General features: G+C 32.5%; 2 protein-coding genes, 1 long non-coding RNA gene and 1 pseudogene across 5 annotated transcripts; 2 read left to right on the top strand and 2 right to left on the bottom strand.

Moving 5' to 3' along the window:
• The first annotated feature begins 19,419 nt into the window (after positions 1 to 19,419).
• LOC133804440 (probable LRR receptor-like serine/threonine-protein kinase At1g06840) lies at positions 19,420 to 36,753 on the top strand (annotated as a pseudogene).
• Positions 36,754 to 56,699: 19,946 nt separating this feature from the next.
• On the bottom strand, positions 56,700 to 57,385 carry LOC133805030 (uncharacterized). Its single transcript, XM_062243139.1, has one exon. It carries the CDS (start codon positions 57,290 to 57,292, stop codon positions 56,939 to 56,941), a length of 354 nt encoding a protein of 117 aa, XP_062099123.1. The 5' UTR covers positions 57,293 to 57,385; the 3' UTR covers positions 56,700 to 56,938.
• A 1,973-nt stretch (positions 57,386 to 59,358) lies between these two features.
• On the top strand, positions 59,359 to 62,101 carry LOC133805032 (uncharacterized). Its single transcript, XR_009878766.1, has 3 exons — positions 59,359 to 59,497; positions 60,198 to 60,234; positions 60,694 to 62,101. It is a non-coding gene; the product is annotated as an uncharacterized LOC133805032 (long non-coding RNA).
• Positions 62,102 to 67,417: 5,316 nt separating this feature from the next.
• Positions 67,418 to 70,841, bottom strand: LOC133805029 (eukaryotic initiation factor 4A-11). 3 transcript variants are annotated; one of them, XM_062243136.1, is made up of 5 exons: positions 70,643 to 70,841; positions 69,717 to 69,786; positions 69,510 to 69,616; positions 68,457 to 68,887; positions 67,418 to 68,345 (listed from the first exon to the last, which is right to left on the bottom strand). In XM_062243136.1, the coding sequence occupies exons 2-5, from the start codon at positions 69,782 to 69,784 to the stop codon at positions 67,710 to 67,712; spliced, it is 1,242 nt and encodes a 413-aa protein (XP_062099120.1). In that variant the 5' UTR covers positions 69,785 to 69,786; positions 70,643 to 70,841; the 3' UTR covers positions 67,418 to 67,709. The 3 variants fall into 3 exon arrangements, with proteins under 3 accessions (XP_062099120.1, XP_062099121.1, XP_062099122.1); XM_062243137.1 differs by lacking the exon at positions 70,643 to 70,841 and adding an exon at positions 70,266 to 70,290; XM_062243138.1 differs by lacking the exons at positions 69,510 to 69,616; positions 69,717 to 69,786; positions 70,643 to 70,841 and adding an exon at positions 69,329 to 69,407.
• Positions 70,842 to 72,089: the final 1,248 nt, after the last annotated feature.

Genomic DNA, 72,089 nt, shown 5'->3' on the forward strand with positions numbered 1-72,089 from the left:
TTTTGTTAATAATTTTCTTTTTAAATAGTGCATATTATAGAGCTTCTTCCAATGCATTACTCGGCAATCCCACAAAGATATTCAATGTTACATGTCCAAGACAACCACAAAGTCATGAATGTGGTTTTTATGTCTTGAAGTACATTAGAGATCTTGTACGGGCATCAAATGCAATGACTACCCTAAAAGAAAAAGTAAGTTCATTTTTTATAATTTATTTGCTATCGATAATCTATGAAATTAATTTATATTTATTAATTTTACAGTTTGGTGGGAAGACGCAATATTGTGAGATTGCAGACCTCTTGCCAATCCAACACGAATGGTTAGCCAAATTGATACCATACATTTATCAGTAAGCCTATTTTTGTTTAGTTGTAAGTTTAGTATTTTGTAAATGTATTAATGTTAAGGCTAGTTATCTTACTTAAGTACTTGTATTTTATATGTTTATGTACAACATTTTTAATTAATAAAAGTTATCATATATTTATTCAAAAAAAATTCTTAACCAATTTCAATTGAAAAAATATATATAATTGTAATATTATATAATTAAATTGTTGAAAAATAATTAGGCCAAAAAAAAAAAAAATTAATTAGATTAATTAAATAAAATCAGGCCAAAATATATATATATATTTATATAAAAATAGAAACCATCCATTTAAAAATAATTAGAAACATATATTAAATAAAAAATGCGGGCACTTTCTACTTCGGTTTTACCTAAAAACCGAAGTAGAAAGTGCCCAGGATGCCAGCGTATATACACTTTCTACTTCGGTTATTAAGTAAAAACCGAAGTAGAAAGTGGGGATTCTACTTCGGTTTTTAGCTAGTTTTTACTTCGCTCCGAACTACTTCGGTTGCGAATTTTAGCGAAAACCGAAGTAAATCAAGCTTAAAAACCGAAGTAAAAGCCCATTTTCCTTGTTGTGCAATAACTAATGTAACTCATAGATATTGATTTTTTTTAGTAATCATGGATATTGAATTCGAAAGCAATAAATAAAAAATAAATTTATTTAGTTTGATCAATTTTTTTAATTATTTATCCTTTGTTATTTTTATAACATCTCTCAACATATATACTACTAATTTATTGATTGACTTAATTAAAATAAGTTTATTTTTAATAGTAATATTATATGTTTTTTAAAGTAATATCATAATTATTTTATCTATATAATGCATTGTTAACCTATTTAAATATCAAGTAAAAAGTAAAATATTAAAAAAAAAAAACAAAAAAAGAGAGAGGAAAAAAAATGTAGACTACAAAGACAAAAAAAAAATGGAGAATATTAGCAAAAAGACAAAATAAATTTAGTTGATATATATTTATATATAAAAGTAGCAGATTATAAAAAAAAACATTTATACTACCGTTGAAATTATTGGATGGGTGATTCAGCAAAAACAAAGAATTAATTTGTGGGTGGAGACTAAAGCAGAAATCATATTTATGTGGCAAATGAGAGAGAGAACAATTATATCATAAATTTGTAATGAATTTATATAAGCGTATATTTAGATTTTTTTTCTCAAATACGGTACAATTTGTAATTTTCCCAAAAAAAATTGTCTAAGAAAAATATGATATTTACTCTACATTTATTAAATTATTAGTGTCCTATTAGTCCCACATTATGTAAAGAGAAAAATCAGCCAGTTGAGATTTTTTAAAAGAAACTATATTTTAACACTTTTTTTTGTCATCTTTTTTATAATTATTAGATTAATATTTTGTAAGAGTTTTAGTAATAAAAGATTAATTCTAAATATATTTATAATTATCTTTTTTTCACACTACAAAACTATATCACCTTCTTCGAGAAAATTTTGTCTGATGAAATAATTTATTTAAACTTTAATCATTTGTAAATAATGATACATAATAACATAGGTAAACAAAAACATAACAACTTATTTATAACATACAGTGCTCTTGTTTTATTAGATTAAAAAGACAATCAAGAGCTTCAAGCTTTCTCTTATGTAAATCATCAAATCGATTTTTCTTTAAGCAACATATTTCATTCTCTGTAATCTTCAATTTCCATTTAAGGCCACCAATTTTTTCGTCTATTCTCATTCGTTTTTTCCTTAATTCTTCCAATTCTTCACTTAAAACCTGTCAAATAAATTCATTTTAAACAAAAATTATCAATCTTAATTAAAAGTTTAAAAATAATTAAAGACTCACTTTTTAAAGTAAAGTACATATAGGTTTTAGATGTCTAGGTAATAATTTTGTATGTTTGGATATAATTTTGTATCTTCACATTTAATTTTATACAAAATAATATAACTATACACAATACAATTTTACAACATTTATGAATAAATTACATAAAATATTACTAGGTACGATGATGGTATTTATGTAGGATATTGACGGCATAAATAGCTAAATTTATGTTTCTGTTACACTTAAATACTTAACTTATTTTTTTGACAGCATAAATACCTAAAATTTATTTTTTGTTACAACCGTTACTTTTTTCTGTTCAGTGACAAATACCAAAAAAATAAATGTTAGGTATTTATACTGTCAAAAAAATAAGTTAGGTATTAAGTACAACAGAAACATAAACTTAGATATTTATGCTGCTAATACACAAAAATTAAATTAAATTATTTGGTTTATTTGTTCCTAACCATTTTTTTTTCTTACTTCCATTAATTTTTTTTTGTTGTTTTCATCTTCTTCTTTTTTCAATTCTTTGTATTCTTCTTCTTTATATTTTACCTTTAATTTTTCTTGTATTTTTTTCCTTTTATTTTTTCACCTAAAAATATATTGTACATATATGTTTTAACAAAAATATGAAATAGAAGAAAACAAATCTAGAGGAGGGCCTGTTTAATTTTTAATAAAAGATAGAGTGTCTTTCAATAAATTTATTAATTAGAAGGATATAAAAAATTATTAAATATATAGCAATATTTTTTTTTTGGATAATTAAAACAATAAATATGGAATTACTAACTTGGATTTCATTGTGAATGGCTTTTTTGCTTGAAGTAAAGGATTTTCGATTAATCTTTCCTTGAAGAACAATAGATTCAGCTGTAGTTTCGATTAATCTTTGCCCACGCCAAGAACAATAATAATAATTATTATAATTATTATTAATACGTTCTGCTGAAATTTCTCTCATACGATCTTTACTTTCTTTTCTATCAATTTTCTTCCATAAAATCTGTTTTAATTCAACCAAAGATAACAACAATTCAATTAATAATAATAAACAACAAAAATTGTATTAGCAAAATACTTCTATTATCTTTCCATTTGGATTTTAAAAAAATGCAAAATGATTTCATTTCCAATCATTAGAAAAAAAAAATATTGTGTGATTTGACTTATTAATTCTACAAAATATGATTTATTGTTTTGAATTGCTTCAAAATTCACATATTAACATATTTGACATTAATCTTTGGTTCCAAAATTAGCATGATTAATAATGGGTTTATACTTTTTTGGATCCTGTATTTTTTCCCATTATCTGTTTGACCCTTGTGTTTTGACAAATTACTTTTTAGATCCTATGTTTTGTAAAATGGTTAAAATAGAACCCTAAACCCGATTTTGGTCAATGTTTTCTCAACTAAAATAAAAAATTATTTACCAAACTAACAATTCAGAACAAAAATAAAATATTTCTGCTTAAAATCTGTATTTTGTTATATTCAATTTTTTTTTCATGAAAATTGAGTTTATGGTTCTATTTTAACTATTTTACAAAACATAGGGTCCAAAAAGTAATTTGTCAAAACACAGGATCCAAACAAGTAATGAGACAAAACACATGGTCCAAAAAAGTATAAACCCATTAATAATTAAGTTTTATTCATATTAAACAAGTAAATTAGCAAATCGACTTATAATTAATAAAGTATTTAATCGTGTTTACCTTATTTTAATTATTGTTTTCTTCTTTCATTTCATTTAAAAAAAATATTATTATCAAATTAATCGACATGACATGTTTTTTTTTTTAACATGATCAATTCTATCTTAAATAAATGTGATTAGTTAGGAAAATAAAACGGGATACTTACCGAGGAGAAATAGTCAACAAGATCCGCTTGTTGACCTACTTTGATCTCTTTACATAGTTGTTTTTCCTTAGCCAAATTATTCCTAGTTATTCCATGTCGAATTTGAAAATGCAATTTCTGATCAAATATATTCAAATAATCAGATCATGATATACATAAAAAGTAATATATATTGTAAAATGATACTTACATGTTTATAAATTTCTTCTTGAGACAAGCATGGTTTTGTTTGCTCCTCTTTGTTATTGTCTTTCACACTAAGCTTATCAAGGAATAGTTTGAAAACATCCAACTTTTTCCACTTTTGGGCAATTTTATATTTTATTACCTTTTCACAACTGTATAACTTTTCCAATTCATAAATGATCCAGAATCGATGATCCTATTGATGAAATAATAAATTGAGTTAAAATAAGATAATTTTCGACAAAAATATCAAAGGTGTAAAATAGGTCATTTTGCAAAAATAATATTATTATGCAAAATAACTATAAAAAATAATACTATTTTGCCAAACACCCATTTCTCATACAAAATTATTGATAAAATTAATAATTTAGAATAAAAATTTATATTTATATATATAATGGAAAAGTTAAGAAGACTCACAACAGCTTCATCTTGTTTAAGTGTTACATCACCCAACTTATTGATAAAATTCCTCAATTCCTTAATTCTGGCTTTTAAATTTGAGTTTTCATGTCTCTGACCTTTGGTCTCATCAAATTTTGGTCCTTGATTCTCTTCTTCCATTGATCCTGACATCAAATACAAATTAGGCTATTAAAAAAAATTAAATATTTTGGGTAGCTTATAAATTTGGTCATCATAACATAATTTGGTGGTAAATGTTAGAATTTTGAATGAAAAAACAATTGAGATTTTTGTCCCACATTGATTGCAAAAGGTTTTCTCTTTTTCCTAGGACTATATAATGGAGTATTGCCTTGTAGTTTAAAAGACATCAAAAAATTCATTTTCTTTAAGGTATATAATTGATATTAATTATATTTAATTAATGTTTTGAAGTTATATGTTTTATATTTTTAGTGTGATAGAGTTCGGACATATTTAGTTCGGTAAATTATTTATAATTATAATATTATTGTTTATATTATAGTTATTTATATATTGTTATTTATAATTATAATATTGTTATTTATAATTATAATATTATTATATATATTATAGTTATTTATATTGTATTATTTATAATTATAATATTTATGTATCTTTAATTTAGTAGATATAGATATAATTATTGTGTTTATCATATTACGTATATTACGTTAATTAATATACGTTAATTAAAGTATTATATACGTTATGGTTTTTCCTACAGTAAATAGCTAAAAATTTAAGAAATAAAACTAGCCAAATTAAATGGTAATTTAAACATGTCTTGGCCAAGCTCAAAACACTAAAAAAAAAACAAGAAGAAATCCATAGTATATTTAGTCTTAATTTAATAATTAATGGGACAGTTATTAATTATTTTAAAAAATATTTCAAATTTAAAACTAAGTATATAAAAATGAGTGAATGATAGAATTTGTCCCAAAATGACAAATTTCAAGAATATTTATGTATAGAATCTAACATGTATAAGAACTAGAAATTAAAATGTTAATGATCACTAGTTCACCACAAAGATTTTTTTTTTAAAAAAACGTGAATATGTTTAATCTTAATTATATTTTTTTAAAAAATGAAAGCTAGAAGAATTTTTACAAATAATAGAAATTGGTAAGTAAATAAAATAAAATGGTAAAACAAGAAATGAAAAATGTTACCTGAATTAGTGACCTAAAGGATTTTTTGTGAATGGAAAAGATCTGAATTAAAATTGCTCCTAAGTCCTAATCGATTTCTCTTATATAATGAGCTTTCAAGTAATGTGCTTGTGGATTAAGGCATATTATTATTATTATTATTATTCAAATAATTAATAATAATAATTAAAAACACTTGCTCCTCAAGGAAATAAAGTCAATTTTATTTTGAAATTGTTTTTTTTTTAATTTTTATTATTTTATTTATAAATAAATGGGTAAATTATTTTATTTATTATTATTATTCAAATAATTAATAATAATAATTAAAAACACTTGCTCCTCAAGGAAATAAAGTCAACTTTATTTTGAAATTGTTTTTTTTTAATTTTTATTATTTTATTTATAAATAAATGGGTTAGTGAGTTGAGTCAACAACAATTTCATCTCCAGTTCTCCACCGTTGATCTTCTTAATCTGAGAGTCCATATACATACCATCATCATCAACAGCACTTTGTACTTTCTTCAACAAATAACTAACCATAAAAAAAATAAAAAATTTCCCTCTTAATTATTTATGAAAAAATATGTTATTTACTATGCATTTATTAATAAATGTTATATTAGTTCCACATCATATGGTAGAAGAAACTATTTGTTAACCAAAAAAAAAAAGAAGAAACTAACCTATAATTCACAACCTCATACCCAATTACACCCCAAACATAAACAAAAGAAGAAGAAGAAGAAAAAACATCGCCAAACTTAAATAACAACTTAAATAAAAACTCTGAAGCGACAAATCGTGGCGGACAGGTGACCACTCACAGCGGAGACACGGTAAGACAACAAGAAAAGGAAAGAGAAGGGAGAGATACTACGAGTAGAACAGGGCTTAGAAGAAATATTACTCCTATTTCCAAAAAGATTATAAATATATATATACTAGATACAAGCAACGTGCATATTGTACGTTTGCTTAGTTTTATTTATAAAATTTATTAATTATTTTGATTAAATTTATATTAATGTCATATAAATTTTGAAATAAAAATCATATTTTAATTAAATAATTTATTTATTTTTGTGTATGTTTATGTTTGTTTTAGTTTTTGAATTTGGGAGTGACAACAAGAGATTATATATTATATGTTTAAAATAATATTAAATATTATATATGGATTTTAAATTTAAGTTTATTGCTAGTTTGTTAAAAAAAACAATTTGTTGCTAATTCACATTATATTATGTTTAATATGATATTATTAAATTAAGTTTAAGTTTAATTACATTTTATTTAAGTTATAAAAAAATATGATTTTATTATTTTTAAATAATTATTATTGTAAAATATCTCAAAAATATCATATTTTAATTTGTTTAATTATTTATTATTTTAAAATAATTATCATAATAAAATATCTAAAAAATATCATATTTTAATTTGTTTAATTATTTATTATTTTTAAATAATTATTATTGTAAAATATCTCAAAAACATCATATTTTAATTTTTTTAATTATTTATTTTATTTTATTTAAGTTTAAGTGTATACAAACTACCATTAAATATAAAAATATTCTGTTAAATATAAAAATATTCCGTTAAAGTTAACCTTAAAAAAATAAAAAACCGTTAAAACCAATAATTTCCGTTATCTACACACTTATTATATAGAAGAGATATATACTAGATACAAGAAACGTACAATGCATATTTATTTAGTTTTATTTATAGAATCTATTAATTATATTTATTAAATTTGTATTATTGTCATATAAATTTCAAATAAATAAACAATATTACGTATAAAATAATGACATAAACATATTAGATGAAAAATTAAGCCAAAACATTGTTGTTTATGATTTATATATATAATATGATAACTTTTTTAAACATAAATGATAATTTTTTTTAATAAAAATTAAGATTATGCATTATATATTATTATAAGGATATTTTATAATATTTAAATTTATATTAATATAAGTATTAAATATTATTATAATAATAATTTTTTTATAATAATTGAATTCATATTAATATATTTAGTAAAAAATTAGGATTATATATTATTATCATAATAATATTTTATAATATTTAAATTTATATTAATATAATTATTAAATATCTAGTCTTGTATTATATATTATTATAATAATGATATTTTATAACATTTGAATTTGAATTTATAATAATATTAATATAATTATTATAAATATAGTCTTATATAAAACATTAATATAATAATGGTATTTTATAATATTTAAATTTATATTAATATAATTAATAAATATCTATTTTTAGTTAGTTTTTAAAGTATATTACGTTAAATATTTAGAATATTCCATTAAAGTTAATAAAACAAACCGTTAAAACCAATAATTTCCGTTATCTACACACTTTTTATATAGAAGAGATATAAATATTAGGGATAATTCAAATTTGAAATTATTGATAATATAGGGATAATACAAAGGATTATCCCCGTCATCACGCTCATCAAGTTCCTTCACAATCAATCCTCAAATTCGAGAGGCAACTACATTGAAGCAATGATAATACTCGCATATTAAAATACATATATTGCCCTAACTACATTACATTAAATTATATTTTTTATATATAATCTTCCTATATTTATTAACTTGTATCACTATTCATCTTTTATTCTAAAGGACATATAATAATATATTGAAAATTAAAATTATCATTGCAACATTGTTGACACATCCATTTACTACTCTATCATTTGTTGGAATTCAGAAATCCATAAAGATTTGTGATATTCCCTGTGCAATGAAGGATTTGCAACCTATGAAGGTAAATATTACTTTTTTTATTTAAATCTAATAACAAAATACAATTTTAAACTTTCTAAAGAACCATTATTATTTGATGTAGAAAGCATACTTTTGGATAGAAGCAAATATACATATAATTGATTATGCCCAAATGTACTATTACATGTCGTGTGCGACATGCCATAAAAAATACGACATAAGTATGACAAAATAATTGTTTACGAAAATCCAAAGTGCAAACAGCGAGGGCCCCCACACCGCAATGAGTACTTATTATATATAAATTTGTAAATAAATTATAAATTAAATAAAAAAAGTTACTAATATTCACATTAAAACTAATATATTTAAATACATTTTAAGTGCTAAGACATATATGCAATTAGAAGATAATATTGGAAAGCTCGATGTTATTATGTTAAGAGAAATAATAGAAGAGACATTTGATTGTTGTGCAGTCAAGTAGATAGAAAATTCTACAAAGGTAAGAATAAATTAATATTATTACATTTCAAAAATATATATATAAAAAAAAAGCTATAATTCATATAAAATAACTCTAAATTGCTCTTGCATGAAAATCTTCAATACATTGAAAGTGTTGCGAAGAAATTAGCAACAAAAACATGGACAATCAAAGTGTCTGCAGATGAAGAAAAAATGAAGCGTGTCAAATACAAGCATTTTACTATTCTGTCCATTGAAGCTACACAAGATGACAACAACGATGAATCATTATCCTAAATTACAAACACAAATTAACCACCTTATTTATTTATTTATTTTTCAGACAAAACCCCCTTCTTTATTAAACTATAGATAATTTTATTTTTATTTTTTTATTTACGAAGGTCTAGCTTTTAAAACCATTCAATAGCAAAATCCCCTGTTCGGGAAAAAACTACCAAATACTTATCGACAATATTATTGTTTGAATTTCATCAATTTTTTTAATAATATCTTTATGCCATACATTATATTAAACATTATCTTTTGAAATATATGATATTGATTATATAATAAAAATTAATATGAAAGCTAAAAAATAAAACTAAGTTCACACATTTTCTCAATACAACTAACCAAACGTGCATTTCACGTTGTTTTCTACTAGTATATCTTTTATATAAAAAGTGTGTAGATAACGAAAATTTTTGGTTTTAACAGTTTTTTATTTTTTTTTTCTATTAACTTTAACAGAATATTCTTATATTTAATGGTAGATTGTAAACATTACTTAAATTCAAATAAAATTAATTAATTAAATTAAAATGAGATATTTTATAATAATAATTATTTAAAAATTGCTCCTAATCCGGTTCTCTTATATAATATGTTTTGAATTAATTAATGTGATTGTGGATTGAGGCAAATTAATTATTATTCAAATAATTATAATAATAATAAATTAAAAACGGCTCACGGAAATAAAGTCAACTTTATTTTTTAAATTGTTTTTTTCTTTATTTTTATAAATAAATGAGTTAGTGAGTTGAGTCAACAATTTAATCTCTACCCTTGATCTTCTTAATCTTAAAGAATCCATACATACAAGTAACCATAAAAAAAAAAAAAAAAGTTCCCATGTAAATGGGACCCCATGTCTCCCTCTATTTATTTTAGCTCGTGATGAGGAAGTTAACCAAATTCACGGATTCAAAATCGCGCAAAATGGATCAGCTTCCTCAGCACGATCCAAGAGTCACCTTATTCATGAATTTTGAGGGTCTATCTCGCACATCATGTTTGCCGATGATGTAATATTGTTTGGGAGGGCCTCAGTTCATGAAGCGAAGGCGTTGAAGGCTTGTCTGAAAACCTACGAGTCTTGGTCGAGTCAGAAAATGAGTGTTGCGTAGTCATGTCTATTAATTTTAGTTTTCAATTTCAAGCCATCTAATAGAATTTGTCACCTTATTCATACTTTTTGATAAGTGGAAAGGAAAAGATATGTTAAAAAAAACTCCCTACATATAATTACTCATAATACTAAAAACTCCTTATTTGTTTACTCTCATTTAAATTTTACATTTGTAATCTTTTGTTTATTAGAGTAAACTTGGTATTATAACTCATATATATAAAATACGAGAGTAATTAAATAAGGGTTTTTAATTTTTTTAGACCATGTGTTTTGTCTCATTACTTATTTAGACCTCGTGGTTCGATAAATTATTTTTTGGACTCTGTGTTTTGCAAAATAATTCAAATAAACTCTTAAACTCGATTTTGATGAAACATATTGAATATAACAACACAATTGTTAGGTATAATTATTATGTTTTTATTCTGAATTATTAGTTTAGTAAATTATTTGTGATTTTAACTCAATTTTTTTTTACCAAACTCAGATTTAGTAAACCTAAGCAAAAAAAATTGTCTAAGAAAAATATGATATTTACTCTACATTTATTAAATTATTAGTGTCCTATTAGTCCCACATTATTTAAAAGAGAAAAATCAGCCAGTTGAGATTTTTTAAAAGAAACTATATCTTAACACTTTTTTTTGTCATCTTTTTTATAATTATTAGATTAATATTTTGAAAGAGTTTTAATAATAAAACATTAATTTTAAATATATTTATAATTATCTTTTTTTCCTACTACAAACCTATATCACCTTCTTCGAGAAAACTTTGTCTAATGAAATAATTTATTTAAACTTTAATCATTTGTAAATAATGATACATAATGACATAGGTAAACAAAAACATAACAACTTATGTATAACATACAATTATTCATGTTATTCTTGTTGTTGTTGTTGTTTTAATAGCTTAAAAAGACAATCATGAGCTTTAAACTTTCTCTTATGTAGATCATCAAATCGGTTTTTCTTTAAGCAACTTATTTCTTTCTCTGTAATCTTCAATTTCCATTTAAGGCCACCGATTTTTTCGTCGATTCTCGTTCGTTTTTCTCTTAATTCTTCCAATTCATCACTTAAAACCTGTCAAATAAATCCATTTTAAACAAAAATTATCAATCTTAATTAAAAGTTTAAAAATAATTAAAGAGTCTCTCTCACATTTTAAAGTAAAATACATATAGGTTTTAGATGCTAGGTCATAATTTTGTATATAAATAACTGATATAATTGCTTCTATAATACAATTTTACATCATTAAGTTGTGAATAAATTACATAAAATATTACTAAGTAGGGTGATGATATTTATATAACAAAAATTAAATGAAATTGGTGAAAATAGCATTTTTTTTTAGTGATTTTGCACTTTAGTCTACTTTTGATAATTTTTTGCAAAATAGCATATGTCTAAAATTCGACCAGTTGTCTAAATTTTTCGACTAGCTGTCTAAAATTTTCGACCGACTGTTTGAATTTTTCGACCATCTGTCTAAATTTTCGATTAGCGGCCTAAATTATGAAAGGTCATTTTTCAAATAATTATTAAAACTATGTTAGAGTGCAAAATAACTTTAAAAAATAAATCATTTTGCCAAGAGACCCTTAAATTATTTGATTTATTTGTTCCTAGCCCTTTCTTTTTCTTTCTTACTTCTATTAATATATTTTTTTTTGTTAATTTCATTTTCTTCTCTTTATTTTTTTTATGTCTTTATATTCTTCTAAAGATAATATATATGTGTATATATATTATTTTACTTTTAATTTTTCTTACATGTTTTCACTTTAAAAAATACAGGTTTTAACAAAAATATGCAATAGAAGAAAACAAATAGAGAAGGGCATGTTTAATTTTTAATAAAAGCACTTTTGAGAGTTGGATAAAAAATAAAAAGTAATTTTTTTATTATTTAAAATGTCTTTATTCCAAATAAATAAAATAAGTCAAATCTTTCACTTATTTTATGCTTATAGCTACAAACAAAAACAAAATTTTTGTCAAACAAATAAAAATGATATAAAAAAAATCATTAAATATAAAATCAATACTTTTTTTTGGTAATTAAAGCAATAAATATAGAAATACTAACATTGATTTCATGGTGAATGGCCTTCTTGGTTGAAGTAAAAGAATTTCTATTAATCTTTCCTTGAAGAACAATAGATTCAGCTGTAGTTTCTTTGGGTCTTGGTGGGCCCCACCAAGAACAACAATAATAATAATGATTGATTCGTTCTGCTGAAATTTCTCTCATACGATCTTTACTTTCCTTTCTATCAATTTTCTTCCATAAAATCTGTATCATTTCAATTCAATTAATATTTAATAATAAACAACAAAAATTGTATTAGTAAATACTTCTATTATCTTCCCAATTGGATATAAAAATAATAATAATGCAAAATGATTTCATTTCAAATCATTAAAAAAAGTATTGTTTGTGAATTTGACATATTAATTCAAGGATTTATACTTTTTTAGACTTTGTGTTTTGTCTCGTTACCTGTTTGGATCCTGTGTTTTGACAAATTATTTTTTAGACTCTGTATTTTGTAAATTGGTTCAAATATGCCATTAACCTTGATTTTGATGAACAAAAAATTGAATATAACAACACAGTTCTTAGGCAGAATGACTGTATTTTTGTTCTGAGTTGTTAGTTTGATGAATTATTTGTGATTTTAGTTCAAATTTTTTTTATCAAAATCGGGTTTAGGGGTCTAATTGAACTATTTTAAAAAATACAGGGTCCAAAAAGTAATTGTCAAAACACATGGTCCAAACAAACAATAAGGTAAAACCAGGGTCTAAAAAAATATAAACTCTTAATTCAACAAAATATAATTTACTATTAAAATTATCTAACCTAATATTACATATTTATATAACCTATTATAACATATGTTTTAATCTTTGGTTCCAAAATTAGCATGAATAGTAATTGAGGTATATTCATGTTAAGCAAGTTAATTTTGAGTTAATTAGCTGACCGACTTATAATTAATAAAGTATTTAATTGTGTTTATCCTAATTTAATTATTATTTTTTCCTATCAAATTTTTTTTAAAAAATATATAATTAAACAATGACATGAAAAGTTTGTTTTTTTTAACATAATAATTCTACTTTCAATAAATGTGATTAGTCGAGAAAATAAAAATAGGATACTTACCGAGGGTAAATAGTCAACAACATCCATTTGTTGACCTAATTTGATCTCTTTACATAGTTGTTTTTCCTTAGCCAAATTACTCCTAGTTATTCCATGTCGAATTTGAAAATGCAATTTCTGATCAAAATATTTAAACAATGAGATTATGATATACATATTGGATAATTTTTCTATCGGAGCTTCACTTTAAGCCTTATCGTGGTAGGGTTCTCAGTGTTTCTCAATTCATGAACAGTTTTCGGCGTGATTTTTTTTTATGACCGTGTATATTGTAGCTATTTAGAGCATTTTGCAAATTTTCAGAAAAATTTGAATAGTTTACAGTACCGAAAACTAGGTTCAAACATGTTGTTTTCCACGCGCATAAAAAAAATTAGTCACGCGTGCAACAACATGTTTGAACCTAGTTTTCGGTACTGTAAACTATTCAGAATTTTCTGAAAATTTGCAGGATTCTCTAAATGGCTACAATATACACCGTCATAAAAAAAAATCGCGTCGAAAACTGTTCATGAGTTGTAAACACTGAGAGCCCTACTGGTAGGGTTTAAAGTGAAGCCCTTATAAGAGAATTTCCCAATATATATATATTAAAAAATAATTAATATTGATAATAATTCTTACATGTTTATCAAGCTCTTCTCTACACAATAAGCATGATTTTGTTTGTTCCTCTTTCTCATTGTTTTTCATGCTAAGCTTGTCAAGGAATAGTTTGAAGACATCCAACTTTTTCCAAATTTGGGCAATATCATATTTTATTATCTTTTCACAATCATATAACTTTTCCAATTCATAAATAATTCCGCATCGATGAGACTGTTAATGAGAAATAATAAATTGAGTTAAAGTTATATCTTATAAACTAATGAATGAAAATAAATTTTCTTTTAATTATTTTGCAAAATAGCTTCTGCGAGAATTTTTGACAAAAATATCAAGTATATATCATATAGACAATTTTATAAAAAATTAGCAAAACAATAACATCTTAGAGTGACTATAAAAATAATAATAATATTTGACATAACACCCATTTTTCGTACAAATATATATATACTAGATACAAGCAACGTGCAATATGCACATTTTTTTAATTTTATTTATAGAATTTATTAATTATTTTTATTAAATTTATATTAATGTCATATAAATTTTGAAATAAATATTCTAATTTATTTATTTTTGTTTAAGTTTATGTTTGTTCTAGTTTTTGAATTTGGGAGTAACAACGAAAGATAATTTATTATATATTTAATAAAATATTATACGTAAATTTTATATTTTAGTTTTTTGTCAGTTTTAAAAAAAAAGTAATTTGTTACTAATTCACAGTAGATTATATTATATGTTTAATACGATATTATTCTAATAAGTGAGTTTAAGTTTAATTAAATTTTATTTAAGTTATAAAACACATAATTTTATTATTTTTAAATAATTATCATTGTAAAATATCTAAAAAATATCATATTTTAATTTGTTTAATTATTTATTATTTTAAAATAATTATTATTGTAAAATATCTAAAAAATATTCTATTTTAATTTGTTTAATTATTTATTATTTTTAAATAATTATCATTGTAAAATATTTCAAAAAATCATATTTTAATTATTTAAGTTTAAGTGTTTATAAACTACCGTTAAATATAGGAATATTATATTAAAGTAAAAAAACCGTTAAAACAAAAAATTTCCGTTATCTACACACTTATTATATAGAAGATATATATATATATATATATTCATTTTGATAAAATCAATAATTTAGAATAAATTAATATCATTGGGGAAAATTTTATCATCTTTATATACATAAAATAGAAAAATAAAAAAAGAGGGTCAAGATTTTACTCACCCTAGCTTCATCTAGTTTAAGTATTACTTCATTTAACTTATTGATTAAATTCTCCAATTCCATAATTCTGGCTTTTAAATTTGTGTTTACATGTCTCTGACCTTTGGTCTCATCAAATTTTGGTCCTTCATTCTCTTCTTCCATTGATCCTGACATCAAATACAAATTAGGTTATTAAAAAAATATTACTATTGTGATAATAAATAAATAGAAATTTGAGAAATAAAACTAGCCAAATTAAATGGTAATTAATTTAAACATGTCTTGGCCAAGCTCAAGACACTACCCTAAGACAAAAAATTCATTGTAAATATAGTTTGGATTTTGTCCATAAAATAAAAGAATAAATTATTTTTAATCTATAACCATCCATTCAATTTAATAATTAATTATTTAAAAGTAAGTACAGGAAAATGAATGGATGACAAAATTTGTGCAAAAGTGACAAATTTCAAGATTATTTATATATGAATCTAACATGTATAAGAACTAGAAATTAAAATGTTAATGATCACTAGTTCACCACAATTTCCTTTTTTTTTTTAATAGTGAATATGTATTAATCTTAATTATATTAAAAAAAAAACAAAAGCTTGAGGAATTTGTTCAATAGTAGAAATGGGTAAATAAATAAAATAAAATGGTAAAATTAAACAAGAAATGAAAAATGTTACCTGAATTAGTGACCTAATTAAAGGACTTATTAGGAATGGAAAAGATCTGAATATAAATTGCTCCTAATCGAGTTCTCTTATATAATGAGTTTCGAAGTAATGTGCTTGTGGGTTAAGGCATATTATTATTATTAATTAAAAACACTTGCTCCTCAAGGAAATAAAGTCAACTTTATTTTGAAATTGTTTTTTATTTTTATTTATATATACATGGGTTAGTGAGTTGAGTCAACAATTTCATCTCCACCGTTGATCTTCTTAATCTGAGAATCCATATAACATAAGATCATCATCAACAGCATTTATACTTTCTTCAACAAATAACTAACCATAAAAAAAAAAAAGAAGGTTCCCATGTGAAAAATAAAAATTACTTATAAAAAACTTAAAAAAAAAAAAAAGGATATTGACACCTTTATATTTTACATTTGTAATCTTTATATAATGCTCTTAGCATAAAAAAATGACCTCTTAACTATTATAATTATTTATTTATTTTCTTTTCTTGACTTGAAAACAGGCAAAAAGTAGCACTAATTTTTTCTATAAAAAAAGATGTTATCACTGCAAATAAATCTATATTTATAGACAACTTTTTAGTCACAACATATATTTGTGTGATTAAATGTCATTTTTAGTCATAACAAAAAATTATCTATGACTAAAAAGTTATACTTAATCACAAGTTGTCACTAATGTAATTTTAGTCACAACCTATTATTTTTAGTAATAAAGTTTGTTGTGACTAAAAATATATTTAGTGATAACAAATTATGATTTTTGTGATTAATATTTTTAGCCACAGACTTTTTAGTGATGACATAAGTAAGATGGTTTTTCTTTAGTCACAAATTTTTTACTTGTAGTCACAAATTTCATTGTGACTAAAACTAGGATTTTTTGTAGTGTATTTACTATGCATTTATTAATAAATGTTATATTAGTCCCACATCATATGGTAAAAGAAACTATTTGTTAACATTTTTTTCATCTTTTTTTATAAATATTATATGAATATTTTTTGAATTTATAATAATAAAATATTAATTATAAATGTATACTGGTAAATGAGAATAGCTGCAAATTGCTCTCCTAAGAAAAAATGCCAAAAATGCAAGAAAAAACAATCACTAGAGGTAGATTTTCCTTAAAAAAGACAATTACAATAATTATTTGCAAAGAAACCACTAAATAATCTTGCAAAATACTTGGGTGATGACAAAAATTATAGAAGGATGCACCTTTCAAGCTAGTCTTAATTGTTATGTAAGCCTAAGACAATCCCCAATGAAAGATGTAAATTATGTGTCAACTTTGGCACAAAAATTGAGACAACCCTATATTTGGTTCAATATTTACAATTATACTCCAATACACAAAAATGCAAATTAACAATTCATTTAATATTTATTGATAATATACAAAAAAAAATCATTTTTTATTGTAGAAAAAGTGAATAAAAAATAATATGGTTAGTCATTAATTGTTAACTAATAAATTAGTGACAATATAGGGGCTGTTTGGTAATACTTTAAAAAATAGTTTTTTATTTAATTAATTAAAAATTTGAAAATTAAACATAAAATGTGTTGATAACTCTATTTTTATTTTTTATTTTTTTAAATTTTAATTAAAATTTGTTAAATTTTGAAAATAAAAATTTTTCACTTTTAATTTTTTTTAAACAGTTTTTATTTTTTCTTTTCATTTTTTTCTTCTCTTCTTCAAATTAACATCTCACATTGTTAAACAAAAAATAAAAGTTATCAAACACGTTTATTATTTTTGTTTTTAAAAACAAAAAACAAAAATAGTTACCAAACATATTTTTATTTTTTAAAAATAAAAATATATATATTTCCATTTTTGTGTTTAAAAAATTTTAAAACAAAAATTTTACCAAATGGACCCATAATAAATAAAAAAGTGACATTTATTGTTGGGCAAAATTTGACCAATGTTATATCTTGTATCAAATTTGACACACTTTTTAGAATGCTATTGGAGTGATATTTTTGTCAAAATATGTTAAATATAACAATGCAACACATTTTTGATACTCCATTGGAGATGCTCTAACGGAGGTGTTGGGTTATGGAGGGATTGGTTGGGAACACTTCCCAAAAGCACTTATTAGTATTTTTTACTTTTGATATTTAAAAACACTCTAGAAGATGTGTTTTCATGTATTAAAAAAAAACACTTTTACTAGGAGCAAGGAAGAGTAGCTTCTTGTAAAAGAATTTTACTATGCCAAAAGCCAAAAGTTATGTCAACCAAGACCGAAGTATTGAGTACTAATACTATGAACATAGTCTTCCTTGCTAAGAAAGCATAGTCTGTAGTTTGACAATTTAGGACTTTGATCCGAGAAAACATCGTTATTCATATCAAATGCATATAGTTAATGAGCATTATTAAAAATGTAGGATACCAAATTTGTATCCAAACCAAATAAGTATTTACCTTATAATTTATGTATTTTTTTAGTACTATTGTATGAATTCAATAGAAATTATGCATATATCACTCTTACTAGTTTTAACAAAATTAACAACCCATGTTCCTTTATTTATTTATAAAAACAAAATAGATCAACCAAAAGGAAAGTTTGGCACCAATTTCATAATATTATTTTAAAGCTGGAATTGATAAGAATCATGAGGCTACATCTAAAAATCAATTGGTGATTAGTGGAGTTACACATGTTCTTATTAATAGTTCAATATTCTTACACTTATTCCATGTAGGACATAATAGTCTAATATCCCCGTCAAGATGGTGGCGATTTTTCGCTCACCAATCTTGAATCACCTGATCACAAGTGGCCTATTTTTTTTTCAGCTTGCTTATTTTTTTTTGGATTTCAAGTGTCTTTTCGCACTATTCGGATCTCAGAACTCAAGTGTCTTTTTGCACTATACGGATCTCGTGCGTCTTCGCTCACTATTTTAGATCGGTGTGGATCGAATGCCCTCTAGGGAATTGACTCTTGATACCATGACAAGAATCATGAGACTCCATCAAAAAACCAATTTGTGATTAGTGGAGTTAAACATGTTCTTATTAATGGTTCAATATTCTTATACTTATTTCATATGGGACATAATGGTCTAATAAGAATAGTAAATAGATTTTGATTCAATTGTCATTATATTTATTTTTTTCTTTCTTCTTTGTTGGAGATGAAGAAGGCATTGATGGGCTTCATCCTTCCTCTTATTTATATCACTCCATTGATTGTTCCTCAGAGAATTTGTCTCATTTTCTTTGGCCTTCAATTCCCATTTAACATTACTAATTTCATGTGCTATTCTCACATTACTTTTCTTTAGTTCTTTTTTGTATTACGAATATTGTATGTTTTCTGAGTTTTTGGCAGTTTTTGTTGTTTCTCTGAGTTTTCTCAAAACCACAAAGGGAATCTTGTATCAAGTTTCTAAAAGCTTCAGCATTTTTTTTTCAGTCAAGTTGATAATAACAACTTTGATGGGAGTACAATTCCAGATTCGTTTGGCAACATGTCCAAGTTATTGAAGCTGTAAGTCCTTGTGATTCAATGAACTTGGTTAGATTTATGAGGGATTGAGCAAAATATTAGCATAGTTACTTTATTGTACATTTGGTATAAGCTCAGGTAGTGAGGCTTCCAGCTCTTTTATTGCAAATTGAAATAATACAAAGACTATATTAGATTATTAGTCAATATAATTATATAATGATAGATATAGTTGTACCTACTTCCATTAAAAAGTATAAGATTCCATTAATGAAACAAAACACACGCACATAGAAATGGGATTGAAGATGTTGGTCATACAGATGCTTCATGCAGCTAGGGTGATTATTTTATAGGCAAAATATTGGGGAATATGAGTGTGCCTGTAAATATAAGGTTACTCTACACACTACTAATTGGTTTTGAAATGGTACCTTATACTTACCAAACACTCCATTCTACTTTCTATACTATCCATTCATTTATTGTCTAAACTTCCATTCTACTTTCTATTCTAACATGTCCAAAACAATAATAAACCAAAAAGAGCCATTAGATATTCGGTTCAAGACTGCTCCTTGAAAAGAGTCACCATCTTGAGGAGGCATATAAAATTATCTCACATCGAATAGATGAGCGGATATCAGCCCACATATAAGACCATTGACAATTCGTTTTCGTTTCGAGATGAAATCTCATGTGTCTTATTGTTGTAGAACAACCTCGAACAAGAACAGAACACAACACACAAAACCAGAACACTAGTGATTAGAATCTAATCAACAAGCATAAAAACTCAATCTGGTTTAACCAAGGATGCAATATAATTCACACAAAAACAGAAAATGAAAAATAACAATAACACAATGCACATACGTGGTTCAAGATAGTGTTGGCTAGACACTACTCTACTCCACGGCCAAACCAGCCACAAGGGCTTCGAGATCTCTGTTATTGAATCTGAATTTCAAGTCTGTACAGCTGAGGAGACTAGCTCCATTACAGTCTCAATGATGGTACAAAGTTCACTCAAGAAGGCTCTCTCTCTTTGTCTGACTAATATTTACAGTAAGAAAAATGAATAGAATAGAATAGTAGTAGGAGATGCAAAAATGAAGCCTTATATAGCTCGGGGTAGGAGGGAAAAAGGACCTACATACAAGCCGAGTACCAACTGAAAATAACAGAAAACAGTTATTTCTGTTATTTGTCCAAAAAGATTAGCCACTTAAGTCTTGAGCATTTTACCAATTCTAACAGTCATCCACCTTGGTAAACATGCTTGACATCAGCACCTTGAGCTGGTTTTGATTTGGCAAATCAGCAGCTGAGTATGTTCAGCAAGCTTAGGCAGTGCCTGAACTTGCTGTAGGGAATATACTTAGTTAACATATCTGCTGCATTATCCTTTGTTCCCACCTTCTTCACCTGAACTTCATTTCTTCCAATGACATCTCTAATGAAATGAAGTTTGATGTCTATGTGTTTAGACCTTTCATGGAACATAGGATTTTTCATTAAGTGCAAAGCACTCTGATTGTCACAAAGCACAGTGATGTCCTCTGAATTGTATCCCAATTCTCCAGTGAATCCTCTTAACCATATGGCTTCTTTGATTGCTTCTGTAGCAGCCATATACTCTGCCTCTGTGCTTGACAATGCCACCACCTTTTGGAGATTTGACTTCCAACTAATGCATCCACCCAATGCTGTGAATGCATAACCTGTCAAGGATCTCCTTGTGTCTAAACTCCCTGCAAAATCTGAGTCCACATACCCTTCTATCTCTGTTCTGTAACTTGTGTCTGCACTATACATTAGTCCAAGGTCCAGGGTCCCCTTTACATACCTCATTATCCATTTCAGTGCCTTCCAGTGTTCAATTCCAGGGTCTGAGATGAATCTGCTTGTTACACTAAGTGCATAGGCCAAATCTGGTCTTGTGCAAACCATTGAGTACATTAAACTTCCAACACATGAAGCATAGGGTATCTTGTCCATTTCTTCTCTATCTTCCTCAGTACTTGGTGCCTGTTGTTGTGAGAGCTTGAAGTGTGGTGCTAAAGGTGTTGTAACTGGTTTCGCATTTGTCATATTGAACCTGTTCAGTACCTTTTCAAGGTAATTTTTCTGAGATAAGAACAAATGCCTTGGTCTTGATCTTATAATTTCAATTCCCAGAATCCTCTTTGCAACACCTAAATCTTTCATCTCAAATTCTGAACTCAATTGTCCTTTGAGTTTGTCAATTTCTGATCTATCTTTGCCTATGATCAGAATGTCATCTACATATAACAGTAGATATAGGAAACTGTTATAGTAGACACATGGATCATAATTGCTCCTTGTATAGCCTATGTGAGTCATGAACTCATTGAACCTTAGGTTCCATTGTCTTGGTGCTTGCTTGAGACCATACAAAGATTTCTGCAAAAGGCACACCTGATTTGAACTCTTGCTTTTGAACCCTTCTGGTTCAGCCATGTATATTTTCTCCTCAAGCCTTCCATGCAAGAAGGCTGTCTTGACATCCATTTGATCCATCTCTAGATTATACTTGGCAACCTTGGCCATTATTACCCGAATGGATGTTTGTTTCACAACTGGTGAGAAAATATCTGTGAAATCTATACCTTCTCTCTGATTGAACCCCTTGGCAACAAGCCTTGCCTTGTACCTAATTGGTTCTCCTGGTAGTCCCTCTTTGTGCCTGAAAATCCATTTGCAGCCTATCAATTTCTGTCCTGGTGGTTTTCTCACTTTGATCCATGTTTCGTTCTTAATCAATGATGTCATTTCTTCATTGACAGCTTGATTCCATTTGTCACTATCACTGCTGTTCATAGCCTCCTGGAAGGTAGCTGGTTCAGCACCTATAATTTCTTCTGCAGTGTTCAAGACAAATGTTGTGTAATCTGCATATCCAAATATGTCTGGAGGTCTAATCTCTCTTCTGGCTCTGTCTCTAGCCAATTGGTAGCTGTCCATCTCAGTCTGACCTGTGTCTTCACTAGTGGCAATCTGATCTTCATCTTCATTTTCTTCTGTGTGACCTGTTGTAGTGGCGTCTTCAAGCTGTACTGGTAAGCTTTCCTGTACCCTGGTGTCACTAGTCTTGTTGACACTTGTTGTATTCACTTGTAGCATGGCCATCTGATCCTCTTTGAATACAACATCCCTGATGATGATACACTTCTTGTGTCCCTCTTCTAAACACCATAATCTGTACCCCTTGACTCCATCAGGGTAACCCAAAAACATGCATTTCAGGGCCCTTGGTTGGAGTTTGTCTTGCCTTATGTGAACATAAGCAAGACAACCAAATACTCTTAGATGGTCAAGCTTAGGTGCACTTCCTGTCCATAATTCTTGTGGTGTTTTCAGATTAATTGCAGTGGATGGACACCTGTTTATGAGATAACAGGCTGTCTTAACTGCCTGACCCCAGTATCTTCTCTCCAAATTTGCACCTTTTAGCAAGCACCTGACCCTTTCAATGAGTGTTCTGTTCATCCTCTCAGCAAGGCCATTTTGCTGAGGGGTTTTAGGGACTGTTTTGTGTCTTGCAATACCCTTCTTGTCACAATAAGCATTGAATAAACCAGAACAAAATTCAAGACCATTATCTGTTCTTAACTTTCTGACCTTCTTGCCTGTTTGAGTCTCAACAAGTTTCTTCCATTTTACAAAAGTTTCAAAAGCCTCATCTTTTGTTTTCAATAGAAACACCCAAACTTTTCTGGAGAAGTCATCTACAATGATTAAGAAGTAGCTAGCACCACCTAGAGATTGTACTCTTGAAGCACCCCATAGATCTGAATGCACATAGGCCAAAGGTTCCTTGGTTGTATGCATTCCAACATAAAATTTGACCCTGCAGCTTTTCCCCATGACACATTCTTCACAAAACTTAAGTTTGCCATCCAATTTCTCTTTCAAGAGACCTTGTTTATTTAATTCAATCAGGCCTCTCTCACTAACATGACCCAACCTCATGTATCACAGCTTGGTGTTGTCAACACCAGCTCTTCCAACTACAGAATCAACACTGCCTTCTGCAGTGTTTGCAGTCTTGCTGCTATCTGTCTTTCCAACCAGAACGTAAATGCCATTCTTAAGCTCACCTTTCATGACAACCATAGAACCCTTCAGAACCTTGAGTGAGCTTTCAATCTTGATAGAACAGCCTTTTGAAATTAAAACCCCAACAGACAACAGATTTCTCTTGAGCGCAGGTACATATCTGACATCTGTGACTGTTCTGGACACTCCATCATGCATTCTGATCATCACTGATCCGATGCCTTCAACCCTGCAAGCTTTGTTATCTCCAAGCAGTACTGAACCCCCAGTCTGAGCCTTGAATTAACAAAAGAATTCCCTGTGAGGAGTCATATGGAAAGAACACCCTGAGTCAAGGATCCATTCTTGGCCAGTTTCTTGACTTGAGACCACTAAAACATCAGCTGAATCATAACCATCTGACGCAACACCAGCATCTCCTTTTTCTTTCCCTTTATCTCTTTTTAGTTTTGCCTGCAATGCCCTGCATTCATCCCTGAAGTGACCCTCTTTCTTGCAATAGTAACACTATTTTCCTGCCTTGGATTTTGGTTTGGACTTCTGTCCATGATGACTGTTCTTGCTGTTGTTATTTCCTTTGTAGATTCCATTATTGCTCTTATTCCCACCAGACCTTGAATCTCTGTTCTCTGATCTGCCTCGAGCAAACAAACCTTCACCACTACCCTCATTCTTATCCTCTGATCTTTTCTGAATTTCTTTAGAATTCAAAGCAGCTTTTACCTCTAGCATTGTTAATGTATCTTTTCCATACAATATAGTATCTACAAAATGTTCATAAGCCTTTGGTAAAGAACTGAGTAAGAGAATACCTTGATCCTCATCTTCAATCTTGACCCCAATGTTGTTGAGATCCAAGATGATCTTGTTGAATTCGTCTAGATGCTTTCTGAGTTCCTTGCTTTCATCCATCTTGAGGGTGTAGAGTTTCTTCTTGAGATATAGTTTATTGGCAAGTGATTTCTTCATATAGATTTCTGCCAATTTCTCCCAAAGTCCAACAGCAGTTTCTTCACTCGATACTTCTCTCAAGACTTCATCTCCAAGACTGAGAAGTATGGCACTATGTGCCTTTGATTCTGTTTCCTTCATCTTCTTCTTTTCATCCCCGAGACCCTTAAGCTCTTCTCTGTCAATTGCTTCAGAAATCCCTTGATGAACAAGCAAAGCCTTCATTTTAATTCTCCATAGGCCAAAGTCATTAGCTCCTGTGAACTTGTCCACTTCAAACTTTGCGGAAGCCATTTGAGATCAAATCTTGATCTTTCTTGAATCCTTGGTGCTGTTCTTGATGGCCCTCGGAACCTGGCTCTGATGCCACTTGTTGTAGAACAACCTCGAACAAGAACAGAACACAACACACAAAACCAGAACACTAGTGATTAGAATCTAATCAACAAGCATAAAAACTCAATCTGGTTTAACCAAGGATGCAATATAATTCACACAAAAACAGAAAATGAAAAATAATAATAACACAATGCACATACGTGGTTTAAGATAGTGTTGGCTAGACACTACTCTACTCCACGGCCAAACCAGCCACAAGGGCTTCGAGATCTCTGTTATTGAATCTGAATTTCAAGTCTGTACAGCTGAGGAGACTAGCTCCATTACAGTCTCAATGATGGTACAAAGTTCACTCAAGAAGGCTCTCTTTCTTTGTCTCACTAATATTTACAGTAAGAAAAATTAATAGAATAAAATAGTAGTAGGAGATGCAAAAATGAAGCCTTATATAGCTCGGGGTAGGGGGGTAAAAGGACCTACATACAAGCCGAGTACCAACTGAAAATAACAGAAAACAGTTATTTCTGTTATTTGTCCAAAAAGATTAGCCACTTAAGTCTTGAGCATTTTACCAATTCTAACACTTATCAAACCCCCACTCTATACTATGTAACATTTCCTTCTTTGCTCTGTAAAACCTTATCCTACAATCTAATCTTCAGCTCTTCTATAAAATTTTACATTTCACATTTTTTTAATTTTTTTTCCTCTTATAATTGCTTTTATCAATAATTTTATTTGATATTGGTAAATCATTTTTGTAATTTGGTTGTTAATGTAGGAGTATGAGGAATTGTGGCTTACAAGGACCTATTCCAAATTTGAGCAGGATACCAAATCTGGCTTACTTGTAAGTTCAATTGAGGGGTTTTCTTTCCAAGTAATTACATACTAGTGATTAGTTGGCTTGTTCATTCTTAACTGAGTTATAACTTCAAGAGACACAACCTTCATTAAATTAATTTACTTGACTATAGATTTCATTCAAAATTCCAGGGACCTCAGTTCTAATAATCTAAATGGATCTATACCACCTAATAAGCTTTCTGATGATATCACAACTATGTAAGTTTCTCAATCAAATTATATGATATCTGTATCTCTTAACTTCGTTCTTCAATTTCTCATATACTTAATTTGGATATTCTCTAAGAACCCTTTTCAATTTTTGGATATTCCTTTACCTTAATTACCAAAATGTTACCAAAATGTTCTTCAAATTCTTGCAACATTTGCAGCATTTTATCAAACAACTATCTTGATGGGACTATTCCAGCCAGCTTTTCCAGGCTTCCTTATCTCCAAAAATTGTGAGCATTTTTCAACTCACTGTTTTATTTATTTATTTTGATGGTTCAGTAGTACTGTTGGTAGTTAGTTAATACAAATCTGACCCAACTCAATGTCATTACTTATGCTGATTTACAGCATGTGTTTGTAAAGATTCATACACTTTGGTATTGATAAGAGCAGACTCTTAGGCTACATTTACTAATCAACAAGGGATTTTCTAATAATGAATTTTCAGGGATTTCCAAAACAATAATCTTATAGATATTTCTGGCAGTATTAGCATCCCTGAGTATGTCATATTTTGGTATGCTTCTACCTCTCATCACTCAATGCATTGAGAAGCACGTTTTAACACATCTTTCTGCTCAAGGCAACATCTTAATTTGCATGTTTATTAAAAAATAAAAATGAAATTCTATAGTGCTATTTGATTGTGACTTTATCAATTTTCAGGCTCAATGGGAATCCATTATGTACCAATACCACCCTAGTCCACTTCTGTGGACCTGAAACTCAAAGTGCAAATAATGGAACATTGACTGACTCTACTCATGATTGTCCAAGTTCATCATGTCCATACCCTTTTGAGTATTCCAAGAAATCTCCTTTAACATGTTTCTGTGCTGCTCCTCTCACTGTTGAATATCGGTTAAAAAGTCCTGGATTCTCAAATTTTCTTTATCACAGAAGTTCATTTGAGGAGTATCTTACCAGTAGTCTTAATCTACAACAGCTTCAGCTGGAGATTAGTACAGTTAAATGGGAAAAAGGACCTCGTCTTAGAATGTCTCTGAAGCTCTTTCCTGCATATGATTCTAATGACTTAAATTCTTTAGCTTTCAATACAAGCGAGGTTCAGAGAATTATGGCCATGTTCACAGGATGGAACATACCAGAAAGTGATGTATTTGGACCTTATGAACTTCTCGGATTCGATCTATTGGACCCTAATTTAAATGGTTTGTTCAGAAAATTTATTTAAATATTTTCCTCCTGTGATCTTTGTTAAATTCAAACTTGGAATATATAGGCAAACAAATGTGTGGTTGTGATGTTCACTCTAGCTACTCTGCATACTTAATCATCCTAATGCATGAAAAGTCCTGCTTATGATTTATCTATAATCGATAACATGAGCTCATGCTTGATTATTTTTCATCATCTTTTTTCTATTGCTGCTTTTATGGATTTAAAGCTTTTACTGAACAATTACAATGTTAAAGTTCTTTTTTTTTTTGTTTCAAGTCCCTGTGATTCCTTTTGCTTTGAAAAAGTCTGGCATAAGCAGGGGAGCACTTATTGGCATTGTTCTTGGGAGTTTCGCTGCAACTACATTATCCGCATTTGTTTTTCTTGTTATATTGAGAATGTGCAAGAGAAAACATGCACTTTCAAAAAGAGGTCATTGTGAGTATATTCCATTTCTTTTCTATACATTTTGAAAATGCTCTAGCTGTAATATATTTGGAAGTTCAAATATTAGGATAATAGAATTGAGGGTATGGTAAGCCTTACGAGATTCTATCTCAAAACCAATTGGCAATGAGTGGAGTAAGTCATGTTTTTATTAAGCAGGTTGATATGTGGGATAATGTTATACACATGACTTTAATTTAAAGATGGATTTGTTCTCAGTGTCGAAAGCCCGCCTTAACATTGAGGGCGTCAAGGATTTCACTTATGGGGAAATGGTGTTGGCTACGAACAACTTTGACATTTCGGCTCAGGTTGGTCAAGGAGGTTATGGCATGGTTTATAAAGGCATTATGGAAGATGGCACAGTAGTGGCCATAAAGCGAGCACAAAAAGGATCATTGCAGGGTGAGAAAGAATTCTTGACAGAAATACATTTACTATCGAGATTGCATCACCGGAATCTTGTGTCTTTGGTTGGATTCTGTGATGAAGAAGATGAACAGGTACTTCTTCATATCAATAATTTACATTTTGTGAAGGTTTTTTTGGAAGATCATGCCCATGAGACCTTTATTATGATTTTATAGGCAATACGATGCTCGAAGGGCATAAGATTAGATAATGGAATTAAAATTTAGACCGTTGGATGAATGTTTAAAGGGTCGGAATATAGAATGTTACATAGTATAGTATAAAATGACAGTCACGATAAGACTAATGGTTCCATCTCAATATTAATTGGTAATGAGCGAGTAATTTATTGATATCGCCTACGTTTACAAAATCCAACTTTTGTAAAATGAAGTCGACAACAATAAATGAATACTTTGATTGAACAGTGACAAAAAATGAAGGAAATTCAATTTTACTCAAAAATTGTGTTACATGTGAGTTGCTTAGTTGATGCATATTAATTTTCAAAATGTAAGAAGAATCAAATTGTCATGCTTTGTTATGTGAAGTCTTGCCTTCCTAAAATTCTCCATTGTCATTTTCTTATTGCTTTCTTTTGATGTATTGAAGCCAATAATTTTCATTGCAAAAGTTTCATAAGCTTTCTTTCCTGTATGCAGATGCTGATCTATGAATATATGAGCAATGGCACCCTAAAGGATCACCTTTCTGGTAAGCATCTATATTTCTTCAAAAATACCTTCTATTGTTCTCCCCTATTTCTAATCAAGTGTTCCCTTCTTACATAATTGATATTTGTATGGCAGTCACATCCAAAGAGCCTTTGAGCTTTTCAATGAGATTGAGAATTGCCTTGGGAACAGCCAAGGGCATCCGTTACCTACACACAGAAGCTAATCCTCCAATATTCCATCGAGATATTAAGTCCAGCAACATATTATTGGATTCTAAGTTCATTGTAAAGGTTGCTGATTTTGGACTTTCGCGACTTGCCCCGGTTCCAGAGATAGAAGGCAACACACCTGATCACGTATCCACAGTAGTGAAGGGGACTCCGGTATGTTAGGGAAAATATCCCACATGAAAAGTGTGTGGATAAATTCAACAATACATAAGAGCATGAGTTATTCAACTCATCACCAGTTGGTTTTGAGATGGAACCATATGCTTCTTACCATATATCTCATTCTACTTCTAAACTCATATTCCACATTCTATCACAGTATATCGCTTTTGAAATAAGTATTGCTATTTGGCACCATATGGTATTGTATTTATCAAGCGGTGTTGGGCACCAGATGCCCGTTAGCAATATTCATAACTATAGTAATTATATAATGATTTTGATGATTCCATTGTTTATACTTTTAACCAATGAGATATATTCATACTGATATACCTGATTTTGCTTTGTTGCAGGGTTATCTTGACCCAGAATACTTTCTAACTCACCAATTAACAGACAAGAGTGATGTTTATAGTCTTGGTGTCGTGTTCTTGGAGCTCTTGACTGGGATGCCGCCAATTACACATGGAAAAAACATTGTTAGAGAGGTACAAAACCTGCTCAACTTTATCTGAAGAGCTTTTAGAAACAATGATTTGAGTACTAAAAAAACCATGATATTTCTATTTTTCATTTCTTAGCTTAAAATTCATGTACATATTTGGATTTAGTTTTTGAAAACATTCAACCAATCTGTTGGGAATCTGCAGCTTCCAACTCCAAGAAACAAATTAATACACAAATATAGTTTATGGTATTCTTGCAATTTAATTCATGCGTCCATGAAAAATGGCAAAATTGAAAAACAAAATTATTTAAGGCCCAGTCCAGCCCAACACAGATTTCACAAGCAAAAATAGTCACTGAGTTTATTAACTCAGAAATTCATAAATCGATATAACCCTTTATATCACAAGAACATGGGCACACATACACGAACAGCAAAGAAATTAGGGCTAGAGTTTCAGAGAAAACAAACAGGAAGTGTGAGCCGATACACCAGAAAATTGATCTCGGAGTTCACCCCAGAACGATGGGCTACGTCTCCGTCAAGCTACCTCAGAGTGCTTGAGATTATACTAATCACAACAGGTATTACACAGAATTTCCTTCAGATTTCGAATCACAGTATTTGATTGATAATCTGGTTTTGTAACTCTCTGACTTGTCTTTCCTTTTTCTCACTCTTTCTAACTCAGTTTCTGATCTTTCTTTTGCATGTACCAAACAACTGAGCTCCTTGGAGCTTCTCTCTCTAGACTCTCTCACTAGCTCAGCACAAAAGAAAGGAATGGACAAAAACTTCGTATCTGGTAGTTTTTCTGACTTGATCTCCTTAGTATATATATAGATGTAAAATACTGGAGGTTAAGTTGCTGAGTTGTAAGTTGGTTATGCTTTCTTGATTCTGATGATTCTTGTTTGTAACTGAAAGTTGTTGAAGTTGTTCGAGTCTTTGAAAAGAGTCTGTACTGATATTTGGCCTAAGGGTAAACTTGTAATTTCTGTTGTAATATGAACTGAGCTTATAAGGGGATTTACTTAACAAATTCCACCTAAATCTCCTTATGAGCAATGATGGTTTATAGCACTCTGAGGGTCATAGCTTGATGACCCTTAAGGTCAGTCTCCTTTGTCGATTCCTAGCAAGTTCATACAATGCTTGAACTTAGCTAGGGGTACCACTTTAGTTCCCATATCAGCAGGATTGTGCTCAGTGGGAACTTTTTCCACTGTGACCTCTCCCTGAGTCACCTTATCTCTGATAAAGTGGTATTTAATCTCAACATGTTTGGTTCTGTCGTGAAAGACAGGATTCTTACAGAGATGAATACTGCTTTGGTTGTCAGAATAGACTATAGGGATACTTTTTAGTAAATTCAGTTCCTTTAGCACACCTTTAATCCAAACAGCCTCCTTAATAGCTTCTGTTGTAGAAATATATTCTGCCTCTGTAGTCGATAGTGCAACCACTGGTTGTAATTGAACTTTCCAACTTATACAGTTCCCCCCAACTAGGAAATAATAAGCAGAGGTAGATCTTCTAGTGTCCCTATCACCAGCATAGTCAGAGTCACAAAATCCTTCTACTAGAGTTGGGTTTTGTGACTGTTTAAAAACTAAACCAACATCTGTAGTTCCCATTAGGTACCTGAATATCCATTTCATAGCCAGCCAGTGTAATTTTCCAGGGTTAGCCATATACTTACTTAGCACACTTATAGCATAGGAAATCTCAGGTCTAGTACTTACCATTAGGTACATAATAGACCCAACAGCATTAGAGTAGGGTACTCTGCTCATTTCTTCTGTCTCTTTATCTGTCTTAGGGCATTCATCTCTAGAAATCTTGTATTGGCTAGTAATAGGCTGACTGGTCTTCTTAGCATTAGTCATATGAAATTTTTCAATAATTTTCTGTATGTAGTCTTCCTGGCACAGCTTTAAAACCCCTTTACCTCTGTCCCTTACAATAGTGATCCCTAGGATTTTAGTAGCAGTACCTAGATCCTTCATCTCAAACTCAGATTTAAGCATTTCCTTAACCAGGTCTACCTTAGATTTTTCTTTGCTGATTATCAACATGTCATCTACATATAACAGTAAGTAGATGACATCCTTGATATTACTTCCATGGAAATATAGACAAGTATCATAATAGCTCTTAGAAAAACCTTGCTTAGTCATGAAGGCATCAAACCTCTTATTCCATTATCTGGGAGATTGTTTTAGTCCATATAGGGATTTAATTAGCTTGCATACCATATGTCCTTTTCCCTTTTCTATATATCCCTTAGGTTGTTCCATGTAAATATCTTCCTCTAGTTCACCATGTAGGAATGCAGTAGTGACATCCATCTGATCAATCACCATGTTGAATTGATTTGCTAGAGCAAGCATTAGTCTTATCGTTTTGTACTTGACTACAGGGGAAAAAATCTCTGTGTAGTCAACTCCTTCCTTCTGAGTGAACCCTTTAGCCACTAATCTGGCCTTGTACCTCACTGGTTCATCCTTGCTCCTCCCTTCTTTCTGTTTGAACAGCCACTTGCATTGCACTATACTCTTCTCTTTAGGTCTAGAAACATATATCCAGGTCTTGCTCTTCTTTAAGGAGTCCATTTCCTCATCCATTGCCTTACTCCATTTAGTTGCATCCTTGCATTTAATAGCTTCTTCATAAGTTTCTGGTTCTATCTTCTGCCCTTCTAGAGTACTTAATAATGCATAAGCTGTATCCTCATTCCAAATATTAAAACTGTACTTAGGATTAGGTTTGGGAACCCTTCTAACCCTGTCCCTGGCCAATTGATATTCTGCCATGTTCTCAGTTGGGATTTCCTCTTGGTTTTCATGCTGTTCTATCTGAACAGTATCACTTCCTTGTTCCACCTGACCCGTATCCTGGTCTGGTTCCTCTAATTCAGCATGTCCTGAATCATAAGCATCTCCTGAAACAGCTGGCCTTAAATCAAAACTGATGGTGTTTCCTGCTGAATTAATATTAGTGCTATTTCCTGAAACATTAGAGTTAGTAGTAGTGCATGGAAAAATATTTTCATTAAAAATTACATCCCTACTGTTTATAGTTTTTAAACCAGGTTTCTCCCTTACCCATAGTCTGTAGCCCTTAGTACCTTCAGGATAACCCAAGAAAACACATTTTAGAGCTCTAGGCTCTAACTTACCAGTGCTTTGGTGTGCATATGCTGCACATCCAAAGACTTTCAGATGTGATAAGTCTGGTGGTTTACCATACCACCTTTCTTCTGGCGTTTTAAATTCCACAGCACTTGATGGACATCTGTTGATCAAGTAAGCTGCTGTGAGCACAGCTTCTCCCCAGAAACCAGTAGCTAATCCAGCTTGAAACAACATGCATCTTGCTTTGTTTAGGATAGTTCTGTTCATTCTTTCTGCCACACCATTCTGTTGTGGTGTTAGTCTCACTGTTCTGTGCCTTTGAATACCTGTTTTCCTACAGTAAGAGTCAAATATATCATTGCAAAACTCTAGGCCATTATCTGTCCTTAGAGTCTTGACCTTTTTGTTAGTCAGATTTTCCATTAAAATTTTCCAATCCTGAAACTTGGCAAATGCATCATTTTTATGTTTTAAAAGAAATATCCAAACCTTCCTAGAGTAATCATCAACTATAGACAAGAAATAACTACAGCCACCATGTGTAGTAACCTTTTCTGGACCCCATAAGTCAGAGTGTACATATTCTAGTATATCTTTAGATTTATGTGTCCCAATTTTAAACTTAAGTCTATGATGCTTACCCAAAATGCAATGCTCACAAAAATCAACTTTACTTACTTTATCTTTGCATAAAAGATTCTGATCACTCATTAATTTCAAACCTCTTTCACTGATATGTCCCAGCCTCCTATGCCATAGAGTAGCTTTAGAATCCTCAGGTGAATTGTCTACTGTGTTGTGGCAATTTGAAACTGGTTCCCCTTTTAGATAGTAAAGACCTCCCTCCTTGTAGCCTTTTATTATGGTCATAGAACCTTTGCTTAGTTTCATAGTACCTGTTTCAATTTTACTCACAACACCAAGGTCATCTAGAACACTTATAGAGATTAGATTTCTGGTTAAATTAGGTACAAGTCTTACCCCTGTCAAAGACCTTACCACACCATCAAACATTCTGAAATTAACAGTACCAGAACCTTCAATGTGACATGTTTGATTGTTGCCTAGAATGACCTTTCCACCTTTAGATTCCCTGAAATCAGTAAGTAAAGATTTATCATTAGTCATGTGAAAAGTACAACCTGAATCAAGAATCCATTCATTTTTAAAATTAGAAGCAACACTATAAACTTCTCCACTTTCATAGCCATCACTCAAGTTTGCCGTTGTTTGTTTTTCTTTCTGTTTTGAGAAGTAGTTCTCTCCATGATTCACATCACTGTTTTGGTCATCAGACTTATTCTTATTAATTCTTTTCCATAAGTAGCAATCCCTTTTGAAATGTCCTGGTTTTCCACAGTGAAAGCAGCCATTAGAATCCTTAGGACCCCTAGATTGAGACCTGCCTCTTCCTGGTTTTCCACCTCTATTAGGATCTCGGCTGTGACTTCTCCCTCTATTGTTCCATGGCTTCTTTTGATGAGACCTTCCTCTGCTTAGGTTTAGTTCCCCACTAGAACTGCCTAGCTTATCATTTTTTAATTCTAAGTCCATCGATTTTATGGCAGAGATAACTTCATCCAGGGTTATAGAAGTCCTTCCATATTTGATGGCTGTTTTAACTTCCCTGTAGGATTCTGGCAGAGAATTTAAGATGATGATTGCCTGATTTTCATCACTTAAAGACTCATCCTCACCAGAATTTGCTAATTCTATATGCATTCTCAGAAACTCATCTAGATTATGCTCAAGATTCTTGGATCTGTTCATCTTGAAACCAAAGATTCTTTCTTTGAGAAAAATCTTATTGGTTAAAGACTTCTGCTGGAATTGTTCTTCTAGCTTTCTCCATATTTTTGCTGGAGTCTCTTCTTTGTCCACTAATCTGATGATTGCATCACTCAAATTAAAAATGATTATTCCAGTGGCTGTTTCCAAGTATTCTTCCTGCTGTATTTTGGTTGTATTTTCTGGCCATTCAATAGGTTCTTCCAAAACTCTTAGCTGCTTTTGTTGTGCCAATAAAGACCTGATCTTTCTCCTCCAAATCCTATAGTCACCTGAGCCATCAAACTTATCAATGTCAGTTTTAAAACTACTCATATTGATTATATTAGAATTTAAATCAGGGATAGGAATAGGAATCTCAGGTTGATCATTCAGTGATACATCCACTAAATCTCCAATATCACTGTCAGATTCTTGTGGATTAAAACCCCCTTGATTTTGAGGATTAACTTCCTCCTGTTCTTGATTATCAATTTCTTCCAGTCTTGCTTGTTAATTGTATCAATTTGTGTCTTGAATCTTGCCAAGAAACCTGGCTCTGATACCACTGTTGGGAATCTGCAGCTTCCAACTCCAAGAAACAAATTAATACACAAATATAGTTTATGGTATTCTTGCAATTTAATTCATGCGTCCATGAAAAATGGCAAAATTGAAAAACAAAATTATTTAAGGCCCAGTCCAGCCCAACACAGATTTCACAAGCAAAAATAGTCACTGAGTTTATTAACTCAGAAATTCATAAATCGATATAACCCTTTATATCACAAGAACATGGGCACACATACACGAACAGCAAAGAAATTAGGGCTAGAGTTTCAGAGAAAACAAACAGGAAGTGTGAGCCGATACACCAGAAAATTGATCTCGGAGTTCACCCCAGAACGATGGGCTACGTCTCCGTCAAGCTACCTCAGAGTGCTTGAGATTATACTAATCACAACAGGTATTACACAGAATTTCCTTCAGATTTCGAATCACAGTATTTGATTGATAATCTGGTTTTGTAACTCTCTGACTTGTCTTTCCTTTTTCTCACTCTTTCTAACTCAGTTTCTGATCTTTCTTTTGCATGTACCAAACAACTGAGCTCCTTGGAGCTTCTCTCTCTAGACTCTCTCACTAGCTCAGCACAAAAGAAAGGAATGGACAAAAACTTCGTATCTGGTAGTTTTTCTGACTTGATCTCCTTAGTATATATATAGATGTAAAATACTGGAGGTTAAGTTGCTGAGTTGTAAGTTGGTTATGCTTTCTTGATTCTGATGATTCTTGTTTGTAACTGAAAGTTGTTGAAGTTGTTCGAGTCTTTGAAAAGAGTCTGTACTGATATTTGGCCTAAGGGTAAACTTGTAATTTCTGTTGTAATATGAACTGAGCTTATAAGGGGATTTACTTAACACAATCAATCATTTTATCTGAGTTTCAGGTCAATATTGCAGTTGAATCTGGTATGATACTCTCAGTCATTGATGAACGAATAAGGTCTTACCTTTCTGACTGTGTGGAAAATTTCCTTAGTTTGGCCCTTAAATGCTCTCTAGATGACCCGAATTCGAGACCTCCAATGGCAGAGGTAGTCAGACAGCTCGAAAACATATGGCTTATGATGCCAGATTCAGACACCAAATTTTCATAACCTATGAGATCACTCCCAAAGTTGGAAAGAAGCCTCACCATCTTCATCTTCTGAAACAAATGGTAGTAACCTTGATAAGATTAAAGAGGTATTGTTACACTGGAAATCAGCTAGAATATCTTTTTTGAGCTTTTATTTCTTCCTGATAAAGATACGCTACTTTTCGCCAGAACCAATTTTTGTGTATATAAAAGAACAGTAATAGAGTAGCACATTGCTGAATTTGTTGCTGTAAATGATATTGTATGTCATTGTGGGAACTATGCAGTTTTGGTTGTAAAGGGTCTGATTTATTTGGTTCTTTTGGAAGAATAACTTGCACTAAAACACACCAGAAACAACACAACAAACACTACCTTTGTTAAAAGAATTCAGAAGATCAAAATCAGGACACCCTCAACACTTGTAGCAACAAGTAGCCCTTACATGAGAATAGAAACAACTCGTGAACTTGGCAGAGTTCTTCCCTAGTACATCCTTGTACTCGAAACCCTTTACTAGCAGCTGCTCAACCTCACATGCTCTCTCTTCTAAAAGAGTACTGCTAAGGGACACCAATGGTGTCCAGCACCACCTTATATGGTATACTGTTATTGGTGCAATTTAGTATCAGGTTTTTTATATTTCAATTTAAAATATAATATTTGAGATCCGATATTAAATTGCACCAATCAATGTTAAGTGGTGTTAGGCACCATGGGAACCCTATATCAATGCTCCTTCTAAAATGTTCTTATAATCATCACCTTAACCCTCACGGTAACTTGTTACAATAACGAGTAGCTAATTAGTTCGATACATGTCAACTTTGCATCACCAAGCAGACCCCGTGTACTTTAATTGTCCATCTGCTACTACGAACTCCACCCATAGGCCCATACCTTTCTCGACTGACGCCATAAGTAGTAGTTTAAGACAATAAAACACCTTTTTTTTTAATTGGGAGTATATTGTATCTCTATTCACATCGAAATGGAAAAAGATTACAAATTGGAAGAGAGAATTCCTTCAACCAATTAACTTTATTATCTAGCCATGGGGCATGCTAAGTCAATTCATTGGCCACTTGTAAACAAAGCGACCAACATAAGAAAAAGATTTCCTCAGAAATTTAAACAATAAATGTTAGTAACCTGAAAAATATTACAAATCCGCAAGTTTTGTCTTAACCGAGTCTCACCAAAAAAATGAAGTAACCACTTGAAAATTGATTAAGATTTATAAATTACCATAATATACTTTAAATATATACATCTATATATATATATATATCAAGTTACTAATTATTCTAGCCCAAGAACTTTCCTTCAACTAGAAACACAAAATAAATGGCTATAAAGTTATCATTAAGATGAGAAATTCTTTTTGTATTTGTAAGAGTGACTATATATAGTAGAAGTAATGATATTTACTACTAATAATAATAATAAGTATGAGGATAAATAATGGCACCTAATGGTACTAAACATAGATAATAAAGAAGTGAAAATTACATATTATATGGGAATTTTAATAGATTGTGCAAAAATATGGCTTTTTTTCAAGAAAAGTTAATCTATGGCTTTTTTTTGTTTTAATTTCACTTTTATGGGTTTAGTTTCCCATATTTTTGTATAAAAGTTTGTTTATGCCATATTTTCACTCTTAATCAAGTTTTATGAATTTTGAAGGGTATGTTTGTAATTTGATTATTTTTTATATTAATTTTATATAACTATTTTTATATTAAATTTTTCCATGGTTGTTTTGCAATTTTTTTTTTTGTAATATGAATTTTGTTTATTATTATTTTTTATTTATTGTAAACATTTTTTTTCCTTTTTTTTTAGATTGTACGTTTTTTTTTTAAAACCTGGGTAAGGTAACCAATTACTTATTTAATTTTTCAAAGTTATGTAAAAAAAATCTTACAGCTAGCTTAAATAACATTTATCTAGAGGGATAACTAGTTACTTGTTTGTGTTTTTTCACATTTATGTAAAAAATAATCTTAGAGATTAAATAACATGTATTAGGAGGAGTAACCAGTTACAGTGCGATTAGTAACTTACTGCCATAAGAGGGGTAGCCAGTTATCATAAGAGGTTGACAAGTCACTCATATTAGAAATGAAAAAAAAAACATCAGATTTGAAGGAAAAAAAAAGAAGAAGAGTAAATATGATTTAGTAACCTAGGTAACCAGTTACCATATAGAACCCAGAAATATACACACACATCAAAATGTGAAGGTAACCAGTTACCTCCTAAAATATACAAACAAACAGCGTGAAGGTAACCAGTTACCGCAGATCTCAAGACAGAAAAAAACCAGATCTGACCACGAACCAACCTCCTCCCTCGCCTCCGACCACTTGCCTCCAAATTGAACCAAAGAAGTAGTATTTTCCATACCTGTAATATTTTGTAAATTTTTAAGTAGTTAATTGGGTGTAACTGGTGAAGGTAACTTGTTACTTTAGTCTGCAATTAAATACGTCACTGAAAAACTTAATTGGAAAATATAACAGTTTTTCAAGGTAACTGGTTACTTTGTTGTTACTGAATGTTTTGACAATTAGAATTCAGACCAATATCAAATGTTTTTTTATCGCAAAGACAAAGTTGAATCTAAAATAATCATAGTTCTTTTTTATCGAGAGAGAGCTCAACAACGGAGCTACGGCATAGAGGCAGAGCAAAAACGACCCCACAAATCGAAGCATTTTTATAAATATTAAAAAAAAGGTGTATTACGCAAGATTGTAGAAAGACTAGAGGGAATTTTGAAGGTTCGTAGCTTGGATTTTCCTGAGGAAATCAGCTAAAGAGTGACAAATGGAAAATTACAAAAAGTGCTTTAACGAGAAGAAAATATTAGAAAAATGAGAGAGAACAATGATTCGGGTTACAAGATTTGGGAATAATTAGAAAAAAGGAAAAGTGCAAAACAAATCAATGGAGTATTTGATTAAAGATTATATGCGGTGTATAGATCTGCAAAATGCTCCAAATAGAAAATCCAAAAAGGGAAGATGCATTAATACAAATTAATTCAATACAGAAATCAAGAGGCAATCAAGAAAGAAAGTTGTACAGCAACAGACATATTTACAAGAAAAGATTCAGAACTTGAAAAAGAATAATAAAGAAAAAACCTATGAGCTTTTGAGCTTGGTTCTGAGCTCTAATGGCGGCCGAAGAGGTTTGTTTGTTTGCTTGGTTCGTAAAGTTAAAAGGCAGCTGAAGATAGTTTTCTCACAACTAAATATATCACTTGTAGTAGACTTAACTCACTAGACTATACCACTCAAACTACTGATTCTGCTCATAAATAAATTAAATTTAAAAAGCTATGTATTCAATTCAATATTTATTTTTGCATAGGACAAAGCTCCTCCTCGTGACTAGAGCCGTTACGCATATATGAAATCAATGGTTCTATATTATGTAGAAGAATTAGGAAATTAATAGATTTTAAGTTGAAGAAAATTAGATTAATATAGTATTTGACAGAGCAAGATTTTACAAACCTGGTTTTCTTGGATGCTTTGGACGATGGAGAAGTTCGTCGCCGAAGATGGAGAAGGACGTCACCGGAGATGGACGTCGCTGGAGAAGCAGATCCGATTGTAGGAATGTGTTGTTTCACGTGGCTGGAGGTGGCTGGAGGTAACTGGAGGTTTGGGTTTGTGGCTGGAGTTGCCGGAGGAGATGGGTGTTCTTGCTGAAGAAAAAAAATTATGTTGGGGATGTTTTTGATCGAGTCAAAATTTCAGCATTGTAGTATTTGGATGTTTAATTACAATACTACCCTCCTTAATGGATGATTTGTTTGTTTATTTTTTATTTTTTAATGTGGGATAACTTTTCCCATATTCTGATTTTTTGTAGTTAAATTTTTCCATACAAAGTAAGTTTAATTACCATATTTTTGCACATTGATGGCTAAAAATCCATATTTTTAAAAAATCCCCAATAAAGAAAGGACATCTTGAAGTCCAAGATAGGTAAAACCATTACAGATGGTTACAAGTAAAAAAACGATGTGTAACTCTAAGATCAGAAAATTACTACCACAATTTTTACCCTAATTCTTTAATCTTTGAGTTCTAAAAAAGAGTTGTGATCCTCCTAGCTCTTTACTCTTCAACTTTCTACCAAACTGAGCAGAATTAAGCAATGTATTAGCATGGAATTTTAGTTCCTATATCTGTATGATTTTCTTCATTTGAAACTTTGTCAAGTTCTATTATTTGATGTTCTAACTTTTCTCGAATCTAGAATATTTTTATATCAAGTGTGTTTTCACTTCTCAATGAAAGGAAATATCAATAAAAAATACTTACTATATGAAATTTAATTATATTCTATTTTCGTTTAAAGTTATTTATTTTTGTTACTTCTACTACACCGTTGAACCCAAGTAACACAAAGGCGATGAGACACGATTGTAGAGCTTTGACAACTAAGACGATGAGACGCGATTGTAGAGCTAAAAGAAGATGTAAAAGCTATGAGGCCGACAACTAAGAAAAAGAAAAGAGTTTCTAGAGAGTAAACAAAAAAAGATTTTTACATAAAATACTCATTTTCGCTAAAAGATTATGCTTTTACGGTCAAACGTTTTTTTTTCTTTTCAATTTTACGGTTTTAAGAAATTTTTTATATTTTTACGGTTTTGTCTTTTTTTTTTCAAGTTGTCTTTACGTTGTTTTTAGGTTTTTTTGTTGTTGATGTTTAGTTATTCTGATATATATGTTTTTTTTTTTTTTGGTTAATCCAGTGAGTTGTTTTTTTTAAGAATTGTATTTTTGTAATTGTTATCCAATAAATTAGCATTTGTGACGTGGCGAATAATCTCTTGACACGTGCCTGACACCTGGAGCGTCTGCTAGAGTATCGACCATGAGACACACCAGAAGCAGGACATACCTGTTTTTACCACGACCAGACTGGTCGGTGGTTCCGCTGGCAAAACAACATTTATGGAAAGATCTTATGTATCCCGAATTTATTTCACGCAATCTTCTGAATATCCCATGATTCAAGGGATAATATCTGTAACAATATTGGGCAACCCCCCATGGGCCTATAAAAAGCAAGAGATGGCTCATGGGAAGGGACCTTTTGGCAGCTAAAAAACCATAGGAATATAGAAATTATCTGTGAAAACGAGGATTGTTTATGAGGAGTGTTGAAACTCATTGAGCCCAAGCTCTCTGATCGCACTTTTGTTCCCATATCAATATCATTCTAAGTGGACGTAGGTCATTACCAGATTCTGGGGCCGAACCACTATAAATTACTGTGTTTTCTTTACTTTTGTCATTACGTTATTATCTATACATATTCGCCTATATCATTCATATTTTGACTCCGTGTCAGTTGGCTAAAACGAGGGTCAACATTCTGGTGCTTTCATTGAGAGGGCGACTCATCATTGTTGATAAAACTAATGGCGAAAGCAGGGAAGAAAGCTGCTCAGACTGCCGCTGCACCGTCGAACCCGCCACCTCCTCCTCCCCCAGCAAGCATGACGGAAGATGAACCGCAACTAGATTTTGAAGAGGAGGAAATGGACGATGCAACTTTGAGGAGCACCTTGGGCACGTTGCAGGAAGAGCTGGCAAGTCTGAGAGCCAATCAAGAGACTGCCGCAGAAGCTATGGCGAGGCAACAGCAGGAACTTGATCGTCAGAGGGCGGAGTTGAGCGAGAGACAGGCGGAGGTGGATCGCCGCCAGACTGAGGCCATGGAAGCCCTTGAAGCGGCCTTGCTGTTGGCCAGAAATCAGGCCGCGCCTGCCTCGCAGCCTAATCAACCTGAAACTGGGCCACCCCAGGGAGGTCCCAATCCTAGCCCACCAGTCCATCCTTCAAGTCCGCAAAGGCCTGAACAGCCCCAGATGCCCCATGACGACGTCCCACTGGACCCCGAGGCAGATCCACCATCCCACGCTGCTCGAGGTAATCCCCCGCAGCAAAGGCAGAATAGGGCCGAGCGACAGCCTCGTAGTCCTAGACGCCGCGAGAATGATGGGCCACACCAAGCGAACAGGGGTCACTACCCTCCTAGTAACAGGAGAGACTCGGAGTTAGGCTCTGCGGTCCGTGGATCCTAGCAGCATGATAATGCACGGGGACATCGCGACCAGCGCAGGCCACCCCCTAACGCTCGAGGTGTTTCTGCCAGAGACGGGAATAGAGGGAACAACCAGTCTTACCATAGCCAGTCAAAGTTCAAAGATGGCCACGGCTACAACGAGGCTGACTCAGGCAAGAACAATGCTGATGGGAGGAACGGAAATAAAGGTAGAAGCAGGAGCCAAATGCCTCGAGATGATCAGCCAAATAGACAAGATGCTGGGGGGCAACCCCGGCAAAATAATGTCTTCAACCGGCTCGGAGGTAGCGAGCAACGGAGAAGAGAGGAAGATCTAAGAGACATACTCAATGATCGTCGAGAGAAGCATGGTGAGAACATCCCCCCAGCAGCGGAGAACGTAGCTATTCCTACTGCCTTGCAAGCCCAGATAGACGCACTAAATCAGGCTGTGCAACAATTGGTCGGAGGAAGAACCTCTTATATTGACCACGATAGAAGAAAGGGCACTCCATTTATCCAAAGAATAGCCAACGCAGAGACTCCCGGCAAGTTCAAGATGCCCACGCTCCCGAACTTTGATGGATACGGAGATCCCGTCTCGCATGTGAATAAGTTTGAAATCCAGATGGACATTCAGAAGGTATCCGAAGACGCTCGGTGCAGGATCTTTCCTGCAACACTTTCTGAAGCCGCGCAGGAATGGTTCTTTAAGTTCCCACCTACAAGCATAGTTTCCTGGGAAATGTTCGTAAGGGAGTTCTACGGACAGTTCTACGCAGGTCTTGTCCACCCGACCGAAGCAAATCAACTGGTTGAGATCCGCCAGCAAGATGGAGAATCACTAAAAGATTACATCCAGCGCTTTATGCGAGCGGCAGCCGGAGCAAAGACAGTCGGGGACGAAGGAAAGATGATGGCCATAACTGCGGGAGTGAGACGCCGCTCGCCCCTGTGGAAAAGTCTTCGTAAGGATGGGGTCAGAACCACCCAGGAATTCTTAGACCGAGCTGATCGATATATCAAACTCGAAGAAGCCATTGCCGATGATGGAAAATCCTCGAACAAGGGCAAGAAGGCTGCCGAACCCGCCAAAGCCGCCAATGGCACTAAACCAAATGGCAATGGCAAGGGCAATGGAAACGGCAACGGTAATGGCAAGAATGGTGGGAAACGGCAACACAATGAGCCTTCCACCTCCGACAATAAGCGAGCTAAGAGTAATCGTTATGAACCTAGGTTCACTAACTACACTGCCCTCGTTGAGTCTCGAGGAGAGGTATACCAGGCCACAAGCTCTAGCGTGCCCTACAAGAAGCCTGGGCCCATTCGAAAAGACATTTCGAAAAGAGACACTACCAAATTCTGTCGTTATCATAACGACTATGGACATGACACTAATGAATGCAACCAGCTAAAAGATGAAATCGAGTTCCTCATTAGACAAGGACACTTGAGAAGGTACGTACGGGCCTCGGGAACTTCCCAACGAGAAGCTCCAGGTGGCAACGAGCAGACGTCCACATGCCAACGCTCGCCACCATTACAGCCTGCCCCCGTAGCCAGAACACTTTTAACCATCTGTGGAGGCCCACACCTCGCTGGAAATAGCGGAAAGGCTAGAGAACGATATGCTCGAACTCTGCGCCACGACCAGGACATCGAGATGATGACTGTGGAGGACCGAGCGCCGAAAAAGGCCCGCTCAGAGGAGTGCGGGATAACCTTCTCTGAAGGCGATGCCCAACACGTCCGGTTCCCACATTCCGATCCGCTGGTCGTAGATATCCAAATGGCCAATATGATGGTAAAAAGAATACTGGTCGATACAGGAAGTTCAGTAAACATCCTCTATAAATCAACGCTGGAACGCATGAAGCTGTCCATCAAGGACTTGGAGCCCTGCAATCAAACCATATACGGCTTCTCTGGAAAAGGACTCGTTCCAGCCGGAATGATCAAACTCCCAGTGACAACGGGTACAGCGCCCGCTTCAAGGACATTACTCGCCACTTTTGTAGTGGTCGATTGTCCTTCAGCGTATAACGCCGTTATTGGAAGACCCATACTGGTTGAACTGAGGGCCGTCATCTCCATGTGGCACCTAGCCATGAAATTCCCAACGAACGCAGGGGTAGGATGCGTTTTGGGAAACCAAAGGGAAGCCAGGGAGTGCTATAACGCCTCGATCACAAAGGCAAAAAGTGGAACATCTAGGAGCGCTACCCCAGAACGATTGCAGATGACGGAAGACAGCAAAACCCAATCAGGTGGAAAAGTCACCAAATAGGGTGTTGCCCAAAGTGAGGATATAGATTTGGATCCTCGCTTTGGGGATTTTGAAGAAAATGTTGGGCCCGTCGAGGACCTGGAGGAGGTCCATCTCGATGAAAGAGACCCGACTCGAATCGTAAAGATTGGGAAGAATTTAGAACCTACCGCGAAACAAGCGCTGGTGGAATTCTTGCAAGGGAACCAGGGGGTTTTCGCCTGGTCACATAAAGACATGGTCGGAATAGATCCTGCGGTGATCAGCCATGTCCTGAAGATAGACAAAGTCTTTCCACCGGTGCAACAAAAAAGAAGGCTGCTCGATAAAGACAGGTCAAGAGCCTTGAAAGAAGAAGTCGAAAGACTTAAAGAAAATGGGTTCATCAGGGTGGCGTTTTATCCATCATGGGTCTCCAATCCGGTGTTGGTCCCCAAGCCTAACGGCAAATGGCGGACCTGTGTGGATTTTACAGACCTCAATAAGGCCTGCCCAAAAGACTGCTTCCCACTCCCGAGGATCGACCAGCTAGTCGATGCAACTGCTGGGCATGAGACCCTTTCGTTCATGGATGCGTATTCAGGCTACAATCAGATCAGCATGCATCCCCCTGATGAGGATCATACCAGCTTTCGGACCGATACGGGCTTATATTGTTACAAAGTAATGCCCTTTGGACTGAAGAACGCAGGTGCAACTTACCAGCGATTGGTCAACCACATGTTCAAGGAGCTGATCGGGGTAAGAATGGAAGTATACGTGGATGACATGCTGGTAAAGTCCAAGAAGGCTGAAGGACATGTGAAGGATTTGCAGAGGTGCTTTGATGTGTTAAATAAGTACCATATGAAGTTGAATCCCCTCAAATGTTCCTTCGGAGTCGGGTCAGGAAAGTTTTTGGGATTTAAGGTGAATTCAAGGGGAATCGAGGCCAACCCCGACAAGATAAAAGCCCTGATCGATATGAAGTCGCCAGAAAAGATCAAGGATGTCCAAAGCCTGACCGGAAGGATAGCTGCCCTTAGTAGATTCATCTCAAAATCAACTGACAAGTGCATTCCATTCTTCAATCTACTTAGGGGAAATAAAAAGTTTGAATGGACGGAAGACTGCGAGCAAGCATTCCAGACAGTAAAGGCTCACATGTCGCAACCTCCTGTCCTATCAAAACCAATGGAAGGAGAGACTTTGTACATTTATCTGGCAATTACCGAAGTTGCTGCTAGTGCGGTACTGATACGGGAAGAAGAAGGCGTGCAGAAAGCTGTTTACTACGTCAGCAAAAGGCTGATCGGTGCAGAATTAAAATACCCACCGATCGAAAGATTAGCGTATTGCCTAATTCTAGCTTCCCGAAAGTTGCGACCGTACTTCCAAGCCCATCCTATCACGGTTTTGACTGACCAGCCCCTTCGGCAGGTCCTCCAAAAACCTGAGGCGGCTGGACGACTGTTAAAATGGGCGGTCGAATTAGGACAGTTCGACGTGACTTATTCACCGCGAGCAGCAATAAAAGGGCAAGCCTTAGCCGATTTTATTGCGGAGTTCACTGAACTCCCCAGCAACGAGTTGTGCGAAAAACCTGAGGCGCCCATGCCTCAAGACAAGACTCCTTCGTGGAAACTATTCACAGATGGATCATCTAATGAATCTCACGCTGGAGCAGGAGTGATATTGATAACACCCGATGGGCATCGATTTCACTGCGCAATCAGGTTTGATTTCGCAGCGTCAAACAATGAAGCGGAATACGAAGCACTCCTCGCTGGACTGAAAATGGCCAGGGAGATGAACATAAAAGCGCTCGATATTTTCAGCGACTCTCAGCTGGTCGTAAACCAAGTCCTGGGAGAATATCAAGCGCGAGGGTTAAAAATGATGGCCTACCTTAATAAAGCAAAAGATTTGCTAGCACAGTTTACAAAATACACCCTCCAGCAAATTCCGCGAGACCAAAATTCGAATGCAGACGCCTTGGCCAAACTTGCAAGTGCCAAAGACGCTGACACCTTGAACATAGTCCCAGTAGAGAGATTAAGTGAACCAAGCATTGATGCAGCCGAAGCCAGCATGGAAATTCGAGTAGAAGATACATGGATGGCACCTTACCTGGAGTATCTGACAAATGGGACATTGCCAGTAGATAGAAACAAAGCCAGAACTCTGCAAAGACAAGCTGCTAAGTACATACTGCTCGACGGTGTTATGTACCGAAGAGGATATTCAATGCCACTGCTCAGGTGCATTACATCAGAAAAAGCTAAGGAACTCATGAAAGAGGTGCATGAAGGCTTCTGCGGAGATCACGCTGGGGGGCAGAGTTTGGCGAAAAAAATTCTTCGACAAGGCTATTTTTGGCCAACGATGAACGAGGATTCGATGGAGTACGTACGAAGGTGTGATAAATGTCAAAGGTTCTCCAAAATCCCACGAGCAGCTCCAAACGAGCTAAAGCAGATGCAAAGCCCGTGGCCTTTCGCAATATGGGGAATAAATTTAATTGGATCACTACCGACAGGAAAAGGGGGAGTAAAGTACGCAGTTGTGGCAGTCGACTACTTTACAAAATGGGTCGAAGCTGAACCACTCGCAACCATAACGACCAAGAAAGTTCTCGACTTTGTCATCAAGAACATTGTGTGCCGGTATGGATTGCCCAGAAAGATAGTTTCAGACAACGGAACCCAATTTGACAGCGACCTGTTCACCGATTTCTGCGAAAGGCATGGAGTAATCAAGAGCTTTTCTTCAGTCGCACACCCCCAAGAGAATGGGCAAGTCGAAGCTGTAAACAAAACCCTCAAGGACACCCTGAAGAAAAGACTTGAAGAAGCGAAAGGAGCATGGCCAGAACAATTACCGGAAGTCCTCTGGTCATATAGAACATCTCATCGAACAGCCACAGGGCGTACCCCATTTTCCTTAGCCTATGGGTATGAGGCAATGATACCCGTCGAGATAGATCCCCCCTCACATCGGCGTTTAACGTATGATCAAGAGAAAAACAGCCAGCTAATACTGGAGTCCTTAGACTCAATTGATGAGATACGAGAAAAGTCTCAACTCCGAGTTGCTGCTTATCAACAAAAAGTCGCCCGGTACTTTAACTCCAAAGTTAAAGAAAGAAGATTCAACGTCGGAGACTTGGTGTTACGACGAGTCTTCTTGAATACCCGCGACCCCACTGCCGGCGTGCTCGGACCTAACTGGGAAGGACCTTACCAGATTGAAGAAGTCCTTCACCCAGGCACCTACAAACTTGCACGCTTAAACGGAGATCTCGTTCCACGTTACTGGAATGGAGAACACCTGCGCAAGTATTATCAATAAACAGCCCTTCTTAAAGGGCTGGCTTGTTCAAATTTTCCCATTAATTTTTACAAGTTTTGCAAAGAGGGTTAGCTACAGTGTATGGCTAACTGCTCGTATATGTAAGATTCTGTTTCAGAATCATTCGTAAAGACATGATTAGTCCATTTTTAATACGAAATTATAAGGGACTGTGCTCAGCCAGTCGTTCTTGCCAAACTTTGTGAATTTATATTTACAAGTATTTGTTCATTACGTGTGTTGTTTTGCTGTATTACAAGTTTCATTTTTCCGCGCGAACAGTAATGTTCGAACAGGCCATGGTCAAGGCAAGTGACCAAGGACCTAAGAGCTCCTCGATCACTTGGGGGGCATATAAGGCACATCGATAGCAAAGCATACTCTCAAGGTATGTAAACACATGAACAAAATGAGTGAAAGCATGCTTCAAGTACTTAGAGTATTTTTTCAAAATATATGATGCCAAAGTACTATGCTAAGTTCGGTCATACGGACAAATGTTATAATAAGTAAAAATATTATAACACCAAGAGTTAAGCTTTTACACCGCAAGCATTGCTGCTTGGATGTAATTGTTCAAACAAAAAGATTTACTGCCCGTGCAGCAAAGTTTAAAAAGAAATTATTGTCTTTACATGGCGACCCGTGGGTCGCGTGTTTAAAAAGAAAGAAGAACAGCTAAATAAATTAAGAGGCATGGGGGGCAGGAGGATCCTGGGCAACAACCTGGTCAGTCTCTTCCTCGATGGCTTCTTCGTCCAAACCAACGACGCTTGGGGTTGCAGGAGTCGCAGCTCTCGCCTCCTCTTCAGCCAGTTGAGCAGCGCACCGAGCCAACTCTGCAACTCTAACCTCCTCTGAAAGGTAGCTAAAGTCAGCACCCCGATTATGTTTCCAAAAGTTATAGAAACATCGGAGTGTCGCCCTCTTATACTTTTCCAGATTCTTGGAGTTGTCGAGCTCCGACTGCTGCAGCTTGCCCTCGAGAGTGGCAATAGTCTCGTCCTTAGACTTGACTACCCCCTCCAGATGCTTGATCTCGCGGAGATGAGTTTTGTTGTACGACCGATACTCTTCCCTCAGCTTAACCGCTGCATCTTTAGCAGCTTCAGCCGCAGACAGTTTGGTCACCGCTGCATCCCGCTCTTGGACCACCGTCCCCAACTCCTTAGCATGTTTGGCTTCAGCAGCCGAAAGCTCCTCAGCCGCCTTCACCTGATGTTTCTCGAGAACTTTAACCTCAATCTGCTCAAAGTAGGCCTGGGCTCGGGTACGAGCAGTAATGGCAGAAAGTAAGGCCTGTAAACGAAAGAAAAAGAAGTCAAGACTCATCGCGAGAACTGAAAAAAACAAAGACTCGAGAAACAAAGAAATACTTACGCTGGAGATCTCGTTCAGAGTCCTGTTCAGGATCTGATCGACTGGTAGCTCTACAGCTTGGATCATGGCAGCCCCAACACGCTCACCTCTGCCAATCCGTTCAATTCGATCCTTAGCGGATCGAATGGTATGGCTCACGAGCCTGGCCTCATGAGCCTCTTCGCGAGAAAGATGCTCCCTAGCAGGCGCAGGTGGAGGATTGGACCGAGCAGGGGTGTTTTGCTGTTCAGAAGGAGCTGGAGGAGGGGTAGGAGTTCGCCCAGTTGGCGCAGGACTTTGCCCAGTTGGAATGCCCTGAGGAAGGTCTTCTGGTCGACTCTTCTTGGCTGAAGGGCCTCGACTGGTTTCACCAGTTCGTTTCTTTGACCTCCGTTGAAGTTGAGGGACTTCTTCTTCCTCTTCGGCCTGGTACATGTCAAAGATATTGGGAGTCGACATATCTGCATGAAAATAAACACAAAAAGTTAATAAGGGAAGAAAAAGGTGGAAAAGAGTAATACAACAGAAAGAAGATAATAAAGTGAATACCCGAGCTACAACTACTGGTCGCTATACTATTGACTCTATTAATCATATACTCATTTTCTGGCATGAAGAAGTTTGGCCCTAGATTTGGAGCATATGTAAAGTTGCCATCCCCGTCGAACATGTGACAGGGGATTGGCAGACCATTTAAAAGCGAAATAACGTTACCATTGTCATCAGAAGACTCTTCCAAGTCAACAACTGGTTCTTTGGCCTTTTCTTTCCCCTTGCCTTGGGGAGCAGAAGGCCTTTCTGCAGAAGGGCTGCCCGTGGGTTCCCTGATCGTAACTCCTGTTGGCCTCCTCCTTGGAGAGGGCACAGGAAATTGCTGCTCGGGGACCCCCCCAGCAGTGGGTTCGTCCGTTTCGGACCCTCTATTGTCATGGCGAGGAGCCAGAAGGCCAGACGACCTCAAATTCTTTTCTTGTGTCAAGGTCTTGACACATTTGGTAGCGGCAGACATCCTGGCCAGAGTGTCAGACCTCGACACCATGTCTGGTGTTGGGGTCGGGCGCAACCAGGGGCCTGAAAAACGAGTCGAGTTTGAGAAATGACGAAGAGAAATACTTTATGATAAAGTATCGACCAGGACAAAGACAAAATTGTACCTCCTCTCGCGAAGGCCAAGTTGTTGCTGGATATATCCGGAGTAAAGAAGTACTCCTTGTTGTAATGTCCCACGTTTGATATGTGGGTGGTGCCACTCAAAAACGTCCGGCCAGTTTCCTGATGGCAGATGTGAAAAAAGCCCGTCCCGTTGTGTTGAGGATTGGACTTAAGATCAAAGAGGTAATTAACCTCATGAGGTGAAGGTTCTGGCCACTTGTTAAGTTTGTACAGGACATAGAGCGCAGCCAACATCCTATACCCATTAAGGGTTATTTGAAAGGGGGCGACGCCGAAATAATTGGCCACCCCCACAAAGAAAGGATGAAGAGGGAGATAAGCCCCCGCTTCAATGTGATACCGGGACCAGGCGCTGTTTGCCCCTCCTGGACGGTTAGCCCTCTGCTCCGCAGTAGGACGTGTAATGGTCACCCCCGTTAGGGGGTATTTTTTGAAGCAGTTCGCGACCATCCGAGGGGTCATCGAACTAGCTGGAGGAGTGTACCACTCGACATCAGGCGGATTGTGATGACGAGGACGAGCCCTAGTTTGGATATTGGGGTCAGGAGTAAGATTTTCTCGACCACTGGTCGAGGGAGCCCCCGCCTGCGAGTCAGGCTGAGCAGAAGGAGATGGGTTACTTTCAGATTCGGGCCTTTTCTTGCCAGAAGATTTTGAACGGGCCATAGAAGGGTGCGATCTGGAAGAGACTCGAGAGAAGGGTATCTGGTGGATGCGATCGGATATTTGTTCTTCTCCCTCGAGCAGTTGGGCAAGGAGGTCGTCGTCGATGGGTCTCTCACCTCCCCACAAATCTGGCATTAAAATCTGCAAACAGAAGAATGGGGAGGCGAGGTCAGAGGGATCTAGGAGATTCTTAAAGTAGCGCTGGTCGAAGTATTAAAGCTAAGCCTTTATATAACAGTATTCTGACTAAGTCTCTCTGCGCAAACAGTTTAAAAAGCGGGCCAAAAGGGTGAGAGTGAAAAGTTTTCCTGAAAAGCTTTTTCGACTCCCCTCGCAACGGGAAGAAATTATTTCCAACCGGATTAAAAAATCGAAATGCAACTTCGATCCTACATCCTAAAAAGTGCTAATCCTGGGTTTTAAACCTACTCAAAAGCATACGTTGACGACAAAAAAACATCTTATCTACAGGCGTTCAAAAAACCAGAAACCAAGAGATTCAAACAGTAGACCATTTAAAAGCATGCACCACGAAAGGTTAGAAGCATGGAGTTGCAGAGTAACTTACCAAGGAAAGTGGCCGTGAAGATGGAAATGAGAGTTTCGGAAGTCAACAAGCCCACCGTCTGATCCTACAGCACGAAGGAAGGTTCGCCGGAGAGAGTAAAGCTCTGGTTTTTAGGGTTTTTCGACAAAGAGATGACGTGCGTAAAAAGGAAGAAAATGGCTCAAGTAACCTTATATAAGTTTGTCTCTGGTACTCAAAAGGCGTGATCATTAATTTTCCATTTTCGAAGTATGGGGAAGCGTAATGGCCGTCAAAATTGTTTCTGGGAAACTGAAAAGCCTTGATTAGACAGGAGTGGTTTTCTTTTTTCAAGAACGCACGAAAGGCTCTGACACGTCAGGAGGGGTTACCGAAGGGTCGTACGCTCAAAGTTTATTTACTGTTCGTAGTAAATAAACTTTGGGGGGCAAATGTTATCCAATAAATTAGCATTTGTGACGTGGCGAATAATCTCTTGACACGTGCCTGACACCTGGAGCGTCTGCTAGAGTATCGACCATGAGACACACCAGAAGCAGGACATACCTGTTTTTACTACGACCAGACTGGTCGGTGGTTCCGCTGGCAAAACAACATTTATGGAAAGATCTTATGTATCCCGAATTTATTTCACGCAATCTTCTGAATATCCCATGATTCAAGGGATAATATCTGTAACAATATTGGGCAACCCCCAATGGGCCTATAAAAAGCAAGAGATGGCTCATGGGAAGGGACCTTTTGGCAGCTAAAAAACCATAGGAATATAGAAATTATCTGTGAAAACGAGGATTGTTTATGAGGAGTGTTGAAACTCATTGAGCCCAAGCTCTCTGATCGCACTTTTGTTCCCATATCAATATCATTCTAAGTGGACGTAGGTCATTACCAGATTCTGGGGCCGAACCACTATAAATTACTGTGTTTTCTTTACTTTTGTCATTACGTTATTATCTATACATATTCGCCTATATCATTCATATTTTGACTCCGTGTCAGTTGGCTAAAACGAGGGTCAACAGTAATTATGAAACTTTTAAAATTATATTTTTGAAAACTTGAATACGTATTTTTTAATAACAAAAAGTAGGAGCAATAAAAAAGTAAAAAAACAAAAAAAAATGTATTTAAGAAAAAATCTCTAAAATAAATAACTAAACTTTGATGGCACTTGAAAATATAGCAATAGACAAAATTTGGTGTGTTAAATAGTATTATTGTGTGTAATTTGGGAGTAAGTCTATCATTATCCTTCGTGTGAATAACAAATGTTTGGTAATTAAATTTTATTAATCAAATAACTTGTCATCTTAAAAATTTAAACAATATACATTTAATGAATATGAGAGTGACATAACTAATTTAAATTAATATCTTGCAACTCACACGAATTATTAGCATTTTTATTGTTAAACTTGTTGACTAATCGAGCAAAATATAAGATATATTCAAAATATATATAAGGATAAAACAAAAATGCACTTCTCAATCGAGATATACTATTCTGACACAAATGTATTTATTATGACAATAACACAAAATAATAATAATAATAAAAGTTGACTTATTCAGAAAAAAAAAAAAGTTGACTTAAGACTTGGAACGAGTCAAAATGCAATCCTCTATAGCCCATCTTATTGAACCACCTAACTCAATTTCCTCCACAACTTCACTTGTATTGTATTGAAGCATAAATGTATTATATATCGTACCAAGTCTAAGTTAGGTCGAGTTAGGATTAGGGATGTAAATTGGGTCGGAGAATTGGTTGGTAGTGCTCTCTCCGTCCCATTTCTCATCTCCATTAACTATTTGTAATTATCAATCGTCCTACTCCCATTTTTATATATTTCTTGTCGGGAGCGGGACCTCACTTATTTTTATAAAAAAAAATGTAGATTACATCAAATTTAATATATTACACCATGCTTATAGTTTAAAATATAAGATATTGCCTAAAAAAATTAAAATATTTAAAACGTTAATATTATGCTACAAAAACACACAAAGAGTTATTATAAAAAACAAATTAGATAGGATCTCTATTAGAATAGGAAGTGTTACTCCTATCTCAACTTCGTTTAACATTCGGGAACAAAAAATAGTCTCGGTTCCCTATTTAAGCAGGGAATCCCCGTCCCATTACGGGCTGGTCCTCCAGGGTCCTTTTCCTCTAGAAAAATTACTATCCCTAGTTAGGATGATTTTTGGAGGTTTAATATAAAAATATGATCATTTTTAAATATTATATATAAAATAATAATTTTCTAAATTTAAAGTCCTTCTATAAATAAATAAAAAATTAATATTTTTCTAAATTTTGACATCCTTCCATCGTTTACCCTAGACAAGGATGAAATTGTCCCAAGTCCACCATTATAGTTTCTTTCAAAAAAAAATCTACAATATTTATTATTTAAAAAAAATTAAAAATTACGTAATTTTGTAATTAAAATACAATATATAAATATAATGTTGTTCTTCTCTTAGAAACACCACAAGCTATCATTGTTGTTTTTTACTTGACCACACACATCCCACCACAAGAATAAATTGAAACATAAATGTCTTATAAACATAACAAGAATTAGATGGAGTTATCTCATGTCAAATTCCACAGCCATTACAGTTTTTAAATATAATTTTTTTTTTATTAAAACAACTTATAAAAATATATGATTTTTTTTAAGTTATTACAATGTCATTTGATTTGGTAGCTGTGCATTAGTTTGACATTAACACATTAAAGAAACAATATTTTGGATTATGCTCTCCCTAGTTGATAAAACGAGGTATTATTTTCTTTAGCAAAGTTATCTTTAGATAGCTTGGAGAAAATTGAATACCAAAATAGTGAAATGTACAACCAAATTAATGTTGCAATTTTATGATATATGATTTATCTACACTAATAGCCATATTTAGGCCAAGACTGTGAGAAAAAGATTCTATTTTTATTATTATTTTGATAGCATATTTACTTTTGGTTGAAAGGAAATATCAATAAAAGAAAATATTTTATGAATTTAAGAGTTTGTGCTCCAATTTTAAATAAACATTGCTATAAGGCATCATAGATTGTACAACACTCTACAATGTGATTTATTATGTGACAGTCAGAATCCCGTGATTCGCATGAGGAAAGACTGGGTAAAAAATTGTGCAATCTCATACCGCCTGGGGAAGATCAAGTGTGATGATTCTAAGATTATGTAGGTATGTGACTACACAGTTGAAGAAGACTTAAATGGATTGATGTGTACTATCTATATTAACAAGATGCATCTTCTTTTCGGTAGCCCATCACTTGAGAACTCCAAAGTTAAGTGTGTTTGACCTGGAGTAATCTCAAGATGGGTGACCTCCTGTAAAGTTTTCCCAGGAAGCGTGCGAGTGAGGACAAAATATGCTGGAAATACTTGTGTTAGTTTGTAGGGTCAGTCGTCATTCTAGGAAGCAGCCATAATGACGTGGAACGTTACATATTAGTATTGAAATAATTTGGTATCGGGTCTCATATTTTAAATTAAATTTAATTGAAATAAATGAGACTTGAAATTTACTTGAACCAATAGTAATATAGAGTATTGGGTACCTTAGAGTAGGTGTTCTTTACCATTTCTCATTCTAAATTGACAATGCATTATATTGGGATGAGGATAAGATTAAATGACTTCTTCCATTTTTTTGGAAAAGTTTATAATAAGACTTCTCAATTGAAGTGGTCAACTTTTAATGATATCCATATCAAGACTAGCAACATTTAGTTGTTTTCTATTGGTTTGAATTAAATAGTGGAATGAATTGACATGTCTAGACATAATTTTGAGATTTCCAAATTATACAACAATTTTGAAAGGGTATTTTGTGAGTTCCCAAATCCAAATTACTTTGTTTGCCACTGCCAATTTTCATTCTGTTTTCTCAAAACAACCATGAAAGTTTGAATATGACACTGAAAAAAAAACACTAATTTATATAGTGCATTGAAAAGAATGACAAATATTGAGTAATAACAATCCAAAGCTTATAACATTTTAGTTAGTCTTGAACAAAGGATTGTTAAAACTTCCAAAGAAGAAAGCTCCATCAATTTAATATGCAATTGACTCTATACAGCTAATGATAAATCCTGAGAAAAAATAAAATTAAGACAAGTATTAGTAATAGAGTTTAGGTATAATTTAAAAAAAAAAAAAAAAAACCCTAGTATCTCAAAGGAAAAATTGAAAGAATATCACCTAAGAAAGCAACTGTCTCCAATATAGAAAAAATCTCAAGTAAAAGAGAAATCCTAGATTCATTTTAGCACAATTCAACTATAGCCCTTATCACATTTCTTGCTTATAATATGTATTAATCTCATTTTATAAATAATAATTATAAATAAGAATGAAGAAAGAAATATAATAAAATATTTGAATTTCGTCTAGTTACATAATTAATTTTGCTTGGACTAGTTCGATACGACTAATGGTTGAATTGATCGGACGATTATAATATTTTTTTTATAAAATTATAAATAAATTGAGAGTACATCAAATCTATTATCAAAAAAAATTATATATATATTATAAATCACCTCACCAACTTCTAAATTATAATAATCACTTAAATAATAAATTCATGTAGTATATATATATATACAATTATTATATATATCATAAAATTCTACAACTCATACAAATTTGGTGGAACAAAACCAGAATATTAATTCTATTTCAAAACACATAGTGCCCAAATTTCATTATAAGATGCTCATACCTATTTAATTAATCATAGTGATGGGATGGTGATCATTTTCATTTTTTTTTTCAAATATAAAAAAAAAAATAAGAAAGTACATCAAATTTAAACCAAGTAAAACTCAACCCAAAATACACAACACAACATGAAAAAAAAAAATCCAAAGTTATTTTTTAGAATCAATATAAACAATTTGAGAAGCTCAAAACAACAAACTCATAATCCAAAAAATAATAATAATAATAACAACAACAACACAAGTAGATAAATCAAGTTTTGCTATCTACCCCAATTTACAACTAAATTCAACCAAAAAAAATCAAAATTCTAATCACAACCCATGAATCTAAACTCCATAAACTCAAGAAAAACTCAAAAACAAACACAAAATCAAAATTTCAAAAGCTTCAATTTTTGAGTGATCATCACCTTCATCATCATCATCATCATCATCATCATCACCAGCCATAGAGAACTTGAGTGTACTTATCTTTGAGCCACCTGAAACTTTTTCTGAAGGAGCCCTTCATCTTCCCCTCAACAGAGTACATTTTATAGCTTGCAACCCTCTTCTTCCTCTGAAACTCACGGTCACCATCAAAGCTCCATGGCTTGGAAGAAGAAGAAGACCCAGAAAAGGTCTTGCCTTTCTTCAAGTTCCGGTCTCTGTTTGCCATCTGGGTTTGGAAGCCGGGTGGTGGTGGCAGTGGAGGAGCTCTGGTTGGGCCGTAGTAGTGGTCCAACTCCATCCTCATCACCCCACCACCTCCATAGCCGTAAGACCTTGATCTGTTGTAGCTGTAGTCCTCCATGGTTATGGGGTTTCTTCTCTTCTTAGGTCAGGAGGGGTTTGAAAGAAGAAGAAGAAGAAGAAGAAGAATAATGTAATAACCAAAAACTATGGCTTTGGTTGGAATTTTTATATATTTATATATAATAATAAATAATTAAATTAAAGAAAGTAAAATAAAATAAAATTAATTATTTCTTTTTTAGTATTGGGGAGGGCTTGACTTGTCTGCAATGATTTGTAGGAGAAAGCGTGTTTGATGGGGAATCATGTTGTCTTAGCCTATGAGGCATTCTTTTTCTATTTTGTTTATATTTTATTTTTCATTTAAAAAAAAAAGTGGTGGTGAAGAAAATTATTGTGTTTTAACATTTGGGAAATTTAAGATTATATGATTAGTAATAATAAGCTTTTGTGATATTTGGACCATAAGTTTCCAATATTTAGGGTTTCTAACCGGCATAGACTCAATCTTTTTTTTTAGGGGATAAAATATTCAAAGTTGGAAAAATAGTAATTTCGTTAGTCTTTACCCGTTTGGTAATGACTGGACCAACACGTGTTATTTCAAAAATAATTAAAAATGAATTTAAAATATTATAATTATATAAACTGATTTAAAAATATATAAAAATTTATTAAATCATAAAATATCTAATTCATAAAATTCATGTGTTCTTAAAAATATTAACTCATTGACCATAGAAAAAAAAACATACAATAACCCATAAACCATTCACTAAGAAATAGCAATACTTAATATTCAAAGACAAATTATCAACAACCCATAAATTATCAACAAACAATTGCAAAGTTATCAACAAACTCATATTTTAAGCCAAAATTGAACGAGAGGTGTATTCAACATCCATGAATCTATGCAATGAGACAATTCGTTAAGAAATAACAATACATAATATTCAACAACAAAAATTATCAACCACCCAAAATCCAGAAATTATCAAAGTGATCAACAAACTTAGATTAATATTCAAACCTAGATTTGAACCTAATTTTTTTTTACCCACTGTAAACCCAAAAGCAAAAATGCAAACCTTTGCAGAGGCTATCAAAGCTTGGAGCTTGTTGCCCAAGAGCCACCGTCGAAGCTCGGAGCTCATCGCCCAGAAGTCGCCGTCGAAGCTCATCGCACAGGAGTTGTTGTTAAAGCTCGGAACTCGTAGCCCAGGAGCGTTGTCGAAGCTCAGAGGAAAAAGACAGAGGTTGTTCGATCATGGAGCCATGTAGTCGAAGCCCTGGTGGAGAAAACAGAGAAGAGGGTTGTTGTAACTCCCATTTCTTTTTACAAATACATTACAACAATTATGAAAAATATGAGAAGATATTTTTTTATTCATACTTTTGAGTGCATTACAATGCTAACCGAAGGCTAGAGCTATTAAGTAAAGTGAAAGAATAACTAATGAATATGCAACTATAACATTCATGGGCATTTCATTAGTATAATGCCCATAGAATGATGCTAAATACAAGCAAACAATCACTAAAGTTATGAAAAATAAAGAGAAATTCATGATTTGATGATAAATTTTATCTAGAAGGTTAAGAGATGAAGAAGTTGTGCAAGTAAATGGTTGAAGGAACAAGTATTTATAGGACAAAAACTAGCCGTTTATGACCGTTGGTGAATAGTGATCCTGACCGTTGGGGATATAGTTGTTTTTTATTATGAGATTTTAACAATTCTAAGTTGTTGAAGTAACCAACAGGTGAGAATAATTAATTTATGGGTGTTAGAGAAACATTTTAAGAAAAGTTTGTGAGTAAAAAATGTTAAACTAAGTAATATAAGAAGATTGGGAAATTTTCATTTTTTACTATTTACCGGGTACTATTCATAGTGGGTCCCACAGTGGGGTATGCAAGGGTCCCACAGTAGGGTCCACATGGGTCCCACAGCGGGGTCCACCCCATGGTTCCCACATGATGATGCAGTAGTGATACAATGATGACTTTAGCAAACCACCATGCTTATATTTTGAATATTTTATTATTCCACTATGCTTGATATTTTTAATATTTTATTAGCATAGTAGCCCAAAATTTTCCTATAAATAGCCCTTCCAAAACTCATCTTGAATCACAAAATCCTCATTTTCTTTCTCTTACTCTACCCAAAAATCTTCTTAACATCCTTCTAAAGTTCTAAACCTTGAAGATCTAGGCGAAGTTCTGTCCGAAACGATAACCTACGAAAACTTTTTAGGTAAGCTATTTCCCGAGCCTTTCATTTAAGTTATTTAGTTATTATATATGTATAGATTATTTTACTATGCCGTTATAATGCCAAAAGTTATGTATAGATTATTTTACTATGCCGTTATAATGCCAAAAGTTATATATAGATTATTTTACTATGCCGTTATAATGCCAAAATTTATATATAGATTATTTTACTATGCCGTTATAATGCCAAAAGTTATATATAGATTATTTTACTATGTCGTTATAATGCCAAAAATCTATATATGGATTATGTTACCATGCCGTTATAATGCCAAAAGTTATGTAGATTACTTTACTATGCCATTAAAATGCTAAAATTTATATATGGATTATTTTACCATGTCGTTATAATTTACAATGCTAAAATTGAAATATAAACTATTTTATATGTATCTTCATAATACTAAACTTATATAGGCTATGGTCATACTTTGGACTATTATTATGGACTCTTATAACCTTATTCCCTATTATTATGGACAAGTATTATGACCTGGACTTTTCCGTATGACCATGACCACGACTTTTAGACCAGAACATTTCCATGGACAAATGTAGTATGACCATACGCCTAGACATAAAATAAACAATAAAATAAGAAAAAATAGAATAACAACAATCATAAACTAAAGTTACATCATATAGATTTTATGTAAGTTAATAGTTTGTATTTTTATCAGGAAGCTAACAATTTTGGTTGTTTTATCAAGACGCAAGGTAAGTAGAATCCTCATCTATAATACAAGTCTTTTATGTGTCTTATGTGCATTTATATGCTTTATATGTTATCCTGCCATGTTCTTATGCATAAGTTATTTTCAAGAATGTTATATTTATTATGCATAAGCACGCTTAATGTTCACAAACAAGTTATTGAAAGCGTTAAAGTAGAGGTGCTGCTTGGGAGACCTAAGTCCCAAATAAGTTAGGAGGGAGATGTACTTCCCTATATAATGAATGTTTATGAGGGAGAAATTCCCTATTATCATGTTTATGTTTAGGTGGGAATGTGATTCCCTATGTAATGCCGGCAGCAGCATCCTCTAGGGCCCAAAAGAAAGGAAAGTGAAAGAAAGAAATAAAATACATAGCATGTTGCACGTTTATTTTAATGCATATGAGGTAGTTATTCTACTTACTGAGCCTTAGCTCATCAGATAATGTTTTGTATTGTAGGTAAGAGGCCCCAAATATAAATTGTTGATAAGTATACGTGGAGCCAACATGACTGTACATATGGGGCTGACCTGAAAGGAATGGAGTTCTGCTATGCTATTTTATAAATAAACGAGAAACTTGATTTTATAATTATATTTCATTAAAATTATTTTGTGAACTTTATAATTTACTTAAAGCTTTAAAAGTATTTCATGAACGCTGTAATTTACATAAAGCTTTTCAATTTATCGGTTGGATACATCTTCATTTCTACGTTAAGGTGTAGTAACGCCACGAAAATTATTTATAAAAATATTAAGATTTGTATGTAAGATAAAGTTTTTATTTAGTTGTGAGTATTGTATGGTTTGAGGTTATGAACATTAGTTATGTATAGTTTAATAAAGTTTATGTAAATTCAGAATTTCAGTATTGTTATATTTATGTTAAACTTTGTTTTTACACTATATATATGTATGTTAAGAAATGAGGTCGTTACAGCTGTGTTTCGTGAGTGGTGATGAAGGAGACCAGGCCGGTGTGGGAAGACTGGAGCTATGTGGAGGCGCGACATCGGCGACCAGAGCTAGTTGATGAGAGAAGGAGAGAGGTTGAAGAAAGATGTGAAACCCTAATCCCAAATTCTTTAAATTTAGCTTTAGTTTTTTATTAATAAAAATAATTTTTCTTTTCATTTTTAAATAATTTTTCATTTTAAATATATTTTTAATTAGTTTTTCAAATTTAAAATCAATTATCATGTTCTTAAAAAATTTATGACTAGACCAATCACGAAGTGACATGTGTTGGTCCAATCATCACCAAACGGAGCTAAACGGACAAGGACTAACAAAATTACTGTTTTTCTAACTTTGGGTACTTTCCCCACTAAAAAAAAAATTGGATCTATGTCGGTTATAAACCTCAAACATTAGGTACTTACACCACATATATCCCTACTCTTTTTTTAAACATATGCCCCTATGCAGGGTCGACCCCGAGTTGTGGGAGGCCCTATACAAAAAATATTATTTTAAAAAAATTTATATATAAATTGATAATTTTCAAAATTTTGAGGTTTTTATATATGTAAAAATTAGTATTTTTCCAAAATTTGGTGCTCATTGTGTGGGGCCCTTGGCACAGGACTGGCCCACCTGTGCCCTGGGCCGGACCTGCCCCATGCTTAAAAATTGGGAAAATACGGATGGGCGTTAATAGTGGTGGTGTTGAAAAATATGGTCGGCATCATGTGCGAGACTCCAATGGCAACTCGGGCAATAGTGAGGGAGAGAGAGCAAGAGCTTAGAGAGAGACTAAGAGTTTAGAAGAAGAGCGAGTGTTTTCAATGTGTGGGGCAATTTTGTTCGAAAATAATTTTGGAGTAAAATTTTCTAATTTTTATGTAATGGGGCATATTTTTTAAATAAGGGGCATTACTAAGCATAGAAGTTCAAATTTTCTTAGCTTATTAGTTAAATTATAATTAGATGAAATTATATATTATACTATTTGTTATAATACTATTTTTCATAATTTGTTTGATTTAATTTTACATAAATAACTAATATAAATTAAATATGGAGATTTTGAGATGTTAACTAAGATTGATAAGAATTAAGGTCAAAATTATATTTGTTTCGATTTTGAAAATTATATGATTGTCTATGGAATTTTAAAAAATATAAGGTTATAAACCCTTATACCATACCATTTTTATTTGCTATAATTTAGTATTTAAAAGTCTTAATAATTTTAGTAATTAATTCCTCACATATTATATTTTTAATTTATTGAATTATTTCCACGATTACAATTAAAAAATATATATAAAAAAATGTATTAAAGTTTGATTATATTTGAAAGAAAAATTGGAGTTCTTAAGTTAAGAGCACTCTTAATGGCTCCTTTAACATAACTATATTCTACAATTATAGCTCAAATGTGATAAAATGGTTCTCCATCAAATGAGCTACTCTAAATTTTTTATAGCTCAATACACTATTTATTATTGACAACTATTCACTCCTTTATAAATATTTTATTAATTTTTTTCTAACGTTTCTATACATATGTTTGATATTAGGAATAATATTATATGATTTTAGTAATTTTTTAAAACTTATATACATATTATCATTTTATATTTTGTTATAATAATTATATTGAGAATTAATTTTAAATTTGTATTAATTTATATTTTATTTATTTTGGAATAATCTAAAAAAAAAATAAAAAAGTTGAAATATTTTGAAATATAAAAGTTAAAGTTAAAATAAATAAAGTAATATTTTGATAAAATATTTTAAATGATAGAGACCAACGTCTATTGGAGTATTCTAATATGCCGCAATTTATTTTGTAAAATATTTATCTTCACTTAGCACAAATAATTTGATTCGAATAAAAAAATCCAACTAATGTCAAATCATAATAAATAAATTGCATAATTGGGGGACTCAACTTTATCCTTTTTTCAACGAAAAAGAAGGGTTCTTTACATACTTTACTAAATTTGCCTTGAGCCCACAAAGGTTTCTGTTTAATAAAGTTATTATTTAGGTTAGGTTAAGTTGGTTCTAGTTTTAGTGACTATAGTTACTAAATTTTGAAATAATAATAAAAATTAATATTTATTATTATTATTATTAATGTAGTTGTGTGTTGAGTAAATTACAAGACAAAAGAGAAGATTCTCAAAGCACCATTAATCAATGGATTAGTCTCATATTTTTGTCTTTTTGTTTTTGTCTTATTAGATTATTTAGTACAAAAGATAAATAAATATTACATTAAGTGTTTTTATTGGCACACTATTTTTTTTTTCTTTCCTCACTTTCCTTCTAATTATACCTTTCATAAAATTTTATTTCACCTTTTTAGTTTTTATCTAGTAAAAAGTTACCCTTTCTTGGAAAAAAAAAACTTTCTACACCTATACCTTATTAAGACAATAATAAAAAAATTGATACATCTCCATATGGAATGAAAAAAATCAATTTAAAGAAATATAATTTTTTTGATAAATAACTAGTATTTAGAAATATAACAAATATGTATTTAGAAAGAATTAATAAATATATAGAGAAAAAAGAGTTAGGGCTCAAGCCATCTAATTTTTTTTACTCTTTGTATTTTTTAAATTATATCAATTAAAAATATTTTGATATAAAATGTTTTAAAAAATGGTAATAAAGCCCTCCTAAATTTTTTTTATACATAAACTTTAATGCATACTATCATTTAAAATACTTTTTATTAAAATTATTAATTTTTATAAAAAAAAATACATTAAACAATTCTTACTAATAATAACTTATTGGAAAACTCACCATTGTATAAAATTTCACACAATTTTTATATTTACATTGGACAATATTTTTTAGTAATAGTAAAATATAATACTACAACAATATTATATTGAAATGCTCTAAGCAAAACCTTTCTATCAATTTATTCTTTGTTGGGTTACATTTCCAATTATTTACATCCCAAATGAATATTTTAAATAAATAAATAAAAAGATAAAAATTATTATTATAGGGAACCCATTTACAACCTAGATAGCCAATGCCATCAATGAGAGTAGTTGACACTAAAAAGTTAGATTCTTTTTTGTGACAAAGGCCAAAGACTTATTAATCACTTCATCTCTACAATGATTCTATTCTTAACATTAAATATTTTTGGGTCCAATATTTTTTAATGGAAGTCTTTTCTTGATTCCCTCTGTCTTAGAAAAGAAAGTTAAGATTTCTTTGAACAAGTATTCATTCTTTTAGTAGCATAATTTGATTTAGAACCACCAACTTTTTTTATTTTTCCAACATGATTTGATAAGTGCATGAGAAAAAATGGAGGGATTTCATTGAAACTACTTAAGTAATTTATAAATCAACACTATTTAAGCAACACATAAAGCTAACATTGAAACTATTTAAGTAATTTATAAATCAACTTCAGAAACAACCCATAAAACAAATCTTAAAACTTTAAAACAACCATATATAATAATCGTTAAGCAATCATTGAAACTCTAAAGCAACCTTATACAATAATTTGGTACGTAACTCATAATCTTTACAAGCAACATATAAAACAATTCTTAAAAATATTTAAGCAACCATTGAAAATCCTTAAGCAAACTATAAAACAACGTGTTAAGCAACCCATAAAACAACGTAAGTTATACAACCCTTGAAACTCCTAAGCAACTTATAATTCTCATAAGCAACTCATAAAACAACATATTAAGCAACCCATAAAGCAATATATGTTAAGCAACCATTTAAATTTTAAAGCAGTTATATATAACAACATATAAAACAACATTTGAAACTCCTAAGCAACTCATAAAATAACTTGTTAATCAACCTTTGAAACTCATAAACAACTTATAAAATAACATGTTAAGCAACCCATAAGGCAACATATGTTAAGCAATCCTTAAAACTTTAAAGCATTCATATATATACCAACATATATAAAGTAACATTTGAAACTCCTAAGCAACTTATAAAGCAACATAATAAACAACTCTTGAAATTTCTAATCAACCCTATATAACAACTATAAAGTAACCCTTAAAACTCATTAAGCAACCCCTACATGAAGAAGCTCAAATAAATTTAATTAATATTTGTAATTATTTAAAATATATTTTTTAATAATTTTTATATAAAGAAAAGTAAAAAATATATATAAAAACCAAATAGCTAGGTTTTTGACATAATAAGTCTCAAGTTTGATTTATTTACAAACAACACATTCTTCTCAATGTAGAGAATATATATATATATAATAACTAATTTTCAAAAGAAAAAAAGTGTAAAAAAATGAAGTTATGATATGTGAACAATTTTAGTATTACTTGAAATAGTTGTTTATTGCATGATGTCTTGCTTGTTATAAGTGTTAATCATTATTTATTTATGGGTTTATACTTTTTTGGACCCTGTGTTTTTTCCCATTACCTGTTTGGACCATGTGTTTTGACAAATTACTTTTTGGACCTTGTGTTTTATAAAATAGTTAAAATAGAACCATAAACCTGATTTTGGTAAATGTTTTTTCAACTAAAATCACAAATAATTTACCAAACTAACAATTCAGAACAAAAATAAAATCATTCTGCTTAAAAACTGTGTTGTTATATTCAATTTTTTCTTCATCAAAATTGAGTTTAGGGTTCTATTTTAATTATTTTACAAAACATAAGGTCCAAAAAATAATTTGTCAAAACACAGAATCCAAAAAAATAATGAGAAGAAACACAGGGTCCAAAAAAGTTTAAATCATTTATTTATTCACATATAACAACTAAAAACTAGAATATTTGTTTACATATAAATCTTTAATTGAATCAACGCGTATTTTATTATTATCTTTTGTATTCAACTACTAATTAATAAAGTGTTTGACCACATGTCACTAAATTAATTTAGCTTTGAAAAAATATCGACCATCCCTTATTAAATAATAATAATTCATTAAAAAATAGTCCTATACTTGTCATCATGATCACATAAGAGATGATTAAAAAAAAAAGAAGCATGTGAAACTACAATCACTAACAAACCGTATTATTGTGAAAAAAAAATGTTTAGCTATATATTAATGAAAGAATTCTTTAAATACTGTATAAATTAATTAATTTTTATTTATATATGTATTAATAAAAAAATCCCAAATATTTAAAAGTAATATAATAATTTTACAATAAACTAATTTATTTTCTTTCCTACATACCAACAAACAAGAAATAAAATTTCCTTTCTAATTTTCTATCTCTTATATTCTTTCATTTCTACCAAACATGCTCCAATTTTTTATCTCTTATTTTCTTTCACTTTTACCAAACATTGCTTAACACTATGTTGATAGGAAAGAAATTTTTGAAGAAGAAGAAGAAGAAAAACCTTCTTGTTTGGTAGGCAGAAAAGAGTAGAAAAAAATTAAACAATTTTACCAAAATATAATTTTTTCCAAATTGACAACAAACAAAAAAATAGTCAAAGTTGAGAATTTTTTCGATTTGATGAAAATTAAAAATTACTAATATATTCTTACCCATTTAGTTTTAAAATAAAAATGCAAGGATATAAAAATTAAACATAGGTGAGACATATTAAGAACATATAATTTTTATTCACATTTTATTTTCTTGTTTGTATTCAAATAAATAAAATTAAAATGTAGTATAAATTATAAATATGTTCAAAAAAATTAAAAAATCTCATAAAATTTTAAAAATATATATATTCCTTAATTTTTTCTACTCAGATAATTTTTCCTTGACCATAGTAGTGTAAATGACTAAGCTAAAACTTGCAAATTACATTTATGCCCCTAAAAAGAAATGAATAAAACAAAAAAAGCCAGTAAAGCAATTTTGTCTAGTACAATCGAATTGGTCTACAAGACAAGCTGTACAGCATTTAATAAAGTGATAAACCTAGTAAAATCTTGAATTGAATACATAGATGTATTGGTCTACAAGAAAAAGTTCATAGAATAGACCATACAATATAAAGTGTAGACCAAAAACCACAATGCTTTGTGACAAGTAAAACACTTGAAATTACTTTGGTCTTTTTTTCTACTTTTATGTATGTGAAATAAATTCATTCCCTTAGTACCGAAGCAATGTATATAAAAAGAAACCATAAAAAGAGAGAACTTTGAAAAGTGAAAAAGAAAAAGAGAGAAAGAAAGAAAGAAACACACAAGGAGATAGAGAGGCTTTGCACAGAAGAAAGAAATCCACTCCAAACAATCAATTCTGCAAATTGGTCTTTGAAACTAAAAAGTACAAGAAAACATGAAACAAAATTTGGAATAATGGTTTACTTCTACACACCCAAAACAGGAATTGGAGCATATCCCACAATTTGGGGGGGCCAAGTTCGATCCATTCTAAAAAACACCCTTCACCTACAATAAGAAGAAGAAGATAATAATAATAATAATTAAGGCTTCCAAATTAATTTTTGCCTTTATACCACACACCTGACCACCAGAGCAAAAAACCTGATTTAAAGGAGATCGGCAACATTTGCAGGCAGCTCTTCGACAACCACATTGTAAAACTTCTGAATGTCGAACAGCATTCTTTCGTCGTCCTTGGTCACAAAGTTGATGGCAACACCCTTTCTCCCGAAACGTCCACTACGACCGATACGATGGAGGTAGTTTTCAGGCTGTGTTGGGAGATCATAGTTTATAACCAGAGAAACCTGCTGAACATCGATACCACGAGCCAGGAGATCAGTGGTGATGAGCACCCTCGAGGAACCTGATCGGAATTCCCTCATGATGATGTCCCTAGTGTTTTGGTCCATGTCTCCGTGGGTTGCGGAAACTGTGTGATCTCTGCTGCGCATCTTGTCTGTGAGCCAATCAACCTTTCGCCTTGTGTTCACAAAGATAACACTCTGGGTAATTGCCAATGTCTCGTAAAGATCACAAAGTGTCTCAAGCTTCCATTCCTCCTTCTCCACATTGACATGAAATTGTTTGATACCCTCGAGGGTGAGCTCGTCACGTTTCACCAAGATTCTCACAGGTTTGTTCATGAACTTCCTGGTGATCTCCAGAGCCTCGGGTGGCATCGTAGCAGAGAACACACCAACCTGAATCTTTGATGGTAGCAACTGAAAGATGTCGTAAATCTACAAATACAAAACAAAATTGTCAAAACAAGTAATAGCTTCAGCTTGTAAACTAAATAAAAGACTCCAAACGTGGTAATCACAAAAGAAAATATCAAGAGCATTAAAAACCTGATCCTTGAATCCTCGTGAAAGCATTTCATCAGCTTCATCTAAAACAAACATCTTAATGTTATCAGGGCGAAGGGACTGTCTCCTCAACATGTCAAACACACGACCAGGGGTACCAACAACAACATGCACACCACTGGAAAGAATACGTTGATCTTCACGGACACTGGTACCACCAACACATGCATGAACCTTGACACCAAGATAGTCACCTAGTGCTCGCATAACCTTCTCAATTTGTTGGGCAAGTTCTCGAGTGGGTGCAAGAACCAAGGCCTGGCATTCAAGTAAGCCATAGTCAAGCTGCTGCAGAATTCCAGAGCAGAAAGTAGCTGTCTTTCCAGTTCCAGACTGTGCTTGTTGAATCACATCAAGTCCCTTGCAAAAGGGAACAATTCCTCTCTGCTGAATTGCAGATGGCTTCTCAAAACCTACAAGTAAGTTCAGACTACATCACCATCTTTTTATTTTTAAAAAGAATGATTACGCTAGCGTATAATATATTATAACAAATTAGAAAATAGAAACTATTTCGATGTTAAATAGGCATAAAATTTCGCTTTAACTAAAGCTCACACCATCCATTGCCAAATAAAAGAAACCACTTATGCTTGTAGCCAATACAGATTAACTGCAACACCTATATGGTATTGGATGGAGATATGGTTTGTCCACTTAAGAGTAAACTTGACTACCTAACATCCTACAACTCTAGATACAAAATCCTCCAATGATTCCAATCAGACACATTATTACCAAACTTTCCCCCACAAAAAGAGTGATAAAGTAACAATTCAAGAAACTATTTGCAAAATTTCCAAACAAAAAAAGTGTACGTACCATATGCAAACCAAAAAAAAAGTGTTACGTACCATATGCATAAATGCCTCTAAGAAGATTCTTTTGCAAACCAAAAAAAAAAGTGTTACGTACCATATGCATAAATGCCTCTAAGAAGATTCTTTTGCAAACCAAAAAAAAAGTGTTATGTACCATATGCATAAATGCCTCTAAGAAGATTCTTTTTTAAACCAAAAAAAAAGTGTTACGTACCATATGCATAAATGCCTCTAAGAAGATTCTCTTGCAAACCCATAGCATCAAAGCTTTCATGAACCTCGTCATACGATGTAAAAAAATCTTGCCCATCACTACCCAGTCTGCTCCCATCAGAAAACCAAACACAAAGTATTGACATCAGTAATACAAAATTTAGGTTGTAACATTGCATAATACAAAAGGGAAAAGAGAGAGACTCACAATTCACTCATCTTAGTATCATACTGACGAGCGTCAAATTGAGAGCCTTCCGGTGCCAAGCCTGCCATGACTGCAAAAGCACAAATCTATGTTAAACTCAAAACTAAAACTAACCAAAAATTTAATCCATCCAGATATATATCCAAAATTGAAAAGTCTACATATAAGGCAAGACATTTATTTTATTATTTCAATGAATTGATAAGCCTAAACACACTATGGATTGTGTGTGCACACCTGGGCATGAATTTCCTAGTCTAGTCTATACATACAAGAACCTAAACCTCTTAAATACTGAGCATGATGATAACATACATAAGAGGTTATTGGCAATTTTCTCTTCCCCTTTATCAAATCCAGATATAAACTTTCCTGTCCTACCTCAAAATACGAGAAACTTAATCTAAAACTGTTTAACTATCTAAATCCCTCATAATCTTAACACAAAATCTCTAATCGGGTAATATAAGTTTAGTTGAGTAAATACATCCTTAAACTTCGAACTCAGCATAAAAACACATTAAACCCATTAACAAGACATGAACTTACATTCAAATCCAAACACCACAGCAATTCAAAGGGCTTAGTCTCTAATCAAAGCGTTAAAACTAAAAACACAATGCCCTTATTCACACTGATTGATCCAAATCCAAAACCAAATCAAAACACTCAAAAAAAAACACTAGCTCCTTTCTAGATCAACGAATCATCAAAACAAAACCCACAGAGACCAAATCTTCCAGCCTAGGTTTTTTCCCATTCAAGAAACAACCAAGATACGAAAAAAGGCAAATAAAGCCCTAAAAACAATCGATCTATCCCTGAAACCGAAGCTGAAGCTGAAAAAAGGCGAAAACTCCATAAATAAGAAGCAAAAGACTAAAGGGTAAGATTAAAGAATAAAAAAAAAAAACAGAGAGCAGTACCGTATGAACTGATTGAAGACGAAGATTGAAGATTGTCGGTTGTGGGGTTTAGGGTTTGCTTCCCAAACTCCTCGGATCTCGAATGGATTGGATCTCTGCGCGTGAAATTGTCGAAGGAGTTTGAGTCGAGGGAAGCCAAACGCAGTAGAGAAGAAGAAGAAGAAGAGCTGAGTTGAGAAGCGAAAAGAGGATTAGGGAAATCTAAAGCCCTCTTTCTTATGCCTTTCACGTTTTTATTCTAATTTCCCATTTTACCCCTCTTGCCCTTCTTTTTGGGTTTTCATCCTTACGGCGTCGTTTTGAGTCGGTTGGCTTGTGATTATTATTAAAATACTCATTTTTATTTTAATCTATCTTTGAAAAAAAGTTTTAAAATATAATATCGTCATTAGATATTATTCTTCAAGCTTTAAAATAAGTTTTTCTAATTTTTTTGATAAATATATTCAACCGACAAAATAATAAAATAAAAGTATTAGAAAGATTATATAATGTAAGAGATTTTATTTGAGATTGTTTTAGATAAATATCTTATTTATTTTATTAGAAAAATTCATACTTGAATTGAAAAACTTTAATTCTCTATTTAGTCTAATAATCGTTAAATTATACATAATTGGACAAATTGATACTTAAAACTACAAAATATAGCAATTGAGTTTCTAATCTTGTAAAATAAGTCTCTAATTTTGTTGAACATTAAAAAATTAAGTCTATGTATATGATTTTTGGGAATTTTAATGGTAGGGGCTAAAAAAAGAACCCCATCAGTGGGGATATTTTGTGTTCTCGACCCGTAAATAATTCTTGGCGTGATTTTTTTTTATAACCGTGTATATTGTAATTATTTAGAGCATTCTGCAAATTTTTTTAAAATTCTGAATAACTTACCGTGCAGAAAATTATATTAAAGCAGGTTGTTGCACGAATGACTAATTTTTTTATGCGCGTGGAAAACAGTATATTTGAACATAGTTTTCGGCACTATAAATTATTCTAAATTTTCTAAAAATTTATAAGATGCTCTAAATAACTACAATATACAAATAATAAATAAAAAATTACGTCGAAAATTATTCATATATTAAGAATACGAAAGAGCCCCACCAATAGAGCTCTTTTCCTAACCCCTACTATAGAAACACCTTATGATTTTTATCTAATTTTTTTTATAGAATAGTAAGTAGAGAAGTGTTAATTCATTAATTTGTTTTGTATATTTTTTTTAATAATCATACTCGAATTCGATCTTAAATTTTTTTTTTTTTCTTTTTGTTTTAGGAGAGAAAGAACAAAGAGAAACGTTGGGATGTTAAATAATTGAGATAATGAATTTAAATTTTTTGCTTTTTCATAGTATCACAATGGCAATGCTATGTCGGTTTTTTTCAATAATTATATAAAAATTATGTGTAGAGACTTAATTACTATTGTTTAACAAAATTAG

Source organism: Humulus lupulus, chromosome X, assembly GCF_963169125.1.
Source record: "Humulus lupulus chromosome X, drHumLupu1.1, whole genome shotgun sequence".
NCBI lineage: Eukaryota > Viridiplantae > Streptophyta > Magnoliopsida > Rosales > Cannabaceae > Humulus > Humulus lupulus.

Coding starts and splice junctions, on each gene's coding strand:
- LOC133805030 (XM_062243139.1), bottom strand. CDS start 57,292: ATGGAGGACTACAGCTACAACAGATCAAGGTCTTACGGCTATGGAGGT.
- LOC133805029 (XM_062243136.1), bottom strand. CDS start 69,784: ATGGCAGGCTTGGCACCGGAAGGCTCTCAATTTGACGCTCGTCAGTAT. Junction 69,617..69,716: donor GATACTAAGATGAGTGAATT/GTGAGTCTCTCT, acceptor TGATGGGAGCAG/ACTGGGTAGTGATGGGCAAG. Junction 68,888..69,509: donor TAGAGGCATTTATGCATATG/GTACGTAACACT, acceptor ACTTACTTGTAG/GTTTTGAGAAGCCATCTGCA.